We start from the raw sequence: 72089 nt of genomic DNA on the forward strand, positions 1-72089 counted from the left end.
TTAATTTTGTTTTTATTTAGTTTGTTGTGCATTTAGCTTAAGTCACAGTGAAGCATCTAGTAAGGATGCCGCAAACTATTTACCCTTATTATGGCGTCATAAGCCAAACAGTTGTGGAACACCTGCGCATAAAAAGATTGAACTAATCGTCTGTTTGAAAAACACCGTGAAAAGCTAGAATATTCGATTCGGCGCCACGTTTGTTTCAAAACAATTACAGTCAGTAATTTCAACCTTTAAATCGTAAATTTAGTTGAACTAAGAAATGCTTAACTTGCAAACAAAGTGTAAAATAATACCCGGGCGTGGCGGATCCAAAACTCGTAAGCGTATCATGAAGTTGTTTTGTGTTGTGATATTCGCAAAGCGGCCTCAGATCATCGCTGCAACCAAATGAAAAATATGTGCAAAAGTACGTCATGCTGAAAATTGTGTGCAAAACCAATTAACAATTGAAACAAGCAGGTTTTTTATGGTAAACTTATTATAACTTTTGGGTAAACCGTTTTATTGGAAAAAAGACGCCATTTTGTTTTCAAGGACGAGCTGAAAACATTTTCAAAATTTTTAGCAAAAGAATTTTCCCATTTTGTTAGAAATAACACTAACAACATATGGGTGAATGAGATAATACCAGTTTTTAATTAAAACCTATTTGTTATAACTGCTCTTAGTAAATACGCGTTGGCTAACTTCATAAACGTGCTTTGTGTCAGGGCTGCGGAGTCGGTTAAATATAACCCCAGTCCGAGTCCCGAGTCCGTCCCTGACTCTACAGTCTGTGTTCCGCCAATTTACGTAACTAAAATAACGTGGATATTCAGCAATTCACTTATCGGTGTGTAGCATAATTCATTTACTCACAATACATGGTTGGAATATATACCACCATATGCTGTTCCACTTTTACAATTCACAGTTAGCGGCCATATCAGTTTTAAAATTCGTGTGCGCATTTTAGGTGGTCTTACTCGAGTCCCGAGTCCGACCCCGCAGCCCTTCTTTGTATTCCGGGTGGAAATTCAATGCGCGCCATTCTATCACGCATCTGTTTTGCTCAGATACTCAACTTAACACGGTTCAATGCACTTTAGCAAATATTTTTAAAAGTGCGGTAAAACCACGGGTTTTATAAAGTTGTTTTGTAAACCAACATAGCGTGAAGGACTTTATGTTAAACTCTCATTGCAACATCGAGCGTTTTATCGCAAGTCAAACAAAGGTGTGACTTAAACACCCAATCACAACGCAGGACTGAGGCGGTTCGGAAAGCTGATTTAAATACAAATTTTTAATCAAGTCAACGTTTTCTTAATAAAGCTGAGAACAAAAAAGACCAAACAAGAATAGCTTAAACTTAAATGGATATATTCTGTTTTTTTGGTACCAGATAAACATAACTTTACTAATCGGTTAAGTCATCCCAACTTAAGCATCGACAATTACCGTTATGAGCATTTGGTGGTAAAACGTTGCTATTTGTTAGATCGAGCAAGGTGTAGCACAACGGTGTCCAACCTGCGGCCGTCGATGAAGAATTGTGCGGCCGTTAACACGTATTTTAATAAACATGTGTTGGCGGCCGTGTCCGTCCTTTGAGTGAAATTATGGCAAAACTGTGGGACAGGTTGAGCGGTAGTTATAAAAAGCCTTGTTTAAACGAATAAAATTGTGTGAGTGCATCTTAAACTGTTATTGAGCAAATAGAGAGAGAATATATGGAGGATTAAATGGCCACACACACACACAACAAAAAAACAAAAAAGTTTAAATCATAAACCACAGACAGTATAGCTGGTGACCATACATTGATACAAACTTGCGTTTTACCATAGGCCAGCCAGACATCCGTCTACCCTTGCTGGTCATCAGATTGGCTAAAAGCAATGTGAGTAGGGGTGGATCCAGAGGGGGCACCTGGTCATGCACCCTAAAAAATATTTTTTTTGACAAATTTCTATGATATCGCATACTGAAGTGAAGTTAAACTATTATTTTAAATGACGTTGAGCAATATGTTATTACTCTCATATATTTTCAATGAAACATATGTACACACATATGTGTGTTATCTCATATAGTTTATAATGATTAATATACCAGTCAAAATATTCCGAGGCAGTATTGTTTTTTTTTATTAAGAATGTTTATTTTTAAAAATGCTTATTTTATAAAGAATGTTTGTTTTTACTTTTTATAATGTGACAGCAGTAGTTTTGCATACCACACAGTTTGTATTCCAACCTTGTTAAAGTTTCGCAATGAGTTATTCAGGTGTTAATTTGCTAAACTAAGATGGTAATAATCATAATCACCAAAACTGCCATTAGATTTTCGGCTCTCTACCGCCACCGTTACCACGTAGGGGTCACTGGGTGAAACTTTTCCGCGGTTGACGCAAGCTTGCGGCAGCAGGGTTTTGCTGTAGACATCCGATGTTGGAACAACTTGTGACTCGTGCCTTTGCTGCCATGTAGCGGATGAATAAAAATTAAGTTTGGCCGCACAAGGCGTGCTTTTGATTTGTTATATAAAAAAAATATTGTTTGATCAACCTCACAACCTTACGTTTGTTCATGGTTCTCACCAGCTGACGTCACAATACTACATTGATTGTTTCGCAAATAGATGACGTCATGTCTTCCAGGGCTGCGGTGTCGAAGCAGGACTCGGGGCTCTATGGGTCGGTTTGTTTAGCTGGAGTCGGACTCGAGTAAGGCCAAGTAAAACTACCCGAGTCCCGAAACTGGCGTGCGCATGCGCAGTACCAAACTTGGGAACTGATGAGCCCTGCAACTGTTAATTGTAAAGGTGGAATAGCATATGTTGAAATATTTTTTTAACCATTTATTGTGGGTGGATGAATTATCTGACACCCCTATAAGTCGATTGCTTAATATGTTCCTTATTTTAGTTTCGTAAATTGGCGGAATACAGGCTGCAGTGTCGCTGCCAGACTCTGGACTCGGGAGTCGGACTCGGGTTATTTTTAACCAGTTATACAGCCCTGATGTCTTCACAGACATTAACAACAACATGCGGCTTTTATATTATAATTTATAGAAAGGAGAATGTTAAGCATGAATGTAAAGGTAACAAAAACTTAAAAAATTCATTCTTAACAATCTCGGCTCTATAAATTAGAATATACAACCCACATGTTGTTGAAAGTCTGTGAAGACAAACAACAAATGTTTTAAAATCTACATAATTTGCAAGAATTTTATGCGAAGCTATTCTACAAAGGGCAAGAAGCCAAATCAACTTTCTGGCGTCCAAGTAGAAACTGTTAATTGCTTAATAAGAAGAGGTTTGATATTGTCTGCGTGTAATTATAACCTGTTAGCAAAAAAGGTCGTCTCTCGCCAATGTAGGAGTGCTCGTTTCAGTCCATGCTGAAATCCTACGTATCTTCACACCGCTTCATGTAAATCAACGTTGCTGCGGTGCGAACCGGTGTGAATCTGTTTTGTTATGTCTCCCACATTTAGCACGACTCCGGTGTTTTGTTACAGAGGTTTGTGTTACGCGTTGGGGCGCAGTAAAAGTCTGGAAGCCTGGGGAGGGCCACGAGGCCATTAGCCGCCACAAAAACTGCATTTGTCTACAACAACAACGTAACTGCAACATTGAATTACATTTTTCGTGCGTCTTAACCTATTTCCATGAAATGGTTTCAGCCCAAAGGCTTCTTGCGTCTCATCGCAACTTCCAAAAAGAACGTTTTAGGAACCTAAACGTTGTAATGCTGTTTTGGCTTTGCGCTAATCAATAACATCTCTGTAAAGTAGCTTTTTTATTCGAAGTAGCACCTCCCCAGCCTAAAACTTTAATAAAATAAACAAACTGTGTGGTGTTCTTTAGGTTGCGTTTTATGACGTCACGTTTAGATGTAAAAATAAACGTTTCCCCGAAACAGAAATAAATAATATGGAGTATTTTAGTCACATTTTATTTGTCTACTTTCTAAAACTCACAGAGAAACTTCAGCGGTTAGAAGTTTTATGGTGAAGCGTAGAGGGATAGTTGCTACAATGCTACAATGGATTTCATTTATTTACCAAAAGTTTTGTTTTCAGTTTTACTTCGGTGTCAAAATTTTTGGTTTATAATATTGCTTCACCTTGATACATATATATATATATATAAATATATCATATGCCTGTTGGATTTAATAGTTGCAAAGGGCAGTTATACAAGCCACTGTAGCAGAGTGTTTCAGTTCCTGTAATGTATAGGAACTTGTCCTTGTAATATGAAGCCAACCAGTTCGCCTGCTGGTGGAATGCTACCGGTTGTTGTGTAGCAGTCAACCTCACCCCAACTTGTTCAGTTGAAGCTATGCTTAAATGGGTTGAGGTTTTTGTGTTACCTTAAACCAGCCAGACGTTATTTAGTTGAGGCTAAGGTTGGCTGTGTTTTTTAGGTCGCAGCCAAGCACAGAACGGCAACTTTACCGTGACAAAGAGGAACCGATATTTCGCCTGGATAGTCCTACAATATATTTGCCCCTCCCTCAACAAATGCTGTGTGGGTTGTTGTGTCGTAGGCAGAGCAACAGCGATCCAATTGTTGCAAACCCAAAGTTCCGAGCGCTTCTCGCATTTGAAAAGACTTATTTGGCGTCAAGTAACATCAACTGACGCGCGGCGCGTTTATTGTGAGCGCGCGATTCCTTTGTTCGAAAAGTTAGATGCTAATTAAGGGGGGGGTTGTTTTGATCGACATTCAGGAGTGTTGCTGAAAGCTAAGGGGTGGATTACACCAACGGTAGCTAAGGGGTGAGGAGCAATACAGGTCAAAGCCCAATTCGCCTGTATGTTGGTTGAAGTTGATGGAGTTTCCTACGAAACAGCTTTATTATTTATATTGAAATTTTGTCTAAAGAGAAGCAAGTTCTGTTCTTAAATTTAATTCGCACGAAAAATTATGTTTAAACAACAAATAACTTCATCTGTTAAAGTTCGAAATTTTTTTAAGTTCGAACCCTGTGAGTTTCGTTGTTTTTAAACTAATTTCATATATTTATGTTCGAGTAGATCTGTTGTTTTGTTTAAACATGGAAAGGTTTAAGAAAAATGTGACCAAGTTGTAAGTCAATAAGGTGTGTATACAACAAGAACTCGTGATGTTAGCTGTTAGCGTTTCAGTTTTTCGCATTCAGCAAACCGTACTTCGCTGGAGCGGCCATAATGAGGCTGACGTTGCATATTTCCGCATTAACAGTTTTGCTCTTATCGAACGCTAAGGTGGGCGGTTCCCTGTCCCGTTGGCGTATTTTGACTCATTATTCCACTTACTGACTGCCAACCATATATAGCAGGTAGTAAATCTGTTGGAATTAAACCGGAGTTGCAATAAGATAGGTCAATAATTTAACACTGCGTTATTTATGGAAAATTTGTAAAATAGTATTTTTTAGGTTAAAGGCCAACAAAGGTGTGGCTTAAACAGCCAATCACAAAGTAGGAACAGCCGGTTCAAAAGATCCCTGTTTCAGCGAACTCTTGGGCGAATTTACAGCTGAAAACTGTGAAATTGCGCATAGCACGGAAAAATATGCATATTGTTTCAACGCAGGAGGCATAAGCACAAATAAGAGAAAGTTTCAACAATTCCTTCTTGGCCCCTAATTTTACGGGATTTTAAATCAATAAAGCGAAACAATTTTGTCAATTCTAGATGAAACCCTTTGCAAAATAAAGGGTTACCATACAACTAATGCTGAGAACAAAAAGGTAAAACAAAGATAGCTTAAATGAATATATTCTGTTTTTTCATACTAGATAAACATTACGTCAATATTTGAGAAAGGTGTAGCATTTGCCCTTATATGTCAACTTAACTTTTCAGTGTTAGTTTTTAACCAACATGACACGACTATGTTCACTTTATCTTGCAAATTAATTAACAAGAATACTGTTGATGTGATTGTTATATAATGTTGTATAACAGGGTTTATCATTGTTAAGCATCAAGCGCTAAAAAAATATGTTTTTTTAATATTTATTTCGGGATCCCTTAACTCAGTGGGGCGTTACTCTATAGCAAAGTTTTGGTGATGCAAATTTTAGTTCTTTTTGGGCAATTAGTAGAAAGTACAGCGAGGTAAGAAAGTTACAATATGGTAAACCAATTAAAAATCGAAATTATTTTAACTACCACATGCGCTTACCATGTGATCAATACGTCACACCTCCTCATAAAATGTTTACAAATTAAACAAAACAAACTTTTTTATCTGATTTTGTTTTGATTACCGATTGATATAAAAGGTTCTGCCACTGACAACTTGTGCCAGGCTATTTTTTCACATTTTTTGGGCGAATTTCGTATTTAGTTAGAAATAAAACTTTACCCATATGAGACATTGGTATAACATTCAGCATTTTTTATGTTCCTTTTGTTATGATTTTAATATATTTTGGGTTGGACAATTTCAACTCCAAACTTAAATTACGTGCAGTGGCACATGGGTTTTATAAAATTGCTGATAAGCAACATTCATTTGTTTTCCTGAACAAGGACTTTAGCTGCGTTTTTTATCGCAAGTCAAACACAGTCAGCCACTTTCACTTCAACAGCCACCACGTCGCAAAATTAAAGAAGGTTTGGAAGTTCATTTAAATACAAGTTTGTATCACAAGGTTTAAGCCCGCTTACTGGCGCTAAGAACAAATAAAGTTAATGGACAGAGGGTCACTATGAACTTAAATCAAACTTTGCCAGATGAATAAAAGCTTTTTTTTCAACAAACTCAATCCACAATAATTAGCGAAACGGTTAAAGTATTCCAATTTAAACATCTACAAGTTTTCAGGAATAACCATCAATTTACAAAAACACAAGCCTAAGGTACTAAAAAGTTCATGCACAGTTTGGTGTAAATGACAATCTGCTGATATTCTAAACAGCACCACAGTTGTTTTTTGAACAACTCCAGTCAGTATTTCATCGATTAACACCGCAAAGTTAGCTAACGAGAAAGTGGCAAAAAGCAAGAAAGTGGTAAAACAACAACTTAAACGCCTTTTTTGTCGTGTTAGATTGGTACGACTTACAAAAATAGCCAGGGGAAGATATCTCCAAGACCCTTTTCAATCAGAAATGTTTAATCGGCGCCTGAATATTGCTACTTCCAAATAAAATAGATTTGCTAAATTATGTCAGACTGAAAACTTTACAATTTGATAACAACCCTTTTAAATTCCGAAATAACGTTTTGTATTTTTACCAACAAACATGAAGCAAATTTAATGTTGTTTGGATTCTCAAACAATTCGTTTCTTGTGATATTCAAACGACACTTGTTTTGCTTAGCAGGAAATAACTTTCAAGGTCAACTGTGATGCTTTGGAACTTTGAAGCATTGGACAGAAAATTTTATTCGTTCCCTTGCTTACATTAATTTTGGGGGGCTTTGCTTTAAACTTTAAACTTTAAACGATAAAACAAAGACGCCATTCATTATCAAGAACATGTTGAAAACATTTTTATGTTTTTAGCAAAAGTATTTTCCAATTTAGTTAGAAATAGAAACAAAACCAACAACATAGGGTGGTAGAGATAATATTTAGTCCATATTTAAAAGCCATGTGTATAGGGATGTTCAAAGTAGAATATCGAATCCTTGGATTCGAATCCAGATGGGATTCGAATCCAATTCTGCCGTTTATTTCGGGTAATTGGAACCGATATAATTTAATGTTTTACCGCCGATTGTTGCGCCTAATTGTACAAACGCGTGTGGTAAGTTGGCCTGTCGCTGCGGTGACCAATTTATAGTGCTTGCTTTAAATGTAACCTGGTAGTGCAGTGTCAGCGTTTTTTCGGGCGACCAATTACTTCGCGTCTCGTGATAACGTTTGTCTAATAATTCGGTGTCAATCAAGCATTATTGGGCAAGCGACTAGCGTATGCGAACATTACGTTGTAAGAGGTGCTGGCTGTCGACCAAATGCGCTATGCTATAGGGTTACTTAGGTCAACTTTAGGCCAATATTCAGCGAGGTTATACAGTAATGCACAGCGTAATTGTCAAGTATTCGTTATGTCAATAGTAACTTATTCTTTGCTGTGTTCGGTGTTGCATTGTACTCACTATTGGCAAAAATATAAGTTTTGGCAACAACCTGGACAGTTGACATATTACAGTTTACACAACTGCTTCAAATGACAGTTAAACATATGGGAGATTTTTTTTATTATAATGTACACTTGTTAGCAAAAAATCCCTTCCCCAAACAAAATTAAGGTTAAATAATTTAATAAAATTATACTAGGATTCGCTATTTTGGATTCGTTATTCTAGATTCGAAACCTATTATTCTAGAATACTTTGGTATTCTACATTGAACATCCCTACATGTGTATTAATTGTGCTTGCGAGTAATACAGTGTTGGCTAAGTATATAAATGTGGTTCGCATTTCTTGTGGCGAATAAAGATATGCGCCAGCCTTCTTTGGGTCTGGTGGATTTAAATGTTTACCATAACAAGATGCAGTTTTAAAGCAGTTTAACGGGAATTTAGACAAAGTGCGGTAGAATCACGGGTTTAAGTCCAGCATTAGCTTGTTTTTCCGAACACAATTCTCATTGCAACATCGAGCGTTTATCGCAAGTCACAACGAAACACGTTTGAGAGCTGATTTAAATACAAGTCTTAGTCACAAGGTTGAAGTTGTTTTTTAGAATGAACTGATAACATCGAATTCAGGTCAAAGTTTGTTTTGTGGCCCTTGAAACAAGAAATGTCAATTAACTTATAACCTTAATTCAACCTTGCTTCGGTAGAAGGAAAATTCGCAGACGGTGTACAGACATTTTGACGAGTGTTACTACGTCTGGGCAAGTGCTTTTAAAATTTAATATTAACCCTGAGTTATTGTGCAGCAGTCAAACACAACTCGAGCAGTTCAGTTGAGGCTATGGATGAATGGGTTGAGGTTTAGCCTTTTTTTTTTTTTTTTTTTTTTTTTTTTTTTTTTCTTTTCTAGTTTACAATAAATCTCGCAATTAGACAATATATTTACTTTGAACTGCCGTTCAAGTTTGTTTAGTTTCGATCTAGTGGAGTTGGAATATATCATATTACACTTTTACGGTGAACAACTATCCCAAAAAGTAGCAAAGCGTTCTTCCCAGCCCCCCTGGTTCCGAACCTTATAAGTGTTAGGAAAACCGTAGTGTAAACTTAAGAATTTTAATGATCAACAAAAATTTAAACATGTTTGCCGTTAACTGATTACTTTTTTTGATTAAATTATCTTACTGTCCCGCGGGCCGCATATAATAATGCTGAGGGCCAACATGGTCCGGCCGGATCGAGAGTTAGAGAGTTATGGTTAGACTGTTGATAAATAAGCGATTTTGAAGGGCGGACCAGTTTGGGCCAGGGACCAAATTTCGCGTTACAGTCCCTCTTGCCCGAAAACTGAGTATTTTAACTACAGTAAACTACCGGTGAAGTCCGCAAATTGCATCTTATAGGCTTGTGCGGACTAAACGTTTTTAAACTCTTAATTGTTAGTCATAATCATTAGTGCGTGTTTATACGTATTTAAAATTATAATTCACATTGTGCTAATGGATATTTTAACACGTCTTAAAGATTTCTGCCAAACTTGACAGTGTTAACTGCAATTAACTGTGTGATACTTCGCTTCTTCAATACGTATAGCCTACTAAAAAGGCGAGGAAAAGATTAATTACCAAGCGCCAGATTCACAAAAGCAAAGGTTAAAATAAGCAACATAATATAATACTGTAATTATTGTTTTGGGTTATTTGAAACTTTTAAAGCGGACAGGCGTCAAATTTGTAATAAATAATATTAGAGGTTCCCATTAAATCATATAACGCGTGAAGTTAAGGTCCTACGCTAGTAAATTGAGTTCACCCTAGTATAAGCGAAGTCTTACAAATTACGATGTAAATGAAGAAGCTATCTGGAAGATTTAAGCATCTGTTTGTCGATTTTCTGGGCTAACAGATATGCTGTATTTTTAAGTTGATAACATTTCGCCGAGCAAGGGTTCCGGTTCCATCTTCATTGGCGATTTTAAAAGCAAATAAGATTGCTGAACAGTTCTCCATATCACAGAATGTACCGGTACAAAAAAGTGAAAAAAAAAATATTTTTGATAAACTTGAATCCCGATTTTTTGAGAAGTATTTGCGGACTTCGAGAGATCACTTTATGGAAAACTTTTCTAAATATGCTTCTGATATGTCTTTCCTAATTGTGATAAAATCACTCTGGCGCTAAGGCGTCGTGCGTCAACAATGTCTATAAGCGCTTTTATTACTTGGTGTACTTTTGCTTGCAATGGGTTGGTTTAATGATGGTCAGTATGGCTTTAAAATGGCCAAATTGAAAACAAAAGTAACATTTTTGGCAACTTAAAGCATATAAAGCATTTTTTCACGATGCACGTGATTCTTTTTGGTCTTTTTTATATAAACAAATACGTCACGTTTTGACGTTACTTTATGTCGCACGCAACTGATATAAGATTAGCAGTGTTGTAAATAAGTCATCCTGAAGTGACTTAAGTCCAAGTCAAGTCATTATGAGAGCTGCTCAATTTCAAGTCATGTCATTGACATAACAGTAAACTTTTAAACAATTAAAATTGAGAAACTCGTTCAAAGATGAGCAACAACTCAACTAAAAATAACACCGACGAAATATACAGAAATGAAAATGTTAAATGTGCAAGCTTGGGATAAATTTTGATAAAAAAAAAAACTTGAGATAAATTTTTGTTATTTTTTATTCTTTTGTTTTTAAAACACTTAATGTAACCCAGGGCCAGGCCAGGTCATTTGTCTAAAAGACTTAAGTCAAGTCAAGTTATTTGAAACAACACTGAAGATTAGCGATGACAGCTCATTTGTTACAGGTTGAGGATACCTTAGTGGAACTTTCACGAAGCAGCAGGGATTTGTTCAAATATAACTGTTTTTATATATTAGCATATAAATCTTTACTATTTTTACATAAGCTGGAAATCTGTATGTGGAAAATTTTGATTCAATATTGATATCAACAATTTTGTTATTGAAATATTTAAATCTACCATATGCTATTCAACCTTTACATCTTTGGTAAACAGCGCCAAATTTTGATGTGTGTAGTTGTACATTCAGGGTTTCGTTCACACCTGAGTTTAAAAATCATATTAAGAATTAACCACAGATAAAAATGTCTAAATTAAAAAAAAATCAGGTCTGCAATTTTTTAATTTAGGTGTGCACAAATTCTACATTAAAATTAGCAAAAGTCAATTACTTGGACACCAAAGTAGTTCAAGTCAAAGTATAAATACTAATGGTGCAAGCGTAAAATAGAGTTACGGTCAATTAAGCAAAACAGCCATTAGTCGCAAAAAAATTTAAAAAAAAAATGTGCGAATTATAACCAAACATAAAATTAGAAAAACAAAAATATCTCAAACTTTTGCGTACATAGAAAATTATAAGACACACAAATGTCATTATTGTGGTCACGTTTGTTTACTTTTTGCTACATTATAGTACCATGAATTAATCAATGTGATTTAATATATTGTTACTTGAAATGTTTGAATTACAAAACAATTGTTTTTTACAAAAATCTCTTTTACTTTTATTTGCTTTTAAATGAGTCTTTATTTAATTATTAAATCTGTTCCAACTTGTTCAATAAACTTCTAATATAAGAGTAAAATAAGAGTTTTTATGAATTTTTGTGCCTTGCAAACTGCAATTTTATGCTATGTGATTGTGTTACTTTTCGCGGGCGCGTCGGCGAAGTGGTTAGCGCCACTGACCAGCAATCCTCAGATCGGGGGCTCAATTCCCGGCTAAGCACTGTACGCGCGGTGCTTGTGGGCCGAGCACCTGAAAACCGTAGCCCGAAGATCAGGCAGGGAGTGCGAGTCCCGATCAAGTTAATATTCTCTGCAACAGCGCGTCTACGAGCTACTTTACAGACTTGTATGCATGCTAGTGCAATGTATGGTGATGCGTGCATTGTATTGTGATGTATATGGCGCACTCGAATATGTGTTACTTTTGACATTGTTTTCCACCAGTATGAACTTTTTTGTTTCTTTATAAAGCTTGTTGTTTTTTATTTTTTTAACCATCAGCTGTCTTGGTCCATCAACCTGAAAGAATAGCTATGTCTACAGCAAGGTGAGAAATATTGCTTTCTAAAATCAACATTTGCTTTCTGGAGTTGTTTAGTTTTATAAAAATATGCAATAAGACAACTGTAAAATATGTTTAATCTATAGACTCTCTTTATTTTTTTACCAAGGTTATATTTACTTTAAAAGTGCATTTTTATGTTTCAAGTGTTGCTTTAAGTGAGGCTGAAAAAAATATTGTTGATGTTTTAACGAAAGAACAACGCAAAGTCCCTTTTTGCAAGTGGTCCGAATATTTGCGCAAACTTGGTTTTCACGATTTGGAAATTGACAAATACAGAGATAATGGTGATTTTAGTGGTTTGGCTTGCTATTGGTGCAAGCATGTAGGTAAGGTGTGTTTAAAAGTGTTAACATTACTGTATATAAATGATTTTGTCTATTTATGTGTTTTATTTCATTCAAATTTCCTGTAACATGAATATTCCACTGGCTTGGTAAAATGTTTTTGTTTATTATTATTTTATATTCTTACATTTTGTTTAAAATATTTTTTATTCGTTTTAAAACCTGTAATAAAAACATTGCTTTAAAAGTTAAAATAGCAACAACATTGCATAGCATTTTTGGTTTGAACCCCACTTCCAAAAAAAGACCTTTGGACCATCCACAAATGTTTCTAAGAATCAAGCATTTGCAAACTTGTAACCGGAACATAGCAATAAATGTTTAAAAATCCACCCATAACAAGTACGCACTTGCATTTAAGACATTGTGTTGGAAATGTTTTAATTTTTATTACTGTTGGCAAAAGTTTACGGTAGGCAATATTTTAGTCTGAAAACTTTTTATGCTAAAAAAGACAAAAAAACTTGTTTTATGTCGGTTCAGTGGAAGCTTGTCGGATCAGAAAGTAATCTTGATAAACATGTAATTGTTTGATATAGTACATTTTGTTTTAACAGTTTTTTAAACAGGTATCCATGGGAATATGTTTAGATTGTTGCATAGTTGAATAGCTTAATGAGTTGATCCCTAGTTACCTATAAAATGTGAAAAATTGTGTCTTTCCTAAAATAAACTAGATAAGATGCGAACAGAAAAAGTTGAGAACCACTGATCAAAAATCTGCCACTCTATGCAAAAGCCTGCCATATCTTAAAAAATAAGATTGACCAAAAACAGGTCAACATGGTAAATAAGCAGTAATTTTATTCATTTTTTTCTCATATATGTTCAGGTTCCAACACTGACAGTGAAATCTTTAGGTCCATCAGGAAAGAAGTATTAGGACAAGAAGTTTCCTCAGAAAGTTTGTTTGCTTCAATCAAGTTCACCAAACTTCGAAAACGTAAGACGTCGTAGTATTGTGTTATTTGTAGAATTAATAAATCAGTAAAATAATAATTAAGTAATATGAAATCCCTCAGGTAGAAACCGTGCCCTGTTTGTATATGAGTTCATTCGCAGCTATGACATACCAAATTGGAAAGAATTGGTGCGCAGTACATTGGGCAAAGGAGACAAGTTACCCGATTATGCGTACGATTACAAAAATGACATTGAGGAACAGAAATACAGAGTGTGTATTTGCTGGTTTGACGAAAACAATTTTAGTAAGTGCATTTTCCTCGTTCACATTTATTTTGTTTCTTGAATTGGATTAGAACTGTTACTTAAACGTTTGTTGTTTATTAATAGAAACAACTCATTCTGCTGTGAAAGAATTACAGAAAAGGGGAGTACCAATAATACCCAAAGGTATATCCTAGAATTTTATTGACATTCAGATTTTCGTTAAAACATGTTTTACTTCTAGAAACTACTATGGAACCCTGGTGTACTGATTCAGAACAAGAAAGTGAAATGACTGAAGGTCTTAGTTTAATGTTTTATGTATTTTAATGTGCACAGAAAAGCTCCTTCTCAAGCGAGGGGTTCTCAAGCTTAAACAAAACGAAAGTAAATTACTCTATGAGAGAAAAATGACTCGATTTATTTGGAGTATTGCGCTCGCTTGAGATGCCATTTTGCTTGAAAGTTTGTTTTAAGCAATTATTCATTTTTATCAATGGGTAATTAACTGAGCGCCAGTTTCGCATGATGTTATGACTTTGGCTGGTTGCATAACCGGCCAACACTGATTTTGAGGCTTCACATTTGTGTTCCTTTCTTCTATAGTTAAATGAACGCTTGTTTTGCAGATATACACAGCTGAACATTCAGCACAGGGTATGCAATAGACAGCTGCCTTTGTGTTGACTATTTTGACTGGGTCCTTGGGTCACGAAAGAAGCCTACCCTGAGTGTGGTATGGCTACCGACATTCCAAAATTCTGTAACAAACGCTGAATAACCTCAGATAAATGTTGAATATAGGGTATGACCACTAGACCATCCGTTCGTCGGGTAGAAGGCTTATGCCAGAATTCTTTAAGCATCCATTTACCAGTGTTATCTCCGTTTCTGTTTTATTTTTAGAAAATCAGGCGGAATTAAGCATCGACAAACACAAAAGATTCAAACCATCATCTAGTAAAGGAAAGACTGCCCAAATTTTTGTGTCAGAAGTTTGTTATCATTGCAATCAGTATTTTTAATTTTTGGCAAAAATTGTTCAAAATAATGTAGTACCACCGTGCCTGTTTAATAATAAAGCCCCATCTATGCTATCTACAATGTAAGCTGTTTTTTTAACTTATCACATATTCACAATCAAAGTTGTTTTGAGAAGCATATTTTTTCACTGGTGTTAATATACCACAAAATTACCCACATTTAAAAAATAATAATTTGCATGGGCAAATGGAAATTTTACAACATACTTTTTTTGGTTTTAGTACTTATACGTTGGATGGGGATGAAGTTGTAAGTGTTAAAACACTTTTTCCTCCACAATATAGCATCTCACAAGTTGATTCAATCTTAAAATGCAAACACTCAAATATTGCTCGCTCCTATGGTATCTCGTCTACGGTAAGTTACCTTTCCAGATTATTGAATCCAAATTTGCTTTTTATCTAAATTTTTATACAGTTTTTCATATTTTATATTTCTCTTGGTGGTATAATAATGAAAGCATGGACTATAGGATTGGGTGCTTAGGGATAATTTTCAAAGGGTGTACCACTTTTTGACTTTAAACAAAGCTAAAGTAAGCACCTGCAGTGTTTGGTGTTTACGTTTAAGGTTTTACAGCACAAAATAGTAACTTAACAATATCTTATGACATCATAACAATCGCTGTTTTATGACGTCATAAAATAGTGACGGATATGATGTCATAAAACAGCGATTGTTATGACGTCATAAATAATAAAAAGAGCATCAGAAACAATCAATTAACGTCCAGCAAACGCAAACTTTTAGACGCAAAATGCTAAAGTGTGGTATCGCTGTTAACGTCAGACGAAAAAAAAATGATAAAATCATATTGTACCGCCAAGTTAAAAAAAAAAAAAATCTGGTGGCAGTGTAGACCTCTCTGTTAGCACCTGTTTTGCATTTGTTTCTACTAAACATATCAATTAAAAAAGCCCTGTGAAACCCTTATTGTTGCGTTACGGAACGATCAGTATAGTCGCAATTCGGTGGTAAATATGTAATACTTGGTATTGCTTTTTAACGGAAATCAATAATGGGTGGAAGAAACGAATAAAAGAATAAATAAAAACTATTTATGCAATACGGCAAATTTATTTTTGGAACATTTTACAAATACTTTGCCATATTTGAATTTATTGTCGCTTCATTTATATGGCTTTCGTTGACTGTGTCACCAAATTGGACCATACTCGTTTTTCATGAAGGTAAAGATTTTAAGCGTCAAATCCCAGTTTGTCACTCTCTCTAAGAATGAGTTTTTTGTGTGAGGCGGCAAAAATAAAAAAGGGAATCTTTGATTGCAAATTAATTGTGCATAGACTTAATTCCTTGGCAAACTACCCCTTTCACATCTAAGCCACAAGATAAATGAGGGAAATTTGGTGCTTCTGACTTTAAACAAACTTTTATATATTTTGGGAAAGGTCTGTATATTCAATCATTGGTATTTTGGTATAGAACAGAAAAATGTTGTTTAAAAGTGTTAGTTAAAATATAACAAAATATATAATATCAAAAATATAGGCGCTGCTCTAGAATCCTATCACATTTGCTTCTGTGGCTTTCTATTTCTAACGTTAATTTGGGTTTGGGTGGGTCAAGTATTATTATTATATTTATGCCTTCCTTACAATTTCAACTTTGATAACTCGGTTTGTTTTCATTAAAATTATATGGGCCGAAAATTTATTTTCGGGACATATCTTGTTTTTGCCGTTATTATATGGGCCGAAAATTTATTTTCGGGACATATCTTGTTTTTGCCGCTATTTATATGGGCCGAAAATTTATTTTCGGGACATATCTTGTTTTTGCCGCTATTTATATGGGCCGAAAATTTATTTTCGGGACATATCTTGTTTTTGCCGTTATTATATGGGCCGAAAATTTATTTTCGGGACATATCTTGTTTTTGCCGTTATTCTTTTTTGGTTTCCTATGGTTTCCTATGGTTTCCTATGGTTTCCTATGGTTTCCTATGGTTTGTTTCAGACCGACTTTTGTCCGAAGCTTTATAGAAAAAGTAGACATCGTAGAACCTTCAAATTTTCAGACATGGCGTAGAGTGGTATGTAGGTGCTTTGTAAAAGTTTATGAGGCTGCACTCCCAGGGGCCTTTGCTTGGGGGGTAAAAACCTGAAATATTGCGTTTTAGCACTTTGTAGCTAACGACAGCCATCTAGCAGCAGAAAAACTTTCATACAGAATTCGTTCATATTCGCTTGCTTTGTCCAGCTCGCGTCGCGACGAGGCGGCTGCTGGCATCCCTGCTGCGCCCTATTGTCCCGCGCGTGCAACATTTGTGTTGGAAGTGGCTTGCCTAGTAAAACTATGCACATGCGACTTGCCTTTCATAAAGAGGCCTCTCTAAGTAAAAAAACCTATTGCTCTTACAACACAAAATATTTTACCACCGCAAATTTAAATGCGAATCCTACAGGCAGTGTACACATCTCTGTTAGCACATGTTGTAATTGTTGCACCATTCAAACATATCAACACCAGGTCTAAGCAAATATAATTATACAAGGGCCGCAACAACAAAAAGCTTAAGTTTAACGCATTCTTAACGACGACGTTACAAAGCTACGTCATAACATGGCGTCATAAATAAATAAATCTTGCGTTTATTGGATTTAAATTGGCAAAACTTTCAATATAAAACGTGGCTTATTAGGCACATAAACGTGTTTGCATATTGCTCAAAACTACAGATTTAAACTCTGTTTCAACGGTGATTGCTCAGACCAAGGCATGGTAAAAATTTACACAGTAAAAGTTGGAAAAAGTATAGCAAACCATAGACGTTAAATCATTTAGAGAGAATGAAAATATTGACTTTTTAAACATGCTAGCTGACCACAATGTAATAACATGGCCGTAAGCATTATCTACGTTTATTGATCAAATGTATGTTTCGATCATTTGCCAAAATCTACGCCATATTTGAACCCCCTTCGCTTCAAAGCCATAAGTTATTATATTATGATACACAACTAAGAATTGTGTGTTGATATGTTGGACTGGAGTGACATACTATACAGGTGCAAATAGCAAATATTCTCCAAATACGATTTTTCCAATATTCTCCAAATCGTATTTCATCGTATTGTCGCGGTAATACACAAAGAGGTAAGGCCGTGAATAAAGTTTCACCCACCGTACAATTAACGGAGGGAAGCATTTCGAGTAGGGATGTTCAAGGCAGAATATCGGCGACACATTTATAATGCTTGCTTTAAATGCGGCGTCAGCATTTTTTGGGGCGACCAATTACTTCGCGATAAGCTTCGCCTAATAATTAAGTGTCAATAGGGTGTATTTACCGCCGCAAGTTTAAATGCGAAATCTTAAGGCAGTCTACGCCTCTCTGTTAGCACCTGTTGTGCATCTTGCTCCAACCAGCATACCAACATCAGGCCTAAACTTATCTAGCAAAACTTTCGATTTAATAGTTTGCGTATTAGGCACGTAATAGTGTTTTTCATATTGTTTGAAACGACAGATTTAAAGCCTGTTTTAACAGTGATTGCTCGGACCAAGCTATGGTAAAAAATTACCTAGTGAAAGTTTGCAAAAGTATAGCAAACCATAGGCGTTAAACCATTTTTAGTCTTTAAGAGAATGATAATATTTGATTTTCAAACACGTAAGCTGGTCAAAATTTAATAAAATAGCCATATGCATTATCTAAGTAAATTCTATTTATTAAATATATGTTTCGATCATTCCCCAAATTCTACGCCATATTTGAACCCCTTTCGCATCAAAGGCATATTTTAAGTGGGGAAGTTTTCGGCCCATATCTGTTTTTGCTTGCAGAAACAAGTTAAGGAAAATGAAAAACAAAATATATAATATAAAGTACACAATACAAAATAATAAAAAAAAAATTAAAAAAAAAAAAAATTAATATAAAGTAAAAATTGAAAATAAACACTAAGCCCTGAAAATATATCCCCTGACAATATATACAACAACCGCACCCCCGTCTAGTTCTTTTTTGGTTTCCTATGGTTTCCTATGGTTTGTTTCAGACCGACTTTTGTCCGAAGCTTTATAGAAAAAGTAGACATCGTAGAACCTTCAAATTTTCAGACATGGCGTAGAGTGGTATGTAGGTGCTTTGTAAAAGTTTATGAGGCTGCACTCCCAGGGGCCTTTGCTTGGGGGGTAAAAACCTGAAATAGTGCGTTTTAGCACTTTGTAGCTAACGACAGCCATCTAGCAGCAGAAAAACTTTCATACAGAATTCGTTCATATTCGCTTGCTTTGTCCAGCTCGCGTCGCGACGAGGCGGCTGCTGGCATCCCTGCTGCGCCCTATTGTCCCGCGCGTGCAACATTTGTGTTGGAAGTGGCTTGCCTAGTAAAACTATGCACATGCGACTTGCCTTTCATAAAGAGGCCTCTCTAAGTAAAAAAACCTATTGCTCTTACAACACAAAATATTTTACCACCGCAAATTTAAATGCGAATCCTACAGGCAGTGTACACATCTCTGTTAGCACATGTTGTAATTGTTGCACCATTCAAACATATCAACACCAGGTCTAAGCAAATATAATTATACAAGGGCCGCAACAACAAAAAGCTTAAGTTTAACGCATTCTTAACGACGACGTTACAAAGCTACGTCATAACATGGCGTCATAAATAAATAAATCTTGCGTTTATTGGATTTAAATTGGCAAAACTTTCAATATAAAACGTGGCTTATTAGGCACATAAACGTGTTTGCATATTGCTCAAAACTACAGATTTAAACTCTGTTTCAACAGTGATTGCTCAGACCAAGGCATGGTAAAAATTTACACAGTAAAAGTTGGAAAAAGTATAGCAAACCATAGACGTTAAATCATTTAGAGAGAATGAAAATATTGACTTTTTAAACATGCTAGCTGACCAAAATGTGATAACATGGCCGTAAGCATTATCTACGTAAATTTTTATTGATCAAATGTATGTTTCGATCATTTGCCAAAATCTACGCCATATTTGAACCCCCTTCGCTTCAAAGCCATAAGTTATTATATTATTATACACAACTTATAATTGTGTGTAGATATGTTGGATTGGAGTAACATACAGAACAGGTGCAAATAGCAAATATTCTCCAAATACGATGTTTCCAATATTCTCCAAATCGTATTTCATCGTATTGTCGCGGTAATACACAAAGAGGTAAAGCCGTGAATAAAGTTTCACCCACCGTACAATTAACGGAGGGAAGCATTTCGAGTAGGGATGTTCAAGGCAGAATATCGGCGACACATTTATAATGCTTGCTTTAAATGCGGCGTCAGCATTTTTTTGGGGCGACCAATTACTTTGCGATAAGCTTCGCCTAATAATTAAGTGTCAATAGGGTGTATTTACCGCCGCAAGTTTAAATGCGAAATCTTAAGGCAGTCTACGCCTCTCTGTTAGCACCTGTTGTGCATCTTGCTCCAACCAGCATACCAACATCAGGCCTAAACTTATCTAGCAAAACTTTCGATTTAATAGTTTGCGTATTAGGCATGTAATAGTGTTTTTCATATTGTTTGAAACGACAGATTTAAAGCCTGTTTTAACAGTGATTGCTCGGACCAAGCTATGGTAAAAAATTACCTAGTGAAAGTTTGCAAAAGTATAGCAAACCATAGGCGTTAAACCATTTTTAGTCTTTAAGAGAATGATAATATTTGATTTTCAAACACGTAAGCTGGTCAAAATTTAATAAAATAGCCATATGCATTATCTAAGTAAATTCTATTTATCAAATTATGTTTCGATCATTCCCCAAATTCTACGCCATATTTGAACCCCTTTCGCACCAAAGGCGCCGCAAATTTAAAGGCGAAATCTGGTGGCAACTCTAATCCAACATATCAACACCAGGCCTACACAACTTAAAATTGTGTGTTGATATGTTGGATTGGAGTAAGATACTATACAGGTGCAAGTAGCAAATATTCTCCAAATACGATGTTTCCAATATTCTCCAAATCGTATTTCATCGTATTGTTGCGGTAATACACAAAGAGGTAAGGCCGTGAATAAAGTTTCACCCACCGTACAATTAACGGAGGGAAGCATTGCAAGTAGAGATGTTCAAAGCAGAATATCGGCGACTCATTTATAATGCTTGCTTTAAATGCGGCGTCAGCATTTTTTGGGGCGACCAATTACTTTGCGATAAGCTTCGCCTAATAATCAAGTGTCAATAGGGTGTATTTACCGCCGGAAATTTAAATGCGAAATCTTAAGGCAGTCTACGCCTCTCTGTTAGCACCTGTTGTGCATGTTGCTCCAACCAACATACCAATATCAGGCCTAAACAACTAGCAAAACTTTCGATTTAATAGTTTGCGTATTAGGCACATAATAGTGTGTTTCATATTGTTTAAAATTACAGATTTAAAGTCTGTTTTAACAGTGATTGCTCGGACCAAGCCATGGTGAAAATTTACCGAGTAAAAGTTTGCAAAAGTATTGCAAACCATAGGCGTTAAACCATTTTAAGTCTTGAGGAGAATGATAATATTTGGTTTTCAAACACGTAAGCTCTGGCCAAAATGTAATTAAATGGCCATGTACATTATCTACGCAAATTCTATTTATCAAATATATGTTTCGATCATTCCCCAAATACTACGCCATATTTGAACCCCTTTCGCATCAAAGTGGGGAAGTTTTCGGCCCATATCTGTTTTTGCTTGCAGAAACAAGTTAAGGAAAATGAAAAACAAAATATGAAATATATAATATAAAATACACAATACAAAATACAAAATATTAAAAAATAAAAAGTGTAAAATAAAAAAAATATTAAATAAAAAAAAAAATAAAAAATAAAAAATAAAAAACACACAAAAAAATAAAAAATAAAAATTAAAAAATGAATATGAAAAAAAAAATTGAAAAAAAAAAAATAAATAAATAAAATCAATTTCAAAAAAAAATTAAAACTAAATAAAAATAAACACTAAGCCCTGACAATATACCCCCTGACAAAATATACAACAACCGCACCCCCGTCTAGTCTTTTTTGGTTTCCTATGGTTTGTTTCAGACCGAGTTTTGTCCGAAGCTTTATAGAAAAAGTAGACATCGTAGAACCTTCAAATTTTCAGACATGGCGTAGAGTGGTATGAAGGTGCTTTGTAAAAGTTTATGAGGCTGCACTCCCAGGGGCCTTTGCTTGGGGGGTAAAAACCTGAAATATTGCGTTTTAGCACTTTGTAGCTAACGACAGCCATCTAGCAGCAGAAAAACTTTCATACAGAATTCGTTCATATTCGCTTGCTTTGTCCAGCTCGCGTCGCGACGAGGCGGCTACTGGCATCCCTGCTGCGCCCTATTGTCCCGCGCGTGCAACATTTGTGTTGGAAGTGGCTTGCCTAGTAAAACTATGCACATGCGACTTGCCTTTCATAAAGAGGCCTCTCTAAGTAAAAAAACTATTGCTCTTACAACACAAAATATTTTACCACCGCAAATTTAAATGCGAATCCTACAGGCAGTGTACACATCTCTGTTAGCACATGTTGTAATTGTTGCACCATTCAAACATATCAACACCAGGTCTAAGCAAATATAATTATACAAGGGCCGCAACAACAAAAAGCTTAAGTTTAACGCATTCTTAACGACGACGTTACAAAGCTACGTCATAACATGGCGTCATAAATAAATAAATCTTGCGTTTATTGGATTTAAATTGGCAAAACTTTCAATATAAAACGTGGCTTATTAGGCACATAAACGTGTTTGCATATTGCTCAAAACTACAGATTTAAACTCTGTTTCAACAGTGATTGCTCAGACCAAGGCATGGTAAAAATTTACACAGTAAAAGTTGGAAAAAGTATAGCAAACCATAGACGTTAAATCATTTAGAGAGAATGAAAATATTGACTTTTTAAACATGCTAGCTGACCAAAATGTAATAACATGGCCGTAAGCATTATCTACGTACATTTTTATTGATCAAATGTATGTTTCGATCATTTGCCAAAATCTACGCCATATTTGAACCCCCTTCGCTTCAAAGCCATAAGTTATTATATTATTATACACAACTCATAATTGTGTGTAGATATGTTGGATTGGAGTAACATACAGAACAGGTGCAAATAGCAAATATTCTCCAAATACGATGTTTCCAATATTCTCCAAATCGTATTTCATCGTATTGTCGCGGTAATACACAAAGAGGTAAGGCCGTGAATAAAGTTTCACCCCCGTACAATTAACGGAGGGAAGCATTTCGAGTAGGGATGTTCAAGGCAGAATATCGGCGACACATTTATAATGCTTGCTTTAAATGCGGCGTCAGCATTTTTTGGGGCGACCAATTACTTCGCGATAAGCTTCGCGTAATAATTAAGTGTCAATAGGGTGTATTTACCGCCGCAAGTTTAAATGCGAAATCTTAAGGCAGTCTACGCCTCTCTGTTAGCACCTGTTGTGCATCTTGCTCCAACCAGCATACCAACATCAGACCTAAACTTATCTAGCAAAACTTTCGATTTAATAGTTTGCGTATTAGGCACGTAATAGTGTTTTTCATATTGTTTAAAACGACAGATTTAAAGCCTGTTTTAACAGTGATTGCTCGGACCAAGCTATGGTAAAAAATTACCTAGTGAAAGTTTGCAAAAGTATAGCAAACCATAGGCGTTAAACCATTTTTAGTCTTTAAGAGAATGATAATATTTGATTTTCAAACACGTAAGCTGGTCAAAATTTAATAAAATAGCCATATGCATTATCTAAGTAAATTCTATTTATCAAATATATGTTTCGATCATTCCCCAAATTCTACGCCATATTTGAACCCCTTTCGCATCAAAGGCATATTTTAAGTGGGGAAGTTTTCGGCCCATATCTGTTTTTGCTTGCAGAAACAAGTTAAGGAAAAAACAAAATATATAATATAAAGTACACAATACAAAATATTAAAAAAAAAATTAAAAAAAAAAAAAATTAAAATAAAGTAAAAATTGAAAATAAACACTAAGCCCTGAAAATATATCCCCTGACAAAATATACAACAACCGCACCCCCGTCTAGTTCTTTTTTGGTTTCCTATGTTTGTTTCAGACCGACTTTTGTCCGAAGCTTTATAGAAAAAGTAGACATCGTAGAACCTTCAAATTTTCAGACATGGCGTAGAGTGGTATGTAGGTGCTTTGTAAAAGTTTATGAGGCTGCACTCCCAGGGGCCTTTGCTTGGGGGGTAAAAACCTGAAATAGTGCGTTTTAGCACTTTGTAGCTAACGACAGCCATCTAGCAGCAGAAAAACTTTCATACAGAATTCGTTCATATTCGCTTGCTTTGTCCAGCTCGCGTCGCGACGAGGCGGCTGCTGGCATCCCTGCTGCGCCCTATTGTCCCGCGCGTGCAACATTTGTGTTGGAAGTGGCTTGCCTAGTAAAACTATGCACATGCGACTTGCCTTTCATAAAGAGGCCTCTCTAAGTAAAAAAACCTATTGCTCTTACAACACAAAATATTTTACCACCGCAAATTTAAATGCGAATCCTACAGGCAGTGTACACATCTCTTTTAGCACATGTTGTAATTGTTGCACCATTCAAACATATCAACACCAGGTCTAAGCAAATATAATTATACAAGGGCCGCAACAACAAAAAGCTTAAGTTTAACGCATTCTTAACGACGACGTTACAAAGCTACGTCATAACATGGCGTCATAAATAAATAAATCTTGCGTTTATTGGATTTAAATTGGCAAAACTTTCAATATAAAACGTGGCTTATTAGGCACATAAACGTGTTTGCATATTGCTCAAAACTACAGATTTAAACTCTGTTTCAACAGTGATTGCTCAGACCAAGGCATGGTAAAAATTTACACAGTAAAAGTTGGAAAAAGTATAGCAAACCATAGACGTTAAATCATTTAGAGAGAATGAAAATATTGACTTTTTAAACATGCTAGCTGACCAAAATGTGATAACATGGCCGTAAGCATTATCTACGTAAATTTTTATTGATCAAATGTATGTTTCGATCATTTGCAAAAATCTACGCCATTTTTGAACCCCCTTCGCTTCAAAGCCATAAGTTATTATATTATTATACACAACTTATAATTGTGTGTAGATATGTTGGATTGGAGTAACATACAGAACAGGTGCAAATAGCAAATATTCTCCAAATACGATGTTTCCAATATTCTCCAAATCGTATTTCATCGTATTGTCGCGGTAATACACAAAGAGGTAAGGCCGTGAATAAAGTTTCACCCACCGTACAATTAACGGAGGGAAGCATTTCGAGTAGGGATGTTCAAGGCAGAATATCGGCGACACATTTATAATGCTTGCTTTAAATGCGGCGTCAGCATTTTTTGGGGCGACCAATTACTTCGCGATAAGCTTCGCCTAATAATTAAGTGTCAATAGGGTGTATTTACCGCCGCAAGTTTAAATGCGAAATCTTAAGGCAGTGTACGCCTCTCTGTTAGCACCTGTTGTGCATCTTGTTCCAACCAGCATACCGACATCAGGCCTAAACTTATCTAGCAAAACTTTCGATTTAATAGTTTGCGTATTAGGCACGTAATAGTGTTTTTCATATTGTTTGAAACGACAGATTTAAAGCCTGTTTTAACAGTGATTGCTCGGACCAAGCTATGGTAAAAAATTACCTAGTGAAAGTTTGCAAAAGTATAGCAAACCATAGGCGTTAAACCATTTTTAGTCTTTAAGAGAATGATAATATTTGATTTTCAAACACGTAAGATGGTCAAAATTTAATAAAATAGCCATATGCATTATCTAAGTAAATTCTATTTATCAAATATATGTTTCGATCATTCCCCAAGTTCTACGCCATATTTGAACCCCTTTCGCATCAAAGGCGCCGCAAATTTAAATGCGAAATCTGGTGGCAACTCTAATCCAACATATCAACACCAGGCCTACACAACTTAAAATTGTGTGTTGATATGTTGGATTGGAGTAACATACTATACAGGTGCAAATAGCAAATATTCTCCAAATACGATTTTTCCAATATTCTCCAAATCGTATTTTATCGTATTGTTGCGGTAATACACAAAGAGGTAAGGCCGTGAATAAAGTTTCACCCACCGTACAATTAACGGAGGGAAGCATTGCGAGTAGAGATGTTCAAAGCAGAATATCGGCGACTCATTTATAATGCTTGCTTTAAATGCGGCGTCAGCATTTTTTGGGGCGACCAATTACTTTGCGATAAGCTTCGCCTAATAATCAAGTGTCAATAGGGTGTATTTACCGCCGCAAATTTAAATGCGAAATCTTAAGGCAGTGTACGCCTCTCTGTTAGCACCTGTTGTGCATGTTGCTCCAACCAACATACCAATATCAGGCCTAAACAACTAGCAAAACTTTCGATTTAATAGTTTGCGTATTAGGCACATAATAGTGTGTTTCATATTGTTTAAAACTACAGATTTAAAGTCTGTTTTAACAGTGATTGCTCGGACCAAGCTATGGTAAAAAATTACCTAGTGAAAGTTTGCAAAAGTATAGCAAACCATAGGCGTTAAACCATTTTTAGTCTTTAAGAGAATGATAATATTTGATTTTCAAACACGTAAGCTGGTCAAAATTTAATAAAATAGCCATATGCATTATCTAAGTAAATTCTATTTATCAAATATATGTTTCGATCATTCCCCAAGTTCTACGCCATATTTGAACCCCTTTCGCATCAAAGGCGCCGCAAATTTAAATGCGAAATCTGGTGGCAACTCTAATCCAACATATCAACACCAGGCCTACACAACTTAAAATTGTGTGTAGATATGTTAGATTGAAGTTACATACAGAACAGGCGCAAATAGCAAATATTCTCCAAATACGATGTTTCCAATATTCTCCAAATCGTATTTCATCGTATTGTCGCGGTAATACACAAAGAGGTAAGGCCGTGAATAAAGTTTCACCCACCGTACAATTAACGGAGGGAAGCATTTCGAGTAGGGATGTTCAAGGCAGAATATCGGCGACACATTTATAATGCTTGCTTTAAATGCGGCGTCAGCATTTTTTGGGGCGACCAATTACTTCGCGATAAGCTTCGCCTAATAATTAAGTGTCAATAGGGTGTATTTACCGCCGCAAGTTTAAATGCGAAATCTTAAGGCAGTCTACGCCTCTCTGTTAGCACCTGTTGTGCATCTTGCTCCAACCAGCATACCAACATCAGGCCTAAACTTATCTAGCAAAACTTTCGATTTAATAGTTTGCGTATTAGGCACGTAATAGTGTTTTTCATATTGTTTGAAACGACAGATTTAAAGCCTGTTTTAACAGTGATTGCTCGGACCAAGCTATGGTAAAAAATTACCTAGTAAAAGTTTGCAAAAGTATAGCAAACCATAGGCGTTAAACCATTTTTAGTCTTTAAGAGAATGATAATATTTGATTTTCAAACACGTAAGCTGGTCAAAATTTAATAAAATAGCCATATGCATTATCTAAGTAAATTCTATTTATCAAATATATGTTTCGATCATTCCCCAAATTCTACGCCATATTTGAACCACTTTCGCATCAAAGGCATATTTTAAGTGGGGAAGTTTTCGGCCCATATCTGTTTTTGCTTGCAGAAACAAGTTAAGGAAAATGAAAAACAAAATATATAATATAAAGTACACAATACAAAATATTAAAAAAAAATTAAAATAAAAAAAAATTAAAATAAAGTAAAAATTGAAAATAAACACTAAGCCCTGAAAATATATCCCCTGATAAAATATACAACAACCGCACCCCCGTCTAGTTCTTTTTTGGTTTCCTATGGTTTGTTTCAGACCGAGTTTTGTCCGAAGCTTTATAGAAAAAGTAGACATCGTAGAACCTTCAAATTTTCAGACATGGCGTAGAGTGGTATGTAGGTGCTTTGTAAAAGTTTATGAGGCTGCACTCCCAGGGGCCTTTGCTTGGGGGGTAAAAACCTGAAATATTGCGTTTTAGCACTTTTTAGCTAACGACAGCCATCTAGCAGCAGAAAAACTTTCATACAGAATTCGTTCATATTCGCTTGCTTTGTCCAGCTCGCGTCGCGACGAGGCGGCTGCTGGCATCCCTGCTGCGCCCTATTGTCCCGCGCGTGCAACATTTGTGTTGGAAGTGGCTTGCCTAGTAAAACTATGCACACGCGACTTGCCTTTCATAAAGAGGCCTTTCTAAGTAAAAAAACCTATTGCTCTTACAACACAAAATATTTTACCACCGCAAATTTAAATGCGAATCCTACAGGCAGTGTACACATCTCTGTTAGCACATGTTGTAATTGTTGCACCATTCAAACATATCAACACCAGGTCTAAGCAAATTTAATTATACAAGGGCCGCAACAACAAAAAGCTTAAGTTTAACGCATTCTTAACGACGACGTTACAAAGCTACGTCATAACATGGCGTCATAAATAAATAAATCTTGCGTTTATTGGATTTAAATTGGCAAAACTTTCAATATAAAACGTGGCTTATTAGGCACATAAACGTGTTTGCATATTGCTAAAAACTACAGATTTAAACTCTGTTTCAACAGTGATTGCTTAGACCAAGGCATGGTGAAAATTTACACAGTAAAAGTTGGAAAAAGTATAGCAAACCATAGACGTTAAATCATTTAGAGAGAATGAAAATATTGACTTTTTAAACATGCTAGCTGACCAAAATGTAATAACATGGCCGTAAGCATTATCTACGTAAATTTTTATTGATCAAATGTATGTTTCGATCATTTGCCAAAATCTACGCCATATTTGAACCCCCTTCGCTTCAAAGCCATAAGTTATTATATTATTATACACAACTTATAATTGTGTGTAGATATGTTGGATTGAAGTAACATACAGAACAGGTGCAAATAGCAAATATTCTCCAAATACGATGTTTCCAATATTCTCCAAATCGTATTTCATCGTATTGTCGCGGTAATACACAAAGAGGTAAGGCCGTGAATAAAGTTTCACCCACCGTACAATTAACGGAGCGAAGCATTTCGAGTAGGGATGTTCAAGGCAGAATATCGGCGACACATTTATAATGCTTGCTTTAAATGCGGCGTCAGCATTTTTTGGGGCGACCAATTACTTCGCGATAAGCTTCGCCTAATAATTAAGTGTCAATAGGGTGTATTTACCGCCGCAAGTTTAAATGCGAAATCTTAAGGCAGTCTACGCCTCTCTGTTAGCACCTGTTGTGCATCTTGCTCTAACCAGCATACCAACATCAGGCCTAAACTTATCTAGCAAAATTTTCGATTTAATAGTTTGCGTATTAGGCACGTAATAGTGTTTTTCATATTGTTTGAAACGACAGATTTAAAGCCTGTTTTAACAGTGATTGCTCGGACCAAGCTATGGTAAAAAATTACCTAGTGAAAGTTTGCAAAAGTATAGCAAACCATAGGCGTTAAACCATTTTTAGTCTTTAAGAGAATGATAATATTTGATTTTCAAACACGTAAGCTGGTCAAAATTGAATAAAATAGCCATATGCATTATCTAAGTAAATTCTATTTATCAAATATATGTTTCGATCATTCCCCAAATTCTACGCCATATTTGAACCCCTTTCGCATCAAAGGCATATTTTAAGTGGGGAAGTTTTCGGCCCATATCTGTTTTTGCTTGCAGAAACAAGTTAAGGAAAATGAAAAACAAAATATATAATATAAAGTACACAATACAAAATATTAAAAAAAAAATTTAAAAAAAAAATTAAAATAAAGTAAAAATTGGAAATAAACACTAAGCCCTGAAAATATATCCCCTGACAAAATATACAACAACCGCAACCCCGTCTAGTTAAAAAAATGTTTTTACAAAGCTGGAACTAATCAGATATAAAAATAAGCATTGGCATATGATATATTTCTATTACGATTTCTGAAATTCGACCTATTTTTGTGAACTGATAGGACTAAAAAATTAAAGAAGTTTGATGCCCTCTTGCTAATTCTACCTGGTTGGATTTCGATTAAATTGGTTTTAAATAATTTTTTTTGTAACCATGAAAGTGTTTCTGTATTAAGGTTCCATGTTGGATGTTTTTGAATAAAAAAACTTATTTCTTATTTTTAAGGAGCAAGAAAAACGAAAACACAATGAAGATGATTTTAACAAACGTTTTTTACTGAAGGGAGAGCCATTTTATGACGATCATGTGTTTGTAAAGGTTTATATGTAAGTTTGTTTAATTTCTACTATAATTTAAAATGTAATAATGTGAAAAATATTAAAAAAAATGAAAATTCTGTTCAATAAAAGTTATATCAGCAAAATATCTTTTTAATATAACAAATTACTATTGATGTGTTCAATCTACAATGAGTAGCAAATAACAAACCAGTAACTGAAAATAATTTAAACCACTGCCTTTAATTATATTCCCATGTTTTATCTACTAAAAACGATTAAAAAAAGTATGTAAAGCATTTTTGCTAAGTACTACTGACATAATAGGAGTTTATACTATAATACCACAATCAAAATTGATTTCAGCATCTACGAGAAACGTGGTGAAACAAAGAAACCACTTTGTGCAAAAATAATTAACAAAAATATTTGTGAGAGCACTAATGAAAAAAGGTTGTTGTTAGATTTAAAGGATTCAAACGTTGTTCATTATTATGGCCTGTGGTCACTGGTGAGTATCAATTATTTTGATTTAAACGCAAAAAGTTATAAAACGAATACTTTTTTCAGGATAGTTATTAACAACATTTAGGCGATTTATTTTAGATTTGAATCTTGAAACAAGAAAAAAATAGTTTTAGCAAAGTTTATGCAAATATCAATAGTTTCAAGGAAATTGTTTGCTTTGTTTCAGGATGTCGATCAATCTCATGCCTTTGTGATGGAGCTTTGTTGTACAACAGTTGAAGATGTATGTATTAAAATATAGAACAAATTAAACTTTTACATTTGTCCTCATTTTAATGTTTAATATTCAATTATCCGAAGCCATCAACAACAATGCTTTTTTGTATTAGTACCTAAAAAACCCAAAAAACTGGAATGATGTTGAAAAAGGTGAAGAGGTGACTAATGGAACTGACATCCGGGATATTTTGCCCATTTCCTATTTGGAAATTTTGAAACAATCAACATTAGGATTACGATGTCTGCACTCCCATGGCATTAGTAAATAGTTTTGTTGTTATGTTACCTCCAGGTATTTCATATGGACCATTTTAACAATTTGTTTTACTTTAGTTCACAGAGACATAAAGCCAAGCAACTTTTTTGTCACCGACGAAGCTGGGAAAGCTATTGTAAAAATAGGCGACTTCGGAATTAGTCGAAAAATTCAACCAAAAACAAATTCAATTACGCGCACAATAGCATGTGGTACAGAAATGTTTCAGCCCCCTGAAGCTTTTGAAACGGGTGAAGATGGAGAATTAATAGGCAGAATTGTAAGTAAACTTTTTGTACTTACTCATCTTTATGCCATAACAAAATCATTGTGTTTGTAATCTAGAATCGATCATACGACATATTTAGTTTTGGAATAATGTGGTACTTTGTATTGACCAATGGAGAATGTCATCCTTTTGGAGGCATAGATGATCACCGATACAATATAATCAAACGAAATGAACCAACATTGGAGTTAGAAGGTAAATGACCTTGTGTTTTAGTTCTGCTATCCGAACTGAAATTTGCTAGTCTGACGTCTATCCAGTTTAACCATATGCACCATGGCAATCTGGCACACAGTTAGGTTTGCTAAACTGCATAAATATTTATTTATATATATGTGGAACAGAGCAAGAAGTAAATATGTTTTTAGAATCCTCCAAACAAGGCCTCTCCATACTATATTATTTTTGCCAAATCTTTCTCTGTAAATAATGTAACCTTCTATGCTTTTGGCCGCTTTAAAAATGTGTTTACACCAAATACACTCTATGCATAATATTGTATTTTGCGCCGCGTAACCCATAAACTCTATATTTGTTCAAGTTAAAATAAACAAACTCATTTTTGCGTTGAGCCAAACAAGTCTGTATTTCAGCCACCGCTTGCAGGAAAACAAGAGGCGTAACTTATTACTAAATCCTGGATCCACCCCTGCCCTTAACTTACTTTTAATATCGGTGTTATTCAAAATCCAATGTTTAAACCGAAGTACATCAAAAATACTGTTTTGTGACTAATCATGGATAATGCTTTGTTTAAGTAATTGAATAAGTTTAGTACTTTTATGTGTTTTGTTTTTAATATTTTTTGTAGCATTTGATGGCGGCTTAAGCAAAGAGCAAAAAATCACGGCCAGAGAGTTGATTCGACAAATGCTTGAATTTGAACCAGAAAAACGCTGCACTATCGAATATGTTGATAAACATCCTGTGTTTTGGGAGGCTTCAAAAAAACGTCGTTTTCTTGTGGTGCGGTAATAATTGTAACTTACACAGTATACAATTATAATTTTTAACGACCTAATAAGCTCTAACATTTTTACCAATTTTTTTATTAACCTTTTACCTTATTATCAGTGTAAGTCCAAAATACAGATTATCCCATAGTGTTGCCTGTTTTATATTTTCATCTTATATATATATTATATACTGTATATGGTCATATCATAATAAAGTATACATAAAACGATTAGTTCAAGTTTTCTGGACCACATTTGTTTTTACTCGCACAAACACAATTATCCTAGGATAAAGTTAGACATACAATGTGTAGACTATATTGAACAATCAAAGGAATTAACTATAACAAAATTTATTCATATCCACTTTATAAACGAACTCTCTGACAAACTTCCTTAAAAAACTGTTCTAAAATAAAATGATCCCGATCAACTATCTAACTACACATTTCTTTTAGGATTCCCACAATCATATTGAAAATCAGTTGATCAAGGTTACGGAAAGTCTCGAAGGTGTCGAGATAATCTTCAAAAGATGCAAAGATGATGATTTGCACAAGAGGTTAAACCACTTCGACAAACGCCTCTTGTCAGATTACGACAAGAAAAAATCAGGAGTGAAGGAAAAGTTCCCGATATCTTTAGAAATTCTCCCACAATCTGTGAGGGAAGTGACCGGGAAGCATAAAGTTAAAAGCTGCAGAAATGTTGAGGAATTTCTTAAAGTCATGGGAAATAAGGTGGGTTGCAATGCAGAACCAAAACATTTCAGATAACTAATTTTGTTTTATCGCCTTAGGTTTTTTTACAGTTAATTCTTTAAATTTAATTTATATTTATTCGTCAGAAATTGATTGTAATAGGAATTTCAAAGCCTTTACTGAAGTAGGTAACATGAACGTTTTGAATATCTCTATTCGAAACGTTCACAAACTGCTACCTACTTCTGCAATTGTCTCATATTACTTCTACGTCTAACTACAACCTCCAACCATTAAACTACAAAGTAATTGACTGCATTTTTTGTTTTATGCCAGGCTTCTCACGGAAATCTTTCTGCTGCTGAACAAAAGGAGCTTTTCGGAGGCAAGAAGGGTGTTGAAAAATGGGAAATATTTCTGAACTGCTTTCTAGAAGGTCGTGAACATCTGCTCGTTCATTTGTATCAAGTATTCAAAGATGTTGAGGAACTTAGTGGATATTATTAAGAAACTGGAATGTTTCAGTTGGAAGGTACAAGGTAATTTAGTTATATTTTTTTGTTTTTTTTGTTTGTGTTTGTGCTTTATTTGTAGTATTTACTGCTATGGTTTAATTTTGTTTTGTATACCCACGCTACTTAAATGGAGGAAATAATGTTGCACACCTAAATACAAGGGGCATATTTTGCAAGGGCTGGTTTTGCCACGTCATATAATGTAACTTTTAAATGAGATTGCAGTTTCCTAAATCACATGGTGTTCAGGCAATTTCCTCTTGTTTTCACAAAAAACGAGCATGCAAACTTTAGCCTAATGTAAAGCCGCACAATCAGTACCACGCTTAGTAAGCTGGTAGATACCATCGATGCCAAAACAAGGTTTCTTTATATAGAAATCTTTTATAGACGCAGAATCCACGAACGTACTTCTAGTATCAAAAGAATAGATTAGGTGCTAAAAGAGGTGCTATTGCTGCCGATCTGATATCCGTTTAGTTTCAGCCATAGTTTGCCACATAACTGAGCGTCTATTAATTTGATTTCTTTTTTTAGAAAATAGCTTATGGTAACACAGTTTACCAGTAGTAAAATATTTTTTTGCCTGATAACCTGAAAACATTACAATTTAAAATGGCGGCCATTTAACCATTCCATTAATCCTATTTTTTATATTTACAGGATTCTTACTTAGTCAACTGTTCGAACGAGGATCTAATTCTTCAAAATATTTTCGTCCATTATTTTCTATATCATCATTTTTATTTGTACTGTCTTTACTTGATTTTTTTGTTCAAACTACTTCGCGCCTCTTATTTTAGCTACTTACTCATAATTTTTTTTAAATCATTGAATGATTCTTACACACTGTAATTACGTCATATAAGCTAATCTTGATACTTTATGTTCAGCAAAGTTCAAAGGTTTTCGCACTTTCCTAAGCACTTCTCTTTTTGTTAACTTGTAACTTTTATCGGCTGTAAGCACTCCCACTGTTTTTCAACTTTTTTCTAACTTTGTTGTGCAAATTTAATCCGCACAATATCCAAATGTTTGTGCGCCTGTGAAAACGTTCTATCCAGTGACACGCAAGATGAAAGCCATTTGTTCACCAGTACTATACCCCGGATATAAGCAGTGATAAACAACCTATAGCAATACGGTGTCTTTGTACTTTTCGACCCTTTTTAACATTTCAAAGTTCAAGTTCTAATATGCATTTCTTTACTTTTGTAACATGCAATATAATTGCTAATTTTGCCCAGTAAAACGTAAGTTTAATGTTTTGTGCCTTGTCAGTGGTGATTTATAGCAGGTTGTAAATATTAAATCACACTGGTTGAAAGTATTTTTTCTTTTGTGTTTTTTTGCAAGCATTGTATCATAAATAGGCTTAACCCAAAGCTATACGCAAGAGTAATTTGTATCGACTGATATTGTGGCCAAATAGGAGTAGACCTAATTGGTTTTTGTGTTGTTATTAATTAGTTTTTGTGTTGTTATTAATGAGTCCGTTACCGGTGATAGAGTTGGTTTGTGGCGATGATCAAGATTATTAGCAGAACCACTGAAAAACATTTCCGAGAACTGAACCAAAAAAGCGATTTTATTAGACATCACTCAATGCTGGAATTATAAAATATTGAGTAACACAAAGTCTTCCCCAAACCCTTCTGGGAATAAAAAATGACTTAATAAAATTTTAAAAGAACTATAAATTGTAAAAGATTTAATTCTCCTTCGATTTCTCTATGAAATTGAGACAAGCAACAGCGAGCATTGTTTTCTGTAGTAAACATTTGCTGTTTTTTTGTTGGCTTGTGAATCAGGGCAGGGTTTTGTAAATACCGATTCGTGACGCAGTGCAAACGTTTAGGCAAGTAAAATGTTATGCCGTTTTAAAAAAAATATGTTTGATATCACGCTATCCGGAACTTTACTTTTTGGGCATATGCTGATTACCACATTTATCTTCCATAATCATTGGCTATAACATGAGGCTATTAGTTTAACATGTAACAACGTAACGTGCAATAGTGATAAAGAGCCGCAGTATGTTGGATTGTTTCATTTTGTTTCACCAGACAAATTCAGGTATACTTCGTACATTATGATGATTATTTGTGGTGTAACCCCCTACGTGGTAACGGTGGCGGTAGAGAGCCGAACATCTATTGGTAGTTTTGGTGATTATTATGATTATCTCAGTTTACCAAATTAACACCTCAATAACTCTTTGAAAAACTTAACAAGGTTGAAATTGTTGTTGGAAGCAAAACTACTGCAGTCACTTTATAAAATAAGCAATTTAAAAAAACATTCTTTATAAAATAAGCATTCTTTATAAAAAAACAATGTTGTTTGGAATGTTTTAGGAATCGGGACTCGACGGAGTTGGTTTGTTTAGCTGGAGTTGGACCCGAATAAGACCAAGTAAAACTACCCGTGTTGTATGCGTGGTAGCAAATTTTAAAACTGATATGGCCGCCAACTGTTAATTGTAAAGGTGGAATAGCATACGGTGGGATATTTTCAACCATGTGTTGTAAGTGAATAAATTATACGACACCCCTATAAGTCGATTGCTTAATATGTTCCTCATTTTAGTTTCGTAAATTGGCGGAATACAGGATGTAGTGTCGCTGCCAGACTCGGGACTCGGGTTTTATTTTTAACCGACTCCGCAGCCCTGATGTCTTCACAGACATTAACAACAACATGTGGGTTGTATATTTTAATTTAAAGGAAGGAGAATGTTAAGCATGAATTTAAAGGTAACAAAAACTTAAACCAATGTTTTAAAATCTCCTTATTTGCAAGAATTTTATACGAAGGTATTCCCGAAAGGGCAAAACTCAACTTTCTGGCGGCCAAGTAGAAAATGTTAATGGCCTTCTACATAGTGGTTATTATTGTCCGCGTGTGATTATAACCTGCAAGTAAACAATTAACACAAATTGTCGAAATTCTCGACTTATACCAGTGATGGTATTCCTATCTAATTTTCGTTTGGAAAATATGGTTTACGTGAGATAAAGCTGTTCACATTTGACACTTAAGGCCGACTATGCATTATGAGTAGGCTTGCCATACGTCGCGGTTTAGCCAGGACCGTCCCAGTAACACTTTTTACTTTTAATTTTGGTCGGTAAGGCTGTCAAGCAAATTTGTTTAACAAAAAATAATTATTTTTCCAGCGGATGCTAAGAAATATTTTTCTGGGGTGAGGTTGCTGGGGCTAGTGTCTTTTTAAAAAAAAAAAAAAGTAAAAATGTGAATGGATATTATCCGGCGGGTGCTGGGAGATATCTTTTTAAGGAAGGTAAGCGAGCGCCGTCGCAAACCGGTGACCGTTAAGCAATTTTTTCATTTCAAGGATTTTCTTCACGTATGACGCAGTTTGGTGCCGGTATTATTTGCTTGAATATTACGCAAATCTAAACAATTGCTGTTACAACTTAAAGTTTAACGTTTGTCAGTAATTCTGAATCGATAAATGTCGCGGATTACAGCATTACAAATCAAAATAAAGTCATAAAGATTCATAACATACTGATTGCCTTAATAGAAATAAGTTTTAATGTTTCCAACTTGAGACTGATATGTTTAAAAACTTCTTGATGTCTGTTAACGCGCAAAATTTACGTCGAGTTCGCAAAAGTTCGCGTTTAATGCAGCGGTTTTAATCGTAACCAATTTTCAGTTCAAACGAGAATTTACTTTCGTTGGGCGCAGTATGGTACCAGTATTTGCTGAATATCACGCAATGCAAACAATGGCTGCTACAACTTAAGGTTTTACGTTTGTGAGTGGTTCTCTATCGATATATGTCGGTGGTTTTCGTTACGTAAAAGATGTTTGACGTGCTTAGCCGTTAGGTATTTAGTCGTTTTATTTCAAATAAGCACAAATTATTTGCAATTTTGTTTCAACAAAATGTAAAATGTTAGTTTGCGAAGACGAAAATTTAGATGTTTCACAGTCACGCAGATAAGCAGATAAATGCGATAATAGGTCCCTGAAAAAATACCCCCTGACAAAATATAAAACAACCGCAACCCCGTTAAGTTAATTAGTTGCATTAAATTCCTTTGTATTAGGTCTACATTAAGTTTATTTGCAGTTTTCAATATGCGTCCCGGATTTATGTTTCTAAAAAATGGCAAGCCTATTTATGAGAAGATTGTCGTTTTCCAATCTTTGCAACAATAAAAAGTTATAAAAATTTACATTATCTTCGCACACATAGTACTTCAAACTATGGTCGGCGGGCCGGACCTTGACATACGGTTAAAAGTTTAACGTCCCTATTTAAATCACACCATAAACTAGATCAGCGTGGTCCAACTTCTTTTCATCGCTTGTCAAAAACATTTTTTTTATCTTGCGGGCCAATGTTTTTAAACAGCGATTCTTATAGGCTTATTGCTGGCAAATTATACATAGCCTATTGCAGTGGTTCTTAAAGTTTTTTTAGCCGCGCCCCGCTTTGGTAATTTTCCTATGCCTTTCGCCCCCTTACAAAAAGCAATTCGGAATTTTCAATTAAATATCACGAAGACAACTTGAAAATAGTAAAGTTTGTTGTCGATCGCGCGAAGCGCGAAAATAATTTTGCTGTTTCAATGTTAAAGTTGGCAAAAGCAGACTTTGTAGCCTACAGCGCTTTAGGAGTGCTGTAAAACCTAAACAAAACCACTAAAATCAATGCAAAAAATTTAAATATTAACTTGGAGTGCGCCCACCAGGTTGAGAACCGCTGACCTATGGCATATATACTAATTTTATGAAATGTACACCTTTGTTCGGCTACGGTAGTTTGAAATCACAAAGAATCATTTACGAAGTTTTTTTGTCAATTACAATAACCTAAAAAAACGAAAATTTATGTGATATTGCTAGATTGCAGCAAAGCTGACTATCAGTTCGCGGGCCAAAAAAGTGGAACTCGCGGGCCAACTTTGGTCCGAGGGCCTGTAGTTGGACCACACTGAACTAGATTAACAATTTCATTTATCGCGTTTTTTAAGTATATTTACGACATTTTTATTGTGGTTATGGACGACGCTGTGCTGAACAAAGTTTAACAAACGCAACTTTGCGCGACACTTTTTTTAAATGTAATTAATTGCATTTTCAATTGCACTATTTTATGATGCCATTGGATGAAGGACGTTTAGTTGACGAATTCAGAGGTTGTTTAGCAAATACAGAAGCGCGCCTTATTCACAAAAGTCGGATCTAGCCAATGTAGCTTCTACGAGTGTACGTTACACATCTGCACACCGCTTCATGTAATCTAAGGTTGCTGCGGTACGAACCGGTGTGAATCTGTTTTGTTATGCCTGCCACATTTAGCGCGACGCAAGTGTTTTGTTACAGAGCTTTGTGTTGAGCGTTGTAGCGCAGCAAACGTGTGGAAGCCAGGGGCGGGCCACGAGGCCATTTCACCTAAAGTGCATTTGTTGCCTATTACAACAACGTAACGCAAACAAAATTGAATTACATTTCTAGACTGTCTTTAAGCTATTTCCATTAATTGGTTTCAGCCAAAAGGCGTCTGCATCTCATCGCACCTTCAAAAATAAAGTTTTGGCAACTTAAATAACACAAAGGCGTTTCTTGGTTTGCGCTAATCAATAACATCTCTATAAAGTAGATTTTTTACCCAAGTAACAGCTCTCCAGCATAAAACTTTTATGACGTCACGTTTAGATATAACTTTGTGACGTCATCTCAAAATAAACGTTTCTCCCAAAACTTTAATAATATGAAAAATTAATAATATGGAGTATTTTAGTCACAATTTATTTATTGATTTAAATTATTAAAACCGAATGAGAAACGTCAGCAGGTAGCAGTTTTGCGAATTTAATTTATTTAACAGTTAATATTGTTTTACCTTGATGTATATATGCGTGGTGGATTTAATAGTTGCAAAAGTGCAGTTATACAAGCCACTATAGCAGAGCATTTCAGTTCCAATTTCAACTTTGGAATATTTTTTAATAACAAGCCAACGAGTTCGCCTGCTGGTGGAATGATGCGGGTCATTGTGTAGCAGTCAAGCACACCCAACCTGTTCAGTTGACGCTTTACTTGAATGGGCTGAGGTTTTTGTGTTACGGTACCAGACGTTATTTAGTTGAGGCAACGGTTGGCTGTGTTGTTGTGTCGCAGTCAAGCACGGCCGAACGTGACCGATATGTCGCCTGGATAGTCCTACAATATATTTGCTCTTCCTCAACAAATGATGTGTGGGTTTGTTGCGTCATAGCCAGAGCAACAGCCATAAAGAGCAACAGGGATCCAATTGTTGCAAACCCAAAGTCCCGAGCGCTTCTCGCGTTGAAAAGATCTATGTTGTGCCGAGTGACATCAACTGACGCGCGGCGCGTTTATTCTGAGCGCGCGATTCCTTTGTTCGAAAAGTTAGATGCTAATTAAGGGGAGGGCGTTTTGATTGACATTCGGAACTGTTGCCGAATAATAAAGGCGGGTCACTTTTACGATTTGGTCGGGGGGTTCGGGGTGAGGGGCATCACAAGTCAAAGCCCAACTCGCCTGTATGTTGGTTTAGTTAAAATTAATTGAGTTCCTACTTTCAGCTATGGAAAGAATACATTTACGATTTGCTGTAAACTCGGTTTAAATATACTGAATGTAGTTTAATATAGAACAGTGTTTCTTAATCAGGTGAATAGTTGAATAGTCCCGGGGTGAATACATTTTTTGCAGGGGTGAACCAAAAGGGGTGAATAAGGGTGAATAAGGGTGAACCGTCAGAAATGTATGATAGCTTGTGAAATAAAGTCATTTTGTGCTGATATATATAGACGAGATAGTTTTATCATATCATGGGACAAGGGTGAATGAAATCTGGAGATAGATGCTAGGGGTAAACAAAATTAAAACGTTTAAGGAAACACTGCTTTAGAAGAAAATTTTGTTTTTCCTTATTATTTATATTAAAAGTTTGTCTAAAGAGAAGCAAGTTTTGTTCTTAACTTTAATTCGTGCAAAACATTTTCTAGTTATCTTTAAACAGCAAATAACTTTATTTGCAAACTTTAAATGTGAACATTATGAGTTTTATACAATAACTATTAAACGCTATAAAATATAAAGGCAGGTTTATTCATTGGTAAAAACAATTGGTAGAACGAAAATGCAGACGATGTGCAGTGTTTTTATACCCTGGGTTATATTGTGCGGCAGTCAAACACATCCCAACTTGTTCAGTTAACGCTATAATTAAATGGGTTGAGGTTTATGTATCACCTTAAACCAGCCAGACGTTATTCAGTTGAGACAATGGTTGGCTGTGTTGTTGTGTAGCAGCCAAGCACAGAAGAACGGAACTTTACTGTGACGAGGAACCGATATTTCATCTGAGCTCGTGTTTGTCTTAAGATATGTTTTTCTCGCTCCACGCTCGAATATTTTGTTCGCCCCGTAGAGAATGGAATGCGGAAACTGTTTTGTGGCAAAGAAACTTTATATTTGTCAGCCCTAACTCGCCTCTATGTTGGTTGAATAAAGTTAATTGAGTTTCGTAATTTCAGCTAGGACAGGAATTTTTAAAACTTTATTATTTAACGGGCAATTTACCGCTAGAGTGCAATAAATATATTTGCCTATACATTGTGCTCAATTAATTTTGTTTCTGTTTAGTTTATTGTTCATTTAGCTTAAGTCACAGTGAAGCAGCTAGTAAGGATGTCGCAAACTATTTACACTTATTATGGCTCCGTAAGCCAAACAGTTGTGGAACACCTGTGCATAAAAAGATCGAACTAATCGTCTGTTTGAAAAACACCGTGAAAAGCTAGAATATTCAATTCGGCTCCTCGTTTGTTTCAAAACAATTACAGTCAGTAATTTCAACCTTTAAATCGTAAATTTATTTGAACTAAGAAATGCTAAACTTGCAAACAAAGTGTAAAATAATACCCGGGCGTGGCGGATCCAAAACTCGTAAGCGTATCCTGAAGTTGTTTTTGTGTTGTGAGATTCGCAAGCGACCATTGTCATTTCGGCGAAATAATTTTTTTTTTTTTTAATATTTTTTCGCCGTTTACCACAAAGTAAAAATAATATAAAATTAAAGATAATGCAAAATCTAAGCAAATTATTAGGTAAAAATGCCTGACAATTCATTAATGCTAATCATAAAGAATGAAACCCAATATACCAAAGCGTTAAGCATACCAAAAGTAGTAGTTCTTACGAACTTTTTTTTCAAAGCTAATTATTTAAAAAAAACACTGGGTAATCAAGGGCGATTTTGAAAACTATCCAAACTGAGGAAGTTTATAAAAATCGCTGTGTAGCTACTATAGAACACACTAAATGAAATAACATTAGTCTCTCACTGACCTGATTAAGAAATTTACAGCGAAATGGCTTTTTCGAAGCATAATTTTTGTCAAAAAAATGTTGACATTTTACGCGTAGACAATAAATCAAGGGCGATTTTGAAAACTATCCGAACTGAGAAAGTTTACAAAATTCGCTGTGTAGCTACTATAGAACACACTAAATAAAATAAAATTAGTCTCTCACTGACCTGATTAAGAAATTTACAGCGAAATGGCTTGTTCGAAACCTAATATTCGTTAAGAAAATGTCAATATTTCACGCGTTTTAGAGAAGAAATCAAGGGCGATTTTGAAGACTATCCGAACTGAGAAAGTTTATGAATTTCGCTGTGTAGCTACTATAGAACACACTAAATAAAATACCATTAGTCTCTCACTGACCTGATTAAGAAATTTACAGCGAAATGGCTTTTTCGAAGCCTAATATTCGTCAAGAAAATGTTGACAATTTACGCGTATAGAGAAGAAATCAAGCGCGATTTTGAAAACTATCCGAACTGAGAAAGTTTATGAAATTCGCTGTGTAGCTACTATAGAACACACTAAATAAAATAACATTAGTCTCTCACTGACCTGATTAAGAAATTTACAGTGAAATGGCTTGTTCGAAACCTAATATTCGTTAAGAAAATATCAATATTTCACGCGTTTTAGAGAAGAAATCATGCGCGATTTTGAAGACTATCCGAACTGAGAAAGTTTACAAAATTCGCTGTGTAGCTACTATAGAACACACTAAATAAAATAACATTAGTCTCTCACTGACCTGATTAAGAAATTTACAGCGAAATGGCTTTTTCGAAGCATAATTTTTGTCAAAAAAATGTTGACATTTTACGCGTATAGAGAAGAAATCAAGCGCGATTTTGAAAACTATCCGAACTGAGAAAGTTTATGAAATTTGCTGTGTAGCTACTATAGAACACACTAAATAAAATAACATTAGTCTCTTCACTGACCTGATTAAGAAATTTACATCGAAATGACATTTTCGAAGCATAATGTTTGTCAAAAAAATGTTGACATTTTACGCGTATAGAGAAGAAATCAAGCGCGATTTTGAAAACTATCCGAACTGAAAAAGTTTATAAAATTCGCTGTGTAGCTACTATAGAACACACTAAATGAACTAACATTAGTCTCTCACTGACCTGATTAAGAAATTTACAGCGAAATGGCTTTTTCGAAGCCTAATATTCGTCAAGAAAATGTCAATATTTCACGCGTTTTAGAGAAGAAATCAAGGGCGATTTTGAAGACTATCCGAACTGAGAAAGTTTATGAATTTCGCTGTGTAGCTACTATAGAACACACTAAATAAAATACCATTAGTCTCTCACTGACCTGATTAAGAAATTTACAGCGAAATGGCTTTTTCGAAGCCTAATTTTTGTCAAAAAAATGTTGACATTTTACGCGTAGACAATAAATCAAGGGCGATTTTGAAAACTATCCGAACTGAGAAAGTTTACAAAATTCGCTGTGTAGCTACTATAGAACACACTAAATAAAATAAAATTAGTCTCTCACTGACCTGATTAAGAAATTTACAGCGAAATGGCTTTTTCGAAACCTAATATTCGTTAAGAAAATGTCAATATTTCACGCGTTTTAGAGAAGAAATCAAGGGCGATTTTGAAGACTATCCGAACTGAGAAAGTTTATGAATTTCGCTGTAAATTTCTTAATCAGGTCAGTGGGAGACTAATGTTATTTTATTTAGTGTGTTCTATAGTAGCTACACAGCGAATTTTATAAACTTTCTCAGTTCGGATAGTTTTCAAAATCGCGCTTGATTTCTTCTCTATACGCGTAAATTTTCAACATTTTCTTGACGAATATTGGGCTTGGAAAAAGCCATTTCGCTGTAAATTTCTTAATCAGGTCAGTGAGAGACTAATGTTATTTTATTTAGAGTGTTCTATAGTAGCTACACAGCAAAATTCATAAACTTTATTTCGCCGAAATGACAATGGTCGCAAGCGGCCTCAGATCATCGCTGCAACCAAATGTAAAATATGTGCAAAAGTATGTCAGGCTGAAAATTGTGTGCAAAACCAATTAACAACTGAAACAAGCACGTTTTTTTATGGTAAACTCATTAAAACTTTTGGGTAAACCGTTTTATTGGAGAAAAGACGCCATTTTGTTTTCAAGTACAAGCTGAAGAGATTTTCAAAATTTTTAGCAAAAATATTTTCCTATTTGGTTAGAAATAACACTAACAACGGCGCTGGTCTAGAATCTTACCACAACGAAACACCATTTGGGTTAGGGTACAGGTTAGCGTTTGGGTTAAGGTGGGTCAAGTATTATTATTAAATAAAGAATATAATAATACTTGACCCACCCACACGGCCACACCCAAACGCTAACCCGCATCCTAACTCAAATTTTGTGCGTTGATTTTAGAACTGTGGTAGGATTCTAGACCAGCGCCCTAACAACATATGGGTAGGGATGCTCAAAGTAGAATCCCAGGGTATTCTAGAATAATAGGTTTCGAATCTAGAATAACGAATCCAGAATAGCGAATCCTAGTATATTTTTATTAAATTATTTAACCTCGATTTTGTTTGGGGAAGGGATTAATCTTAATCTACCCTACAGGGCCCACAATCACAGCAATAAATCGCCCAAACAATTTTCTAACATGTGTACATTATAATATAAAAAATCTTTCATATGTTCAACATTCTTAACAAAGTTCTGTCATTTGAAGCAGTTGTGTAAACTGTATTATGTCAACTGTCCAGGTTGTTGCCTAAACTTATATTTTTGCCAATAGTGAGTACAATGCAACACTGCACACAGAAGTCTTAAGCAATTCGGTCCTGTTTTTTCAAGCATTGTTTGGTCTTGGGGCTTATTTTTTACTAACGTGATCTGTTATGCAGTCAAATAATGCACTGCAAAGAATACAAAGTTACTATTGACTTAACGAATTTTTGACAATTAAACTGCGCATAACTGCATAACCTCGCTGAATATTGGCCTAAAGTTGACCTTAAGTAACCCTATAGCGCATTTTGTGGACGGCCAGCACGTTTTACAACGTAATGTTACTTTTGCAACTTAACGCATTTAGGGAAATTGCGAACTCCACACCAGACATTACTCGTTGATCGCTCGCCAAATAACGCTTGATTGACACTTAATTATTACCTGTACGTTATCGCGAGACGCGGTAATTGGTCGCCCGAAAAAACGCTGACATTGCACTACCAGGTTACATTTAAAGCAAGCACTGTAAATTGGTCGCCGCAGCGACAGGGCAACTTACCACACGCGTTTGTACAATTAGGCGCAACAATCCGCGGTAAAACATTAAATTATATCGGTTCCAATTACCCGAAATAAACGGCAGAATTGGATTCGATATTCTACTTTGAACATCCCTACATATGGGTGAATGAGATAATACCAGTTTTTAATAACCCATTTGTTATAACTGCGCTTAGTAAATACGCGTTGGCTAACTTCATAAACGTGCTTTGTGTCAGGGCTGCGGAGTCGGTTAAATATAACCTCAGTCCGAGTCCCGAGTCCGTCCCTGACTCTACAGCCTGTATTCCGCCCATTTACGTAACTAAAATAACGTGGATATTCAGCAGTCCACTTAGAGTGGTGTGATATAATTCATTCACTCACAAACATGGTTGGAAAATATTCCACCATATGCTGTTCCACTTTTACAACTTACAGTTAGCGGCCATATCAGTTTTAAGATTTTGTAGTGCGCATTTTAGGTGGTCTTACTCGAGTCCCGAGTCCGACGCCGCAGCCCTTCTCTGTATTCCGGGTGGAAATTTAATGCGCCATTATATCACGTCTGTTTTGTTCAGATATTCGACTTAACACGTTTCAATGCACTTTAGCAAATATTTTTAAAAGTGCGGTAAAACCACGGGTTTTATAAAGTTGTTCTGTAAACAAACATTGTGTGAAGGACTTTACGTTAAACTCTCATTGCAACATCGAGCGTTTTCTCAGAAGTCAAACCAGGTGTGACTTAAACAGCCAATCACAAAGCAGGACTGAGACGGTTTGGATAACAGATTTAAATACAAGTTTTTCTACAAGTTAACGTTTTCTTAATAAAGCTGAGAACAAAAAGACCAAACAAGGATAGTTTAAAATTAAATGGATATATTGTGTTTTTTTGGTACCAGATAAACATAACTTTACTAATCAGTTAAGTCATCCCAACTTGAGCATCAACAATTACCATTATGAGCATTTGGTGGTAAAACTTGTTGCTATTTGTTAGATCGAGCGAGGTGTAGCACAACGGTGTATTACGTTATTACGATTATTAGATATTATCCCTATTTTGGTCTATTTCGAACTGTGTTTTATTTCGACGTTGATATTGTTCTTATTTCGGTCTTATTGCCGGAGTCCGTTACAATTAATGCGTCTTAGATTTATCACAGCCTGGGTTATATTGTGCGGCAGTCAAACACACCCCAACCTGTTCAGTTAACGCTATACTTGAATGGGTTGAGATTTTCATGTTACATTAAGTCAGCCCGACATTATTTAGATGACACCATGTTTGGCTGTGTGGTTGTAATGGTGGGAATGAGCAAATAACTTCTTTTGCAAACTTTAAGTTCGAACTTTGTGAGTTTCGATGTTTTTAAAGTTTAAACTAAATTCACAAGTTGATGTAGATATGTTGTTGTGTTGTTGGTGCGATTATGAATTAGTTTAAATAAAAAAAAATGTTTAAGTTAAAAATTAAAGCAAGTTGTAAGTCAGTAAGGTGTGTATACAACAAGCACTCGTGATGTTAGCTGTTAGCGTTTCAGTTCCGCATTTAGCAAACCGTACTTGGTTAAACAGTGGCCTTAATGAGGCTGGTATTGCGTATTTCCGCATCAATTGTTTTGCTCTTATCGAACGCTAAGGTGGGCGGTCTCTGTCCCGTTGGCGTGTTTTTAGTCATTATTCCACTTACTGACTGCCAACCATATATAGCAGGTAGTAAATCTGTTGGAATAATCTAGTTGCTTAAACAAATAAATTGGCGCAATAAGATAGGACAATATTTTAACACTGCGTTATCTGCTGGAAAATTTGAAAAATAGTATTTTTTGGCAAACTATTATAAGGCGTGATTGTGGCATCGAGCGTTAAAGGCCAACAAACGAGTGGCTTAAACAGCCAATCACAAAGCAGGACTGGGACGATTCGAAAAGATGATTTAAATAGTTTTTATCGCAAGGTAGACTTTTTTCTTTATAATGCTGAGAACAAAAAGGCAAAACAATGATAGCTTAAATGAATATATTCTTTTTTATACCAGATAAGCATTATCTTACTAATCGAGCAAGGTGTAGCATTTGCAACACGCTTATATGTCAACTTAACATTTCCGGTGTTAGTTTTTTATTGACATGCCACGACTATGTTTACTTTATTAAAACTATATTCCAAATTAATTATCAAGAAGGCTGTTGATGTGATTGTCATAGAACGGTGTGCAACGGGGTTAATTATTGTTAAGCAGCCAAGAACTACCTAACGTTGTGAGTTTCATACAAGCTAAGAATAAGAAAGATAGGTTTAATCATAGGAAACAATTGGTAGAACAAAAATTAGCAGATGGTGTGTTGATATTTTTGACGAGTGTGTTTTCGTCTCGAGGCTGATTGGAAGACATTCGCCATACAGGCAAGCGTAAATTGAAATTGAATAATAACCCTGGGTTATGGTGCGGCTGTCAAACACAACACGACCTGTTCAGTTGGCGCTATACTTAAATGGGTTGAGGTTTTTGTGTTACCTTAAACCAGCCACACGTTACTTAGTTGGCGCTATGGTTGGCTGAGGTTGTTGTGTAGCACCCAAACACGGCCGAACGTAACTTTACTGTGACAATGAGGAACCGATATTTCGTCTAGGCTTGTCACAAGATATATTCACCCCTCGTTTGTTCCTGCATAAAATGGAATGAGGGACTGTTCATTGGCACAGAAACTTTTTATTTGTCAGCCCTAACTCGCCCATATGTTAATTCAATTTACGTTAAATTGAGTATCGTAATTTCAACTAAGACAGGAATACATTAACAATATGATGTAAGTTTAAATGGATATATTCTATCTTTTTGATACCAGATTAATATTACTTTAATAATAATCGGTTAAGTTATCCCAACTTAAGCATCGACAATTACCATTATGTGAAGTAGAAAAAAATTGTAGTAAAAGTTGCCTCTATTTATTAGATTGTGCAAGGTGTAGTATTTCACTAACATGGCACGACTATCTTCATTTTATTAAAACTGTATTGCTTTTACTTTAAGACTGTTGATGTTATTCTTATAGAAAGGTGTGCAACGGGGTTAATCATTGTTAAGCGTCAAGCACTAACTAACGTTGCTTAGTGGGCAAATTACTCGTCAAGCTCCATGTTTACTGCTAAAAAAAAAAAAAAAAAAAGCAGTACATTTAAGATTTGCTGTATCCCCCTGTAGTTTGCTTAATAGTACGATTTTTTATTTGTTACATTGAAAGTTTTTCTACAGAGAAATAATTACTGTTAGTAGTAATTTTTTCCTGGTTCATATAGAAAAAATAGCAGATATTTTGGAAAGAATGGCAGACAGCTTGAAAATGCTTTTTCAAGAAAAACATGACGTTGGCTTTCATAGCAAATTTTAAACAGTTTTGTCAAAGTTCGGGGTAAAATCAATGTCAACAAGGTAACACAGGACCAAGAATATTTTAAAAGCTGTTCAAATACTTGTCCAAATTAAAAATAATAATCAACCATCCGACACTAAAAAGCAACAATGACAACACATACAATAAAACTGAAATTGTAGACATTGTAAATTTTCAAATTTTTAGGCATGGCGTAGAGTAGAGCATTATATGTAGGCGCGAGTCAGTCCAAGGCGCATTTTTTGCACATTTGCGCACATTTTTTAAGGTAAGTGTGCAAGCCCCCCCCCCAAAAATGAAAAGTTGTTTTTTTACTAAAGTTCTATCTCCAGTCGTCTCCTGAAGCCCACATAAGTTTTATTTTTGCAGGGATTATTAAATATTATGCCATAGGTACCCCATTTGTACTTCATTAAAGTTTCGAAAAGTGCCTAAATTAGTTTTATTTAAGCTACGTACGCCAAAAATGTGCCTTGATCAGTTTATTTGAGCTGCGTGTGGACCAAGTATTTCCAAACATTTTCTCGGAGCTACGTAAAAAAGCAATGTTGTGTTGTTGTGTCCTGCATGGCTCGACGAAATGATGAACCGTGGTTTATGTCGTTATAAACAGAAATGACTCTGGAGCGAAATCTCATTTTAAAGTGGAAATTGCTTACTATTAAAATGGCGGCAATTCGCGCAATACTTGCCTACATCATTAGGCGGTTAAATCGCGCTAAGCTTGGCTGAATTAAGATTACAGCGGCGCCTAACACTAAAACCCCGTTGCAGTAACTACAAATTATATTTAAGAGTTAAAAAAAACTGAACTAGTTGAGAGATAATTACATTTTTTTGCATTTGGCAGTAAGTTTTTTTGCGATTTACAAATTAGACAGGATGCCCTGTTTAATGGCAATTAAGCAGTGATTAGGTAGTTTGTCACGTCGCTTCGGGTGAATCTACCCGCGGAAATTGAAAGACTAAACCACATGAAGACTAAAAAAATGTCATCCGCGAAGTCTATTTGGGCACTATCACGTTTAAAAATTTGGGCACATTGCGAACTGATTTCGGGAAACACTGGGTGTCTGCACTCTGCGCCCTTAGGGGCCTTTAATTACTAATAGACAGAATAAATGCAATGGTACTTAAAGAGACTTGTGCCATAAAAGTCAACAAAAGTAGAAAAACCGAAATTCGCGTGGAGCGTGAAAATGTTTTGCAGTTTTAATGTTAAATTTGTCAAAAAAAACAGAGTTTGTACAGATCTAGTAGTGGTGCCCAACCCAAGCGAAACCATTAAAATCATTGTGAAAAATATTAAAGTAGGGCTCGCAAAAAAGCTCTACTTTTATATTTTTTATTCAGAGAAGAAAAACATATTTGCCTACATTGTGCACCGTTAAAAATGGTTAAAGTATTCCAATTTAAACATCCTCGATTTTTCAGGAATAACCCATATTGACAAAAACACAAGCCTAACTTAATGAAAAGTTCGTTCATGCGCAGTTTGCTGTAAATGAGAATCTACTGATATTCCAAACAGCACCAAAGTTGTTTTTTAAACAATTCCAGTCAGTATTTTAACGATTAACACCGCAAAGTTAGCTAACGCAAGAAAGCGGCAAAACAACAACTTAAACGTCTTTTTTGTTGTTAGATTGTCACGGCTTACAAACCGCCAGTGGCAGATTTTTTCATAACCCTTCCACAGAAAAATGATTAATCGGCGCCTTATTATTGCTACTTCCAAATAAAATAGATTTGCTAAATTATGTCAGACTGAAAACTTTACAATTTGGTAACAGCCCTTTTAATTTCCGAAATAACGTTTCGCATTTTTACCAACAAACACAAAGCAAATCTAATGTTGTTTGGATCCTCAAATTCGCAGACGGTGTGCAGACATTTTGACGAGTGTTACTTCGTCTGGGCGAGTGCTGATCGGAATTTAATATTTTTCATTGGGTTATTGTGCGGCAGTCAAATACAACCAACCTGTTAACGCTATGGATGAATGGGTTGAGGTGTATTTGTTACCAGATGTTATTTAGTTGAGGCAATGGTTGACTGTGTTGCTGTGTAGCAGCCAAGTACAACTTTACTGTGGCAAAGATCATAAGTTATGTTTGTCTCTTGCTCTAAAATCGGATAATTTGTTTGCCCCTGCGCTTGCGGGAGGGGCTTGCAATCATTTGGATGAGCTTGCTATCCTTGGGATGAGCTTGCGATCCTTGGGATGGGCTTGCTATCCTTGGGATGGGTTTGCGATCCTTGGGGTGAGCTTGCGATCCTTGGGATGGGCTTGCGATCCTTGGTGTGAGCTTGCGATCCTTGGGATGGGCTTGCGATCCTTGGTGTGAGGTTGAGATCCTTGGGATGGGCTTGTTATCCTTGGGATCCTGGCGTATTTTTTCTTTTGTTTTTGTTTTTACATAGAAACAAACTTGTGTAAGCAAATAAGAAATGTAAAAATGGCTGAGGAACAAACAACGAACATCAGTTGTCAAGTGAGTTTGTTTCATAATTTTCTTGTCTTTGATATTGATCAAGCGAATTTTTATCCCCAAATACAATTTAGACATGTATGTGACTTGTAATTTCTAGTGCAATGAATGCAGTTATATTTAACACAAAACTTAATAATTGATTTTAATATTATTTGTAGGATTTTATTGCTGGCGATCAAGTAATTGAACACCAAGATGCTAGAATCGAACATCAGACTGTTGCAGGAATGCACGAACAGAGAGCACAAATATACCGTCAGAACGTAGACGATATACAACAACAACGAGCTGTTATCCAACGTCAAGATGTGAGTGGGCTGCAACATCAACATGCGATGATACAACATCAGGCAGTAGAAGGACTACAGCAGCAGGCCAGTATCCAGCATCAAACAGTAAATCAAACGGTCCATCGGCGAATAAACATTCAACAGAATGTTACAGTTGTACTACAACAACCTGCTATTCAAAGGGAAACACCTCTAAGTATTGGACCATCAACTTCTCAACAAGGTATTTCAGATAAAATAAATATTAGGGAATTTATTTACAAAATTGCGTCTAAAAAAATTTAATTTTTTTTACCTTCAAATAAGGGGTAACACTAATTTACGGAATGATGAATGGTTGGAATGGTCGAAACGCTCACAGTATTATTATTAAATATAATAACACTTGACCCACCTTCACCTGAGCGTTCCGACCATACATTCCGTAAATTAGTATTACCCCAAATAAGTGGTTTATTTTCCAGCATGCCAGTTGATACCAAGATATTCTTAAAATATCATAAAACACGTTTGTCCTACGAGAAGCAGCTCGATCATAAATCTATTTCTGCCATCTGTTTATATATATATATATAATGCAACTAGCAATCCGTGTGGCCAAACGCGTAAAACCAAATGCATTCATGTTGCATTCATTTTGTGTAATTTAATAAAACTAGAAACAGTTACATGCTTAAAAAATGTATTTTTGTAATTTATATTGGGAAATCTCATTTTAGAGAGGGTTATCACTTCCACATCTCTATTACTGAACAAAAACATTTAAAAAATTTACATATTGTACCATAAATGTTGTGCTTATCCCCCTAAAGGCGGACAAATGAGGATGTTTGATGCTTCATTTAAAATGCACAATAAGAATGATGAGAATGCAAGCAAATATTCATCCAATAGCAGCAAGTTATGGCCTCCAATGGATTACTCATCGGTAACTTTATGCCATTCTTAAATTAAATAACTAAAAAAGTTATTTGAAAACTTTGTGTATTTTGAAATGAAGGTTAAGTCTTATCTTCAAGAGACTGTTGAGACTGCACCTCAAAAACTCAGTTCATTTTCAGTTTGTGTCAAATGTACACTAACAGATGTACATTTGACACAAACTAACAATGAAGTGAGTAAAAGTATCCAGTATTATTTCATTTCCGTTATTTGTGACATTTAAGTATATATAGCAGGGTTAGCCAGCACACTGATCGCAAGTGACCTGGCAAATACCACATTTTATCTGGTTGATCGCATTGAATATGTGTTACCTCATTACAGTAGTTGATAAAATAATAATAATATTATTACTATTTTTGTTAATTTTGGGATCTAAGCCTGCTCCAACATTTTTTTGTTGAATAAAGTTGTTTTTGGATCTCTTTTACAACTTTTGTGGTTTTGCTTGAATCTCATTACAGTAGCTGTCGCATACAAGCGGAACATTAAAATATCCAATTGTTGTCTGAAAAAGGCTTATAAAACGTTCTTTACTGTAACAAATTAACCTCCATCGATGGCTTGGAATGCAATTAACAGTAAAAATGATAAAAAGTGTTCTTGTGATTTTTTCACCGAACCAGTCGATCACAATCAAACACCTGATATTCAGTTTAAAGTTAACCACCTGGGATGTACCATTACCATTAAATAAAAATGTTTGCTTTTGTCACAGTAATATGATCTGTTATTTTCATAAACTATAAGACACCTTTCTTTGATCAGACTTGCTTGATTTTAAATGTTTAAAATTTATGTGATGTTTTACCCTAATCATAAAATTATTGCCTACCAACTCCAGAGCTAACAAATTACATTTAGAAGAATGAACATGAAAGCGATAAAGATTCAGACACAAGTTTACCTGCCAACAGTGAATATTCACCAGTTTTGCATCCTGTAAGTTATATTTTTAATATTAAACAGCGATCTGTTTATTGCACCTTATAACACTCCAATATCTTCCTAATCTTTTAAAAAGTTCAGGTTGTTTTATTTAACACTACATGTGTTTAGTTTCAGATCAAAGTTTATGTAGCATTAGTATAATGAAAAATTAGCAGTTACAAGTAACTTATCTTAGAAGTGCTCTTGTGATTAGAAGCAAGGTTGTCTTTGTAATATGACCTGTTATCTGCATGATTTTAGAAGATATCCAAAAGCGAATCAAATAAGATTGTGTATTTATCAGCTTATTTTTGTCAATTTTTCTGTGTTGCTAAATGTCTCCACTGTGCCGAATTTATAATGTACAAATATAGAACTTTTTCCAGTACCTTTACCATACTTTACCTTATACTACGATGATAAGCGATGATAATGTAAGAGACGAAGAAGCTTCAGCAAGCTGTAGCAAGCACCCACCAAATATAAATGGCTCTTCGGTAAATAGGTTGTAAGGGTAATTGGTTTGGTTGCACAAAATATTTTAAGTGTTTATATTAAAAAATTCCATAAAAGTGCCATTTTTGTATGATTTGAACATAAACCATCTTAACTCTGAAACAAATATAATTTAAATTACATTTGCATAAATAATTATTTTATTACTTTGTGAAATATGAACACATTAAAACCCAACCTAAGTCGTGTTGGTTTAAGTACACAATCTGTTCCAACTTATTATTTAACCACTACCAGTCATGTATGTGTACATGTTAGTTTAATTTCAAACATTTAACTATCTTAACTTATTTTGATTAAATTTAAACATGAATTGGCTAAAAAAATACAAACTTAAATGTGAAGTTTTTATGCCATAGTTCTGACTTTAACAGGGAAAACAAGACTTACTTGGAAGTATAGACACTCAATGTGATGCAACCTCAGAGCGACCTCTAATTCAAGTAAGCCTATATGTTGTTTTATCAACCTAGCCTAGTTGTTCCTAACTATTCATTGGCATACAGCACCCCTACTATGGATTGTTGTGCCTATGTGTAATGTCAATTTAAATGGATCTGGATCAACTAATCAATTTTACACACACAAAAATGCGATTTGATTTATTTTACTCCAAGGTTGTGTTAGAGACTTACCAAAATAACAAAAATAAGATTATGAAATACTTTCAAATACCTATTGGCACCCTTTAGAATTAAATGGCACCCAAGGGTGCTCCATTGGGAACCACTAACAATGAAAAAATGTTAGTTTATATATCTTTTTTTTAATTAAAAAATGTGTGGCTGAATATAAATAATACTTTAACTGTGCATAAATATGCCAAAAAGAAAAATTAGAACTTTGTAAAGATTATGCATTTAATGTCTGTATATTACTTTAGACCTTTAACGAAGAAAATATTAGACACTCAAGCAATAAATCAACTGACAGCAGCAAACATTCAACTATCACTGAAAAACATTTGCCTCCTGTAAGTTGTTTACATACTTTCAGCTACAAAGTTGTTAAGGCTCCTTTAGGCTGGATGCCCACCGGACATCGGACACGACGCGCATAACATGTCTGTCTAATGACTTGTCGCGTCGTGCCTGAAAGCGACTCTGTCCAATCCCCACCGACAAAGCGCACAAAACTTGAGCTGGCCAAAGCTAGGCGATATAATTCAGTTGTGATCATGGCGAAGGCAAATAACATCTATATTTTGGAAAAAATATTTATTTGGAAACGTAACCAGCAGTTTATACGACAACGCAAGTACTGGGAACACCCTATTTGTGAATAAAGGTATAAAAAGGGTTTCATTCCACATACTTTTTCGCACTTTATTAAAATATGAAGATAAGTTTCAAAATTACGCAAGGATGTCTCAAAAATTGTTTTTTTTCAACTAGTCAAGCTGGTAAAATCATACATGGATAAGAAAGACACGAATTAAAAGGCTTTTCGACCATTCTAGAAATATATTTTTATTGGAATTAAAAAAAATTCACCTTTTAAAATAACATTCCTAATATAAAACCTACAAAAACCCGTAAAAACTAATGGTTTCTATCAAAAATCATCTTTAGACACGGTAAAGAAGTGCATGCGCTATCTCGCTAAAAACGTGTGTCTGTCTGCTGTGCCTAAGATTTGCATCAATGCTGGTCAGTGGGGACGCGACAACAGAAGAAATAGCGTTCCATCTCATTAGTCGCGATCAGACTGCTTTAAAGCGTTTTTGTCTAACCGGTGGGGATTCAGCCTTACAACTCATGTTATGTGGAAAATGGGCAATCCAGTATTCCTTTATCGATTCATTAAGAATACCAAATAAACAAAATCGAATAAACTAAATTTTGAATTAGATGTTAAGCTAGTTTAGGCCGATTTATATTTTTTCTTGCTAGTAAGTTTTAAAAAAGCATACTTATTATACACTAGGTTGTCTCGTCAGACTAACTAAGATGTTGGCTGAAAAACATGTTTTTGCAAGCAAGGCATTGATTTTAGAAAAACTAACATGGGTTGAGAATCGAACTCACAGCCCAGCCACGCTGAAAGCTATAGCTTGTGATTAACAAGGCATGTAAAGAGCTTGGCAATCTACCCTTTTGATCAGTGGTTCTTAACCTTTTTCTAACGCACCCCTCTTTGGTAATTGTCCTGCACCTTGCAGTCCCTTAGATATCAGATAAGTATCATACTGAAATAAAAGCGGTATTTCTCAATTACATATCAGTGCGAAAAACAAAAAAACACAAAACTTTGCGAAAAATTGTGTATATTTGGTTTGAATGGGCTAAACTTTAATCTGGAAGACACACAAAAAAATGCCTCTGCTCCATATATTGTTTTTCATCGAGCTGATTTTGACAAACATGTTGTGAAGACATTGACTCTACAGCTGTGAGGCTGCACAGAAACCACTCGAATATGTAACCGTAAGCATATAAAGTAAACCTTCCATTAATCTTGTTTCAAAAAGTGTGATGACATACAATGCAAAGTCTATACAGGCCCTACTGCAAATAGCTTAAAATTCAGGCAAAAAGTATGGATTTTTTCCAATTTGTGATATATGAATGACTGGTTAGCGCGTTTTGTTTCATACCATTATCATACTCTCTTGACTAAACACAGTCCAAATCAGGCATAATAAAAATACTAACACATAGTAGCCCAAAAGTTCGCAAATCGCAAAATTATAAACTGTTTTTTCAGTTACTGATCTACACATGTTTAATTTTGATATAAAGCACAGGACAGCATGATAGGCAAAATGAACAACAAATGCAACATGAAACCAATAAAATTAATATAAAAAGTTAAATTTTGGAGTAATGCTTGCGCCCACCCCTGAAAATTTTTTGGCGCTTCTAGGGAGGCGTGCCTGTTTCAGAAACCTGCTTTCGAATTTTAGGTAGTCTAATAATGCAAAACTTAATATAATATTAACAGTAAAAAGTATGTCACACTTTGTTAGACGGAATGTCCAGCCACAGTGAAGCAGGTGGATGAGGGCTTCAAACAAATGGGAGGAATGCTTGCTAAATTGTCGGATCAATGTTTGAAAATGATGCATGTAAATAAAATAAAGGTAGAATGCAGTAGTTTGGTGCTTCTGGCTTTAAACAAACTTTTATATATTTTAGATATGTCTGTATATTCAATCATTGGTATTTCGGTTAGACATTAAAAAACACAAAAATTTTGTTTAAAAGTGTTAGTGGAAATATTATTCTGCTAAGATCAAAAATATATTGTATTGTTTTATGTTCCATTTAAAATAAAAAATGTTTTTTACAAAGCTGGAACTAAGCAACTACATAAATAACACATTTCATATGATTTATTTCTATTAGGATTTATAAAACTAATCTTATTTTTATAAATTGGGATGACTCAAAAATAAATAGGTTGGATAAAAAAAGATAAACAACAAATTATAGCTCAAGTTGATTGGCGGATAATTGAAATATATGACTTTATGAAAACTATTTTTTTACACATACCCTTTAACTGATTGTAACTGGTTAGATTTTAATTAAATTGTTTATAAATGAATTGTTTTGTAACCATGAAAATTCATGCTCGATAGGGATTTATAAGGTCATTAAACGAATCAACAACCAGATTTTTTCATCTTAGGAACGAAATGTGGATGGAAACAGTGGCAGGAGTTTAAATACCCAATCTGAAGCATTTGTTGAACCCTCTATGACACAAGTAAGTCAACAAATTGTTTAATTTAATTTAAAAATGTCTTTATTTTTTTTCTGTTTGAACCTCTGCTTGTATTGTTAAAATGACGTGTGTTTCTGTATCTCTGTTGGACTTGGGTAGTCAAAAGTGTATTGTGTTTCTGTATTTAGGTTGTGTATCATCCGATTTCGAGTCGGATGTTTTTTAAACAAAAAAATTAATTTGTTCTTTTTAAGGAGCCAAAAAAATTAAAGCACAATGAAGATGACTTTAATAATCGGTATTCACTGATGGGAAAGCCATTTTATAATGAAAATTTCGTAATGGTTTACTCGTAAGTTTGTTTAATTTCTACTATAAAATTAACATAAAAAATCTTTCTAAAAAATTAAAATGCTGTCTAGTGTCCAGTAAAAAGTCATATCAGCAAAAAATCTTTTTAATGTAACATGTTACCACTGATGTGTTAAACCTAAAATCTGTATGCAATAACAAACCAGTAACTGAAAATAATTTAAACCACTGCCTTTAATATATTCCCATGTTTTATCTACTAAAAATGAATAAAAAATCATGTAATGCATTTTTGCTAAGTACTGCTACACATTAAGGGTTTATACTATATTACCACAATCAAAACTTGATTTTAGAATCTACAAAAAAAGTGATGAAACAAAGCAACCGCTTTGTGCAAAAATCATTAACAAAAATATTTGTGAGAGCACTAATGAAGAAAAGTTGTTGTTATCTTTAAAGGGTTCAAACATTGTTCATTATTATGGCCTTTGGTCAATGGTGAGTATTAATTATTTTGATTTAAACGCAAAAAGTTATGAAACGAATAATTCAGGGTAGCTTTTTTCAGGATATTTATTATTAACATTTAGGTGATTTATTTTAGCTTCAAAACTTGAAAAATTCTACAAATAATTTTAGCAAATTTTCCGCAAATATTAATAGTTTTAAGGCAATTGTTTACTGTGTTTCAGGATGTCCATCAATCTTATGCCTTGGTGATGGAACTTTGTTGGACAACAGTTGACGATGTATGTATTAAAATATAGAAAAAAATAAACTTTTACCTTTTTTAATGTTTATTATTCAATTATTCGAAGCCATTAACAACAATGCATTTGTTTTGTATTAGTACTTTAAAAAACCCAAAACCTGGATTGATATTAAAAACGGTGAAGAGGTGACTAATGGAACGGACATTCAGCATTATTTGCCCATTTCCCATTTGGAAATTTTGAAACAGTCAACATTAGGATTACAATGTCTGCACTTCCATGACATTAGTAAGTACTTATGTTGTTATCTTTACACCACTCACTGCATATGGACCATTTTACAATTTGTTGTATTCTTTTAATTTAAGCAACCTCTGTTTTAAAAAAAAATGTTTTAGTTCACAGAGACATAAAGCCAAGCAACTTTTTTGTCACCGACAAAGCTGGGGAAGCGATTGTAAAAATAGGCGACTTCGGAATTAGTCGAAAAATTCAATCAAAAGAAAAATCAAGTATGTACACAAAAGCATGTGGTACAGAATTGTATCTGCCCCCTGAAGCTTTTAAAAAGGGTGAAGATGGAAAATTAATAGGCAGAATTGTAAGTAAACTTTTTGTACTTACTCATCTTTATGCCATAACAAAATCATTGTGTTTGTAATCTAGAATCGATCATGCGACATATTTAGTTTTGGAATAATGTGGTACTTTGTATTAACCAATGGAGGAGGTCATCCTTTTGGAGGCATAGATGATCACCGCTCTAGAGTAACAGGTCTAAAAGAACCAACACTGGAGTTAGAAGGTAAATGACCATCTTGCTTAGTTCTGCTATCCGAACTGAAATTTGCTAGTCTGACGTCTATCCAGTTTAACCATATGCACCATGGAAATCTGGCACACAGTTAGGTTTGCTAAACTGCATAAATATATATTTATATACATGTGGAACAGAGCAAGAAGTAAATATATTTTTAGAATCCTCCAAACAAGGCCTTTCCATACTATATTATTTTTGCAAAATCTTTCTCTGTAAATAATGTAACTTTTTATGCTTTTGGCCGCTTTAAAAATGTGTTTAGACCAAATACACTCTATGCATAATATTGTATTTTGCGCCCCGTAACCCATAAACTCTATATTTGTTCAAGTTAAAGTAAACAAACTCATTTTTGCGTTGAGCCAAACAAGTCTGTAATTCAGCCACCGCTTGCAGGAGAACAAGAGGCGTAACTTTATTACTAAATCCTGGATCCACCCCTGCCCGTGTTATTCAAAATGCAATGTTAAAACCGAAGTACATCAAAAATACTGTTTTGTGACTAATCATGGATAATGCTTTGTTTAGGGAAATGAATAAGTTTAGTACTTTTATTTATTCAATTGTTTTGTTTTTAATATTTTTTTATAGCATTTGATGACAGCTTAAGCAAAGAGCAAAAAATCACGGCCAGAGAGTTGATTCGACAAATGCTTGAATTTGAACCAGATCAACGCTGCACTATCGAATATGTTGATAAGCATCCTGTGTTTTGGGAGGCTTCAAAAAAACGTTGTTTTCTTGTGGTGCGGTAATAATTGTAACTTATACTGTAGGCAACACAGTATACAATTATAATTTTTAACCACCTAATAAGCTCTAACATTTTTACCATTTTTTTTATTAACCTTTTACCTTATTATCAGTGTAAGTCCAAAATACAGATTACCCCATAGTGTTACCTGTTTTATATTTGTATCTTATATATATATTATGTGCTGTATATGGTCATATCATAATTAAGTACAGCATACATAAAACGATTAGTTTAAATTTTCTGGACCACATTTGTTTTTACTCACACAAACACAATTAGCCTAGGATAAAGTTAAACATACAATGTGTAGACTATATTGAACAATCAAAGGAATTAATTATAACAAAATTTATTCATATCCACTTTATAAACTAACTCTCTGACAAATTTCGTTTAAAAACTTTTCTAAAATAAAATGTTCCCGATCCCTAACCCTAACTATCTAACTACACATTTTTTTCAGGATGCCTACACGCAAATTAAAGGTAAGTTGACCAAGGTTCCAAAAGGTGCCAAGATAAAATTCCCAAAAAAATGCAAAGATGATGATTTCCACGAGAGGTTGAACCACTTCGACGAACGTCTCTTGTCAGCAGTGAAGGAAGAGTTCCAGATATCACTAGAAATTCTCCCACAATCTGTGAGGAAAGTGACCGGGATGCATAAAGTTAACAGCTGCAGAAATGTTGAGGAATTTCTTAAAGTCATGAGAGATAAGGTGGGTGGCAACAGCAGAAATAAAACCTGTAAGAAACAGGGATTTTGATTCTCAATGGACAATACACCCGTGGTGGTCTAGGTTGAATAGGTTTACTAGTGTGTCGCCTTTTCTTGGAATAATAAAAGTTGCTTTGACTACTGGTGTTGGCCCTGCCATTTAATTCTTTATTAGTTTTTTGTAACACGTAAATACCTCAACCTATCAACTGGGGGACAAATATATTTAGTTAACAATATCAAACCTATTTGTTTTGTCTCCTTTAATTGTTTTCCAGTCTATATTCGAATTAATCTTAAAATTTAATATCGTTATTGTAGTTTAGAAAAGTATTGCATTTTTATCATATTTCAGGCGTCTCACAACGAAGATCTTTCTAAACCTGAAAAAAAGGAGCTTTTTGGAGACAAGAAGGGTGCTGAAAAATGGGAAATATTTCTGAATTGCTTCCTGGAAGGTCGTGAACATCTGCTCGTTCATTTGTAGTCTTCAAAGATGAGAAGGGTCTTAATGAATATTATTAAGACACTGAAATGCTTCAGTTGGAAGGTAATTATATAAATTTGTTGTTTTTTATGTTCGCGCTTTATTTTTAGTAATTACTGCTATACAATTTTGTTTAAAAATGGTTGAAATAATGTTGCACACTTGAATACAACTGCACAATGAGCGCATATTTTGCAAGGGCTTGGTTTGTGCCACGTCATATAATGTAACTTTTAAATGAGATTGCAGTTTCTTAAATTACATGGTGTTCAGGTAACTTCCCAAAATAAAATAATTACACATGTTCTTGTTTTCACAAAAAACGAGCATGTAAACTTTAGCCTAATGTGAAGCCGCACAATCAGTACCACGCTCAGTGAGCTGGTAGATACCATCGATGCCAAAACAAGGTTTCTTTATCCACGAACGTACTTATAGCATAAAAAGAAATTATAACATAAAAAGGCTGCTATCGCTGCTGATCTGATATCCGTTTAATTTCAGTCATAGTTTGCAATATAACTGAGCGCGGTCTATTAGTTTGGTTTGCTACTATTTCTAGAAAATAGCTTATGGTGACACAGTTTCCCAGCAGTAAAATATTTTTTTGATTGATAACTTGAAAACATTACAATTTAAAATGGCGACCAAAACCATTCCATTAATCCTATTTTTTATATTTACAGGATTCTTACTTAGTCAACTACCCGAACGTGGATCTATTTCTTCAAAATATTTTCTATATCATCATTTTTATTTGTGTTGCATTTACTTGATTTTCGTGTTCTTCGCGCCCCTTTTATTTTAGCTACTTATTCATAATTTTTTTTAAATCATTAAATGATTTCTATACACTGTAATGACGTCAAATAAGCTAATCTTGATGCTTTATGTTCAGCAAAGTTCAAAGGTTTTCGCACTTTCCTAAGCACTTCTCTTTTTGTTAACTTGTAACTTTCATCGGCTGTAAGCACTCCCACTGTTTTTTAACTTTTTTTCTAACTTTGTTGTGCAAATTTAATCCGCACAATATCAATGTTTGTGCGCCTGTGAAAACGTTCTATCCAGTGACACGCAAGATGAAAGCCATTTGTTCACCAGCACTATACACCGGAAATAAGCAGTGATAAACAACCTATAGCAATACGGTGTCTTTGTACTTTCTTACCCTTTTTAACATTTCAAAGTTCAAACCCAACCCTAATATGCATTTCTTTACTTTTGTAATATGCAATATAATTGCTAATTTTTCCCAGTAAAACGTAAGTTTAATGTTTTGTGCCTTGTCAGTGGTGATTTATAGCAGGTTGTAAATATTAAATCACACTGGTTGACAGTATTTTTTCTTTAGTGTTTTTTTGCAAGCATTATATCATAAATAGGCTTAACCCAAAGCTATATGCAAGAGTAATTTGTATCGACTGATATTGTGGTTAAATAGGAGTAGGCCTATATAGTTTTTGTGTTGTTATTAATTAGTCCGTTACATGTGATAAAGAAGTTGGTTTGTGGCGATGATCAAGATCATTAGCAGAACCGCTAAAAAACATTTCCGAGAACTGAACCAAAAAAGCGATTTCATTAGACATCACTCAATGCTGGAATTATAAAATAATCGAGTAACACAAAATATTCCCCAAACCCTTCTGGGAATAAAAAATCAATGACTTAATGAAATTTTAAAAGAATATTAGCCTAAATTGTAAAAGATTTAATTCTCCTTTGATTTTTGACGAATCAAACGATTTCAAGACAAACATGCGTTGATTTCTGTAGTAAACATTTGTTGTTTTTAATGGCTTGTGAATCAGGGCAGGGTTTTGTAAATCTAAGCTATGCAAGACGCAATCTATAGCGATTCATATGAAGTTAAATGTACGAAATTTTAGAGGTTTTTAGAGTGGCCAGACAACTAACAAAACATTGTTGCTGTTAAAAGCGTGTGTGTATTTCAAGAAAGGGTAAGTGTACTATCCAACCCCACCATTGTACGATTGATGCCTCGATGTTTAAAACAAGCATCTTGCGAGAGTTCGGTTTTTTAATTAACAATAATTTAATAGAATGCTTTAACTGTGCTTTTAATCGAGAAAGCTTACAGCACGGATTTTAAGCAAATAATAGAAAAAAATATTTTTAAAATCTATTAAATGCTTACAAATATTCCCATGAGTTTATAATAGCGTGAAATTGTCTCAATTCTTAGTTGTTATATGTGAACCAAACACGCGACAAATTCATGCACCCCTAAAAAAAGGAGGTTTACACCCTTGAAAAAATAAATAGATTTCGCGCGAAACAATTACGTCAGTATTGCAAGTGTTTCGTCACCAAAACGTTTTTTTAACTTACGACAGAGTTGTTTACAATAAACAGAGTTTTTGTAAATAAAAAATGTTTTTCCATTACTTTTTTAAATTTTTACAACTTAAAAAATAATATTTTTTATATTTTTTAGAAAAAATTATTGGGAAAATTAAGCGTTACTTCTTTATGGATTTTGGGAAACACCCTATTTAAAATTATTATATATTTTATTTATTTAGTAGGGGTTTATTTAATAAATTAATGAATCCGTGAAATTTATAATGTTAATATTCTTGATTTAGAGTTTTAAGTTAGCATTAAATGATTATATTTTTTGAAACTTGTAAAAATAATTTAAAGATAAAATATTTCTTTCTACCACAACAACAAAATTGTTTTTCTCACAAAAAAGGGCGCTGGTCTGTTTTCGGGTTATCAGGCAAAACAATCCTACCACAGCGTTAAAGCAATTAGTAAATCGAGCGAGGTGTAGCACAACGGTGTATTACGTTATTACGATTATTAGATATTATCCCTATTTTGGTCTATTTCGAACTGTGTTTTATTTCGACGTTGATATTGTTCTTATTTCGGTCTTATTGCCGGAGTCCGTTACAATTAATGCGTCTTAGATTTATCACAGCCTGGGTTATATTGTGCGGCAGTCAAACACACCCCAACCTGTTCAGTTAACGCTATACTTGAATGGGTTGAGATTTTCATGTTACATTAAGTCAGCCCGACATTATTTAGATGACACCATGTTTGGCTGTGTGGTTGTAATGGTGGGAATGAGCAAATAACTTCTTTTGCAAACTTTAAGTTCGAACTTTGTGAGTTTCGATGTTTTTAAAGTTTAAACTAAATTCACAAGTTGATGTAGATATGTTGTTGTGTTGTTGGTGCGATTATGAATTAGTTTAAATAAAAAAAAATGTTTAAGTTAAAAATTAAAGCAAGTTGTAAGTCAGTAAGGTGTGTATACAACAAGCACTCGTGATGTTAGCTGTTAGCGTTTCAGTTCCGCATTTAGCAAACCGTACTTGGTTAAACAGTGGCCTTAATGAGGCTGGTATTGCGTATTTCCGCATCAATTGTTTTGCTCTTATCGAACGCTAAGGTGGGCGGTCTCTGTCCCGTTGGCGTGTTTTTAGTCATTATTCCACTTACTGACTGCCAACCATATATAGCAGGTAGTAAATCTGTTGGAATAATCTAGTTGCTTAAACAAATAAATTGGCGCAATAAGATAGGACAATATTTTAACACTGCGTTATCTGCTGGAAAATTTGAAAAATAGTATTTTTTGGCAAACTATTATAAGGCGTGATTGTGGCATCGAGCGTTAAAGGCCAACAAACGAGTGGCTTAAACAGCCAATCACAAAGCAGGACTGGGACGATTCGAAAAGATGATTTAAATAGTTTTTATCGCAAGGTAGACTTTTTTCTTTATAATGCTGAGAACAAAAAGGCAAAACAATGATAGCTTAAATGAATATATTCTTTTTTATACCAGATAAGCATTATCTTACTAATCGAGCAAGGTGTAGCATTTGCAACACGCTTATATGTCAACTTAACATTTCCGGTGTTAGTTTTTTATTGACATGCCACGACTATGTTTACTTTATTAAAACTATATTCCAAATTAATTATCAAGAAGGCTGTTGATGTGATTGTCATAGAACGGTGTGCAACGGGGTTAATTATTGTTAAGCAGCCAAGAACTACCTAACGTTGTGAGTTTCATACAAGCTAAGAATAAGAAAGATAGGTTTAATCATAGGAAACAATTGGTAGAACAAAAATTAGCAGATGGTGTGTTGATATTTTTGACGAGTGTGTTTTCGTCTCGAGGCTGATTGGAAGACATTCGCCATACAGGCAAGCGTAAATTGAAATTGAATAATAACCCTGGGTTATGGTGCGGCTGTCAAACACAACACGACCTGTTCAGTTGGCGCTATACTTAAATGGGTTGAGGTTTTTGTGTTACCTTAAACCAGCCACACGTTACTTAGTTGGCGCTATGGTTGGCTGAGGTTGTTGTGTAGCACCCAAACACGGCCGAACGTAACTTTACTGTGACAATGAGGAACCGATATTTCGTCTAGGCTTGTCACAAGATATATTCACCCCTCGTTTGTTCCTGCATAAAATGGAATGAGGGACTGTTCATTGGCACAGAAACTTTTTATTTGTCAGCCCTAACTCGCCCATATGTTAATTCAATTTACGTTAAATTGAGTATCGTAATTTCAACTAAGACAGGAATACATTAACAATATGATGTAAGTTTAAATGGATATATTCTATCTTTTTGATACCAGATTAATATTACTTTAATAATAATCGGTTAAGTTATCCCAACTTAAGCATCGACAATTACCATTATGTGAAGTAGAAAAAAATTGTAGTAAAAGTTGCCTCTATTTATTAGATTGTGCAAGGTGTAGTATTTCACTAACATGGCACGACTATCTTCATTTTATTAAAACTGTATTGCTTTTACTTTAAGACTGTTGATGTTATTCTTATAGAAAGGTGTGCAACGGGGTTAATCATTGTTAAGCGTCAAGCACTAACTAACGTTGCTTAGTGGGCAAATTACTCGTCAAGCTCCATGTTTACTGCTAAAAAAAAAAAAAAAAAAAGCAGTACATTTAAGATTTGCTGTATCCCCCTGTAGTTTGCTTAATAGTACGATTTTTTATTTGTTACATTGAAAGTTTTTCTACAGAGAAATAATTACTGTTAGTAGTAATTTTTTCCTGGTTCATATAGAAAAAATAGCAGATATTTTGGAAAGAATGGCAGACAGCTTGAAAATGCTTTTTCAAGAAAAACATGACGTTGGCTTTCATAGCAAATTTTAAACAGTTTTGTCAAAGTTCGGGGTAAAATCAATGTCAACAAGGTAACACAGGACCAAGAATATTTTAAAAGCTGTTCAAATACTTGTCCAAATTAAAAATAATAATCAACCATCCGACACTAAAAAGCAACAATGACAACACATACAATAAAACTGAAATTGTAGACATTGTAAATTTTCAAATTTTTAGGCATGGCGTAGAGTAGAGCATTATATGTAGGCGCGAGTCAGTCCAAGGCGCATTTTTTGCACATTTGCGCACATTTTTTAAGGTAAGTGTGCAAGCCCCCCCCCCAAAAATGAAAAGTTGTTTTTTTACTAAAGTTCTATCTCCAGTCGTCTCCTGAAGCCCACATAAGTTTTATTTTTGCAGGGATTATTAAATATTATGCCATAGGTACCCCATTTGTACTTCATTAAAGTTTCGAAAAGTGCCTAAATTAGTTTTATTTAAGCTACGTACGCCAAAAATGTGCCTTGATCAGTTTATTTGAGCTGCGTGTGGACCAAGTATTTCCAAACATTTTCTCGGAGCTACGTAAAAAAGCAATGTTGTGTTGTTGTGTCCTGCATGGCTCGACGAAATGATGAACCGTGGTTTATGTCGTTATAAACAGAAATGACTCTGGAGCGAAATCTCATTTTAAAGTGGAAATTGCTTACTATTAAAATGGCGGCAATTCGCGCAATACTTGCCTACATCATTAGGCGGTTAAATCGCGCTAAGCTTGGCTGAATTAAGATTACAGCGGCGCCTAACACTAAAACCCCGTTGCAGTAACTACAAATTATATTTAAGAGTTAAAAAAAACTGAACTAGTTGAGAGATAATTACATTTTTTTGCATTTGGCAGTAAGTTTTTTTGCGATTTACAAATTAGACAGGATGCCCTGTTTAATGGCAATTAAGCAGTGATTAGGTAGTTTGTCACGTCGCTTCGGGTGAATCTACCCGCGGAAATTGAAAGACTAAACCACATGAAGACTAAAAAAATGTCATCCGCGAAGTCTATTTGGGCACTATCACGTTTAAAAATTTGGGCACATTGCGAACTGATTTCGGGAAACACTGGGTGTCTGCACTCTGCGCCCTTAGGGGCCTTTAATTACTAATAGACAGAATAAATGCAATGGTACTTAAAGAGACTTGTGCCATAAAAGTCAACAAAAGTAGAAAAACCGAAATTCGCGTGGAGCGTGAAAATGTTTTGCAGTTTTAATGTTAAATTTGTCAAAAAAAACAGAGTTTGTACAGATCTAGTAGTGGTGCCCAACCCAAGCGAAACCATTAAAATCATTGTGAAAAATATTAAAGTAGGGCTCGCAAAAAAGCTCTACTTTTATATTTTTTATTCAGAGAAGAAAAACATATTTGCCTACATTGTGCACCGTTAAAAATGGTTAAAGTATTCCAATTTAAACATCCTCGATTTTTCAGGAATAACCCATATTGACAAAAACACAAGCCTAACTTAATGAAAAGTTCGTTCATGCGCAGTTTGCTGTAAATGAGAATCTACTGATATTCCAAACAGCACCAAAGTTGTTTTTTAAACAATTCCAGTCAGTATTTTAACGATTAACACCGCAAAGTTAGCTAACGCAAGAAAGCGGCAAAACAACAACTTAAACGTCTTTTTTGTTGTTAGATTGTCACGGCTTACAAACCGCCAGTGGCAGATTTTTTCATAACCCTTCCACAGAAAAATGATTAATCGGCGCCTTATTATTGCTACTTCCAAATAAAATAGATTTGCTAAATTATGTCAGACTGAAAACTTTACAATTTGGTAACAGCCCTTTTAATTTCCGAAATAACGTTTCGCATTTTTACCAACAAACACAAAGCAAATCTAATGTTGTTTGGATCCTCAAATTCGCAGACGGTGTGCAGACATTTTGACGAGTGTTACTTCGTCTGGGCGAGTGCTGATCGGAATTTAATATTTTTCATTGGGTTATTGTGCGGCAGTCAAATACAACCAACCTGTTAACGCTATGGATGAATGGGTTGAGGTGTATTTGTTACCAGATGTTATTTAGTTGAGGCAATGGTTGACTGTGTTGCTGTGTAGCAGCCAAGTACAACTTTACTGTGGCAAAGATCATAAGTTATGTTTGTCTCTTGCTCTAAAATCGGATAATTTGTTTGCCCCTGCGCTTGCGGGAGGGGCTTGCAATCATTTGGATGAGCTTGCTATCCTTGGGATGAGCTTGCGATCCTTGGGATGGGCTTGCTATCCTTGGGATGGGTTTGCGATCCTTGGGGTGAGCTTGCGATCCTTGGGATGGGCTTGCGATCCTTGGTGTGAGCTTGCGATCCTTGGGATGGGCTTGCGATCCTTGGTGTGAGGTTGAGATCCTTGGGATGGGCTTGTTATCCTTGGGATCCTGGCGTATTTTTTCTTTTGTTTTTGTTTTTACATAGAAACAAACTTGTGTAAGCAAATAAGAAATGTAAAAATGGCTGAGGAACAAACAACGAACATCAGTTGTCAAGTGAGTTTGTTTCATAATTTTCTTGTCTTTGATATTGATCAAGCGAATTTTTATCCCCAAATACAATTTAGACATGTATGTGACTTGTAATTTCTAGTGCAATGAATGCAGTTATATTTAACACAAAACTTAATAATTGATTTTAATATTATTTGTAGGATTTTATTGCTGGCGATCAAGTAATTGAACACCAAGATGCTAGAATCGAACATCAGACTGTTGCAGGAATGCACGAACAGAGAGCACAAATATACCGTCAGAACGTAGACGATATACAACAACAACGAGCTGTTATCCAACGTCAAGATGTGAGTGGGCTGCAACATCAACATGCGATGATACAACATCAGGCAGTAGAAGGACTACAGCAGCAGGCCAGTATCCAGCATCAAACAGTAAATCAAACGGTCCATCGGCGAATAAACATTCAACAGAATGTTACAGTTGTACTACAACAACCTGCTATTCAAAGGGAAACACCTCTAAGTATTGGACCATCAACTTCTCAACAAGGTATTTCAGATAAAATAAATATTAGGGAATTTATTTACAAAATTGCGTCTAAAAAAATTTAATTTTTTTTACCTTCAAATAAGGGGTAACACTAATTTACGGAATGATGAATGGTTGGAATGGTCGAAACGCTCACAGTATTATTATTAAATATAATAACACTTGACCCACCTTCACCTGAGCGTTCCGACCATACATTCCGTAAATTAGTATTACCCCAAATAAGTGGTTTATTTTCCAGCATGCCAGTTGATACCAAGATATTCTTAAAATATCATAAAACACGTTTGTCCTACGAGAAGCAGCTCGATCATAAATCTATTTCTGCCATCTGTTTATATATATATATATAATGCAACTAGCAATCCGTGTGGCCAAACGCGTAAAACCAAATGCATTCATGTTGCATTCATTTTGTGTAATTTAATAAAACTAGAAACAGTTACATGCTTAAAAAATGTATTTTTGTAATTTATATTGGGAAATCTCATTTTAGAGAGGGTTATCACTTCCACATCTCTATTACTGAACAAAAACATTTAAAAAATTTACATATTGTACCATAAATGTTGTGCTTATCCCCCTAAAGGCGGACAAATGAGGATGTTTGATGCTTCATTTAAAATGCACAATAAGAATGATGAGAATGCAAGCAAATATTCATCCAATAGCAGCAAGTTATGGCCTCCAATGGATTACTCATCGGTAACTTTATGCCATTCTTAAATTAAATAACTAAAAAAGTTATTTGAAAACTTTGTGTATTTTGAAATGAAGGTTAAGTCTTATCTTCAAGAGACTGTTGAGACTGCACCTCAAAAACTCAGTTCATTTTCAGTTTGTGTCAAATGTACACTAACAGATGTACATTTGACACAAACTAACAATGAAGTGAGTAAAAGTATCCAGTATTATTTCATTTCCGTTATTTGTGACATTTAAGTATATATAGCAGGGTTAGCCAGCACACTGATCGCAAGTGACCTGGCAAATACCACATTTTATCTGGTTGATCGCATTGAATATGTGTTACCTCATTACAGTAGTTGATAAAATAATAATAATATTATTACTATTTTTGTTAATTTTGGGATCTAAGCCTGCTCCAACATTTTTTTGTTGAATAAAGTTGTTTTTGGATCTCTTTTACAACTTTTGTGGTTTTGCTTGAATCTCATTACAGTAGCTGTCGCATACAAGCGGAACATTAAAATATCCAATTGTTGTCTGAAAAAGGCTTATAAAACGTTCTTTACTGTAACAAATTAACCTCCATCGATGGCTTGGAATGCAATTAACAGTAAAAATGATAAAAAGTGTTCTTGTGATTTTTTCACCGAACCAGTCGATCACAATCAAACACCTGATATTCAGTTTAAAGTTAACCACCTGGGATGTACCATTACCATTAAATAAAAATGTTTGCTTTTGTCACAGTAATATGATCTGTTATTTTCATAAACTATAAGACACCTTTCTTTGATCAGACTTGCTTGATTTTAAATGTTTAAAATTTATGTGATGTTTTACCCTAATCATAAAATTATTGCCTACCAACTCCAGAGCTAACAAATTACATTTAGAAGAATGAACATAAAAGCGATAAAGATTCAGACAAAAGTTCACCTGCCAACAGTGAATATTCACCAGTTTTGCATCCTGTAAGTTATACTTTCAATATCAAACAGCGATCTGTTTATTGCACCTTATCACACTCCAATATCTTCGTATGTTTTATTTAACACTACATGCGTTTAATTTCAGATGAAAGTTTAGTATAATGAAAACTTAACAGTTACAAGTAACTTATCCTAGAAGTGCTCTTGTGATTAGAAGCAAGGTTGTCTTTGTAATATGACCTCTTATCTGCATGATTTTAGAAGACACTCAAAAACGAATCAAATAAGATTGTGTATTTAACATATAATTTCTCTGTGTTGCTAAATGTTTCCACTGTACCAAATTTATAATGTAGGCTACTAATATAGATCTTTTTTTCCTTTACCATATATTATTACAATACTTTACCTTATACTACAGAGCGATGACGATGTAAGAGTTGAAGAAGGTTCAGCAAGCTGTAGCAAGAACCAACCAACTATAAATGGCTTTTTGGTAATTAGGTTGTAAGGGTAACTGGTTATTAACTGGTTCGGTTGCACAGATGTTCAAAGGTTAATATTAAGATATACCATAATAAAAGTGCAATTTTTGTTTAATTTGAACATAAACCATCTTGTCTCTAAAACAATTTTAATTTGAAATACATTTGCATAAATAAATAAGTAATTTACAAAAATATATACACATTGACCGCCAACCTTTTATTTTTAAGTGGTTTGGGTTCAAGTACAAAATCTGTTCCAACTAATAAGCAACTTTGCATTATCCCAGCAATACAAAGTATTTTCTATTTTAGAATTCAAATTAATTTGTGAAATCGCTAATTTGGAATAAGTCAACAAAAAATATATATAAATTATTGTTATTGCTGCTTCTCTTAAATATTTAACTCGCTTTCAAAAAATGATTATAAATTTTTAAAAACTTATATTTTAATTACTTGCTTTTTTAACTTTACTACATGTTTCCAAATTGTGTGGTTAATTTCTATAAGCTAAAAGTTGAGTCTTGACATCACTTACCACGACTGTCACTATTGTTATTTAATTTGTATGGGTGGCAATGAAAGTGTTACAGATTCAGACAAAAGTCAGTATAACCGCAACGAACGTTTAACTATTTTACCTCTTTTGATTAAATTTAAACATGACAGAGCTCAAGTCTGAAACAAACAACCTTTTAAATATAAATACTCTTTGAACTCTGTGAAAATAAACTATGTTT

At 34.7% G+C, this 72089-nt stretch overlaps 1 protein-coding gene across 2 annotated transcripts; it reads left to right on the forward strand.

Moving 5' to 3' along the window:
* The first annotated feature begins 9124 nt into the window (after positions 1–9124).
* LOC146141281 (uncharacterized) lies at positions 9125–34682 on the forward strand. 2 transcript variants are annotated; one of them, XM_083391876.1, is made up of 18 exons: positions 9125–12182; positions 12345–12526; positions 13377–13487; positions 13567–13752; positions 13838–13897; positions 13956–14012; positions 14618–14699; positions 14977–15112; positions 29842–29942; positions 30261–30405; positions 30589–30645; positions 30752–30902; positions 30975–31177; positions 31243–31381; positions 31998–32152; positions 32601–32882; positions 33180–33382; positions 34022–34682. In XM_083391876.1, the coding sequence occupies exons 1-17, from the start codon at positions 12169–12171 to the stop codon at positions 33348–33350; spliced, it is 2232 nt and encodes a 743-aa protein (XP_083248002.1). In that variant the 5' UTR covers positions 9125–12168; the 3' UTR covers positions 33351–33382; positions 34022–34682. The 2 variants fall into 2 exon arrangements, with proteins under 2 accessions (XP_083248002.1, XP_083248004.1); XM_083391878.1 differs by having other exon boundaries at positions 33180–33375.
* The last annotated feature ends 37407 nt before the right edge of the window (positions 34683–72089 follow it).

Source organism: Ascidiella aspersa, chromosome 6, assembly GCF_963924565.1.
Source record: "Ascidiella aspersa chromosome 6, kaAscAspe10.2, whole genome shotgun sequence".
NCBI classification, from domain to species: Eukaryota; Metazoa; Chordata; class Ascidiacea; order Phlebobranchia; family Ascidiidae; genus Ascidiella; species Ascidiella aspersa.

Bases quoted from the DNA above. Each gene is read 5' to 3' on its own strand.
- LOC146141281 (XM_083391876.1), top strand. The intron at 31,382-31,997 runs GTAAATGACCTT...TATTTTTTGTAG, and splicing joins ACCAACATTGGAGTTAGAAG to CATTTGATGGCGGCTTAAGC. The intron at 32,153-32,600 runs GTGCGGTAATAA...CATTTCTTTTAG, and splicing joins AAAAACGTCGTTTTCTTGTG to GATTCCCACAATCATATTGA.